This window comes from Taudactylus pleione, unplaced genomic scaffold (assembly GCF_031769625.1).
Source record: "Taudactylus pleione unplaced genomic scaffold, aTauple2 ptg000013l, whole genome shotgun sequence".
Lineage (NCBI taxonomy): Eukaryota > Metazoa > Chordata > Amphibia > Anura > Myobatrachidae > Taudactylus > Taudactylus pleione.
Window position 1 is genome coordinate 2,461,117 of NW_028284416.1, and position 60,948 is coordinate 2,522,064.

Consider the following 60,948-nt stretch of genomic DNA (forward strand, 5'->3'; position numbering starts at 1 on the left):
TGTGTGACGTCTGTTTATAGTGGGCAACGAATAAACACTCTGCCTCTGTGCCAGGTCAAACGGAAAATTCCCAAATCACGTGTCCTAAAGTAGGCATAGCTTTAAGCTTGATTTTCTAACATTAAAGTGCAGGTCAGTAAATATATATCGTTGGCAGATCCTTACATAATATTTCCCAGTGCAAATTATAATATTTAGCCACATAAAGGGACAGAGGGCCTGATTCAGAGGCGCTCGCAAAAAGCGAGCGCTCGCTCTGAATCAGGGCGGGCGCTGGTTTTTTTAGGAGCGGCCTCCTGACCGCTCGCATAGCTGTGGGTGTCCACCCACAGCTATAGCGAGCGGCCATGATGATGGTCGCGATGGTCAAGACCATCGCGACCATCGGGCTTGCGACGAGACCCTTGTGGTAGGGTCTCGTGGCCGCAAGCCCCAGAGAGCTTCTGGCTGTAATAGAGCCGGAAGCTCTCCCACTGACATTACTGGTGATGTCAGTGGGGCCGCCCACAAATGGTAGGCGTTCGCTTGGGAACGCCTCCATTTGTGAAGCCACCCCCCCGGCTACGCCTACAAAACGGGGCGAGTTGTCGATCAACATCGACAGCCGCCCCTTTTGTAGTGAGTCCCGGAGTGAGCACTTTTTGCGCTCGCTCCGGGGCTCGCGCGTGCGCACTGGGCCACCATCGACCCGCTTGCGAGCGCAATGCACTTGCAAGCGGGTCTTAATCAGGCCCAGAGCTCCAATGCTTGGTAATATCGGCATAATCTGGAGAATACGGGGCTTGATTCACTACGGTTGGCAACTGCGATTACGCACGCAAACGGGCGATTGTTGCGATCTGCACATGCGTCGCAGTGCGCAAACTGGCCGCTGCAATCGGGACTGCGATTGCAGTGACTACGAAGATCCATCGCAGACTGATTGACAGGAAGTGCTGTTTGTGGGAGGTGACAGGGGGGTGGTCTGTGAAACGCAGGCGTCGCAGTGCATTCAAACGCCGTTACAGGGGCGTGAGTGAATTAGCCACTGCGATGCCATATGTAGCTTGTGTAATCACTGCGTGCTACGCGGTTAGCAATTCCTGAGTAAGATCAGAGCTTGTGCAAGTCTGCGTGAGGCTGCGATTTTACTCGATTGTACCGATGGTTTCGCAGCCTTGCTAAACATTACGGATGTGTGCTAAGTAAAGTGGGCGTCCATAGGTAGTGCTGCGATCACAATGGATTAGCATGCTATCGCAGTTGAACTGCGTGCATAATCGCTGTTGCATTCGCAGTTGCGATCCGTAGTGAATCAGGACCACTGTTCCTTATTACACTGATAGACGCACACATTTTAAAAAAAAAAGAACAACAATTTTTTTTTTTAATGAATAATCTATATTCATTATGACCGTCCTTTAATCTTTTATTTTAGATTTTAAATGGCTCCCTTATCTTCATTTGTTTCCTCAGCTGCAGAGAGCTCGTTCCCCCGTCTCAGGGGTGTAGCATTCCTCAGCAGCCCCTTCAGGGTTAATAATGTGCCTTGATTTTCATGTCGTTGGGAGAAGGCGCTCAGTGTGTTGCCATGGCAACGTCTTAGTGCGAGCTAACGAGAGCGTAGGAGACAAGGCTTAAGATGGGGAGACAAATGAGGGGAGCCGGCGAATACGGTGGGAGATGAGGAGGAAATGGGCTGAGAGGAATAGTCGCAAGGTGGAGGGAGGAACAAAAAAGGCTGAAGGACGTGACAGGGAAAACGTGCAAACATTAGAGTGTGAGGATAAACAATATGGAGGCGGGGAGGATGACGGTGAATAAACAGGGAGGGGGAAGACTGGTGAATAAATGGTTTAAGGAGGGTAAAAAAATAAATAAAGAGTTTTTATGTGTGAAATGAGTATGCGCACATGATTGCAAGTATGCAGTATATGCCCACATCCATCTCTCTGTATAATCTATGTATAATGTATATCAGTGATGGGCAACAGTTGTCCCCCCAAGCAAGGTCTCCCTTCTCCCTCTATCTGCTTCCATCCAGCGGCCATCTTTCGTGTGAGGTTTTCAACAGATGGTGCACAGGCAGCACAGTGCCAGAGCATTTGGTTCTCCAGCGACTGCATCATTTTTCCGAATAGATGATGGTCTGAAGCAGTTATAATGGGAGCTCACTGCTTGGCATCCCATTGGGTCTAGTCTGGGTGCAGCACAAGACCCCCCCTTGACCAAGGGACCTGTGTGCACCACACACCCTGCACCCATTATAGATATGTCACTACAGCCGAAACTCCACCTATGGACCATTCCTGCTTTGTTGTTGCGTTTGCTTGTTATAATATCCTGTAAAGGCCCCTATCCACTAGACCACAGGTTCTCAAACTCGGTCCTCAGGACCCCACACCAGTCACGTTTTCCAGGTCACCCAGCAGGAGCACAGGTGTAGTCATTACTCACTGACACATTTTAAAGGATCCACATTTGGAGCTAATTATTTCACTTGTGATACTGTGAGGAGACCCGCAAAACATGCACTGTTTGGGGTCCTGAGGACCAAGTTTGAGAACCTGTGCACTAGACCACAGGTTCGCAAACTCTGGGCCTAATTCAAAGCGGGACGCTCTGACCAGAGCGCTCGCTCTGAATCAGGGCCAGCCTAGCTTAAAATGGAGCGGCCCCCTGGCCGCTCGAATAGCTGTGGGTGACCACCCACAGCTTATGTGAGCGGCCAAAAAGATGGTCAAGACCATCGCGACCATCGGGCTTGCGACGAGACCCTGAGGTAGGGTCTCGCTGCCGCAAGCCCAGGAGTGCTTTTGGCTCTATCAGAGCCAAAAACACTCCCACTGACATCACTAGTGATGTCAGTGGGGCCGGACCCAGACGGTAGGCGTTCCCATGGGAACACCTCCGTGTGGGCAGCCACGCCCCCGGCACGCCCACCAAAGGGGGCGTGCTGTCACTCACCATCGACAGCACGCCCCCTTTGGTGCGAGACCCCGAGCGACGGCTTCCCCGTCGCTCGCCGGGTCTTGCGCATGCGCACGATGGAGGCGCCTCCGTCGTCCGCATGCACAGTTGGGTAACATCGACCCGCTTGCGAGCGTACAGCGCTCGCGAGTGGGTCTGAATGAGACCCTCTGTCCTCGGGACCCCAAACGGTGGTGCATGGTTTGCAGGTCTCCTGACAGAATCGCAGGTGAAATTAGCTTCACCTGTGGATCTTTTAAAATGTGTCAGTGAGTAATGAATACGCCTGTGCACCTGCTGGGTGACCTGGAAAACGTGACCTGTGTGGGGTCCTGAGGACCGAGTTTGAGAACCATTGCGCTAGACGATTTAAATGAACAATAACGATATCGTTATCGTAAAATCATTCGCAAATCGCTTGCAAAAATGTCTAAAACGACCAGCGATGCGCGTGCCCGCTGGTCGTTTAGACATCTATCATCGTGCAAACATGCTGGTCAACCTGACGATAACTTCAGGTTGAGCATGTGTGCAGATGATTGATGAGCCTGCACTGAACGACTGATCGTTCAGTGCAGGCTCATCACAGACTGACAAATGACTGCACAGTTACAATGTCGTAATCGTGTAGACGCTTTCATGTCTGCGAAATGCCGGCTAATATTTTATTCTTGCTATCTGTCTCTTTTTCAATTCAACGTATTGAACTATATCAGTGGTTCCCAAACTCGGTCCTCAGTGCACGTTTTCCAGGTCACCCAGCAGGAGCACAGGTGCATTCATTACTCACTGACACATTTTGAAAGATCCACAGGTGGAGCTAATTATCTCACTTGTGATTCTATGAGGAGACCTGGAAAACATGCACTGTTTGTGGTCCTGAGGACCGAGTTTCAGAACCTGTGTACTCTGGGCCTGATTCAGCACGGATCGCAAGGCTGCGTTTGCACGCACCCACTCGCTGCGAAAATATGCTAATGAATGCAATTGCACGGCAACCGCAGCACTATACCAAGACGCCCATCACTGTATACTTCCTATGACATGCATCAGCAAGTCAGTGAAAACATCGAGTAACATCGGAACCATTCGCAGAGTTGTGGTTGACCATGATCTCCCGCACAAACTGCTAAACATCCTGTCGCCATCTAGACCTCTGTCAGCATATACAATGGCAGAGGCTTAATTATGCATGCCCCTGTAACGGCGTTCAAACGCACAGGCACGCCTGCTTTCTGCCGATCACCCCCCCCTCTCCACCCCCAAACAGTCAGTTCACGTCAATCACTATGCGATGAGACTGTGTGCTCACAGCGATCACTTCCCGGTCGCAGCGGCCGGTTCGCTCACCGTGATGCATACACATGCGCAGAGCACAAACATCGTGCGAACGCAGCCTTTCCAACCAATCTAAGGGCCTGATTCAGAGCCGCTCGTAAGCGGCCGCTCGTTCATTCCGAGCGATGTTTGCACAACTGCGCATGCGTACGGATCGTAATACGCATACGCGAACCAGTCAGTGCGGCCGAAAATCGTTTGTTTGCTAAATAGCGAATTCCTGCTATTTTGAGTGACAGGAGGAGGCGTATGTGGGTGGTAACAGGGGAAGGTGCTTGTAAACGGGGAGTAGAGATCCGAACGCAGGCGTGCTTAAAGGTCAAAACGGGCGTTTTATGGGTGTGCATAATTAATACAGCAGCGTCATTGACCACGTCACTGGGTTATTTTATAGTCAGAACTGCTCGCAAGATTGCGGTAGGAAAAACCAACCACACGAATAGCGAGCAGTTCATACGCTGGGCTATGTACTCGATTAATCTAATAAATAGCGGACATGACGTAGGATGTGAGCGGCCATGGGGCGTAGTAATTCAAAAAACGACCGCAAGTTTTGTTCGCTCGTTCAGACATGCAGGCGTCAACAGACCGCAAAGAGCGAACGGTTCATTTGAATAGCCACACCCTTTTCCTGAACGACCGTCCGCAAATAGCGTCCGGCTCTGAATCAGGCCCTAAGGCCCTATATGTATTCAACTAATTACTGAGATTAAGGGTAACATGCAACCTTTTTGAAGGTTAGAGGGCCGCCCAGTGCAGCCCCAGGAGGGAATTAGGTTGCCCGTTACTGATATCTTGTGTACAATAATGATTGGTTATCCCAGAAATTGATTCTTTTTACAACATTAACTAATAGCTGAACACGAAGCATTGCAGCTTATTTCCTTAAAAGAAAAAACATCATTAAACCCTGAGTGCATCCCAATAGTTATTGCACCTGGCCAGGGGACTTTGCACCAGTAGGGGCATACATGGCATCCCAGACGTGGAAGTGTGTGTCACATGACTGGCCCGCATCCTGCTCTGGGAATTAATAAATTTTTGCGCCTTACAGCCAAATGCATGAACATTAGAGCTAATAACTGAGGTCATTATAGAGTCATTGATGCCTGTACAGATAAGACCTTCAGTGCACATGACTGTTCCAGGAAATCGTTGGTGGACCACATTCAGGAAACTCTTTGTGCCATGCACACTATGATACACTGATTAATGCCTGTGTAAAGGTCTGTTTGGTATAGGATATAACAGAGCTGCCAAGACATCAGCTGGGCCCCAGGACTTGGGGTTGCGTGGCCACGTGTCAGGAACCCTCTGCTGCTCTGTACCTGTTCCTCCCATCTGCTCTGTACCTGTTCCACCCATGATATTGAATAGTCTTTATGCCTTTCTCAATTAACATTCTACTCATTAGGTAGTGCAGGTTTTCTTAACCTTTCTTTGATATGTAACCCTTTGGGTAGAATATTACAAACTATACCCCTTCCCAAAATTGTACACAGGGTATTAGCCGCACTCTGATTTTGGCCATTCTGGTCTTTTTTTTTTTTAGAGAGAGAGCATGCCAACTAACTTTTTCAGCTCCAAAATTGATGCCACCTCTCCGTTCAGGTTCTGAAGGCTCCTCCTACAGCACATCCCTTTCCTTCTCCGACTACCCGTCCCTGTGCTCCTTCCCACCACTTAAGGGGACAAAGTCCATGCTCATCTTTCATCCTTCTCTCCCTCAACATGCCCTCTTTACCAACCACCTTCTACAGAGTGCACCTCTCCACCACGGTTGACAACACCACTCCTCTGTTCCATTGCCTGGGCATCATCCTCAATTCTTCCCCCTCCTTCACCCCAAAAATCCAGTCCATCCCCTAATCCTGCCACTTCCTTCTATGCAAAATGGTCAGGATTAGACACCACTTCTCACTTGATGTCACCAAAAACTGTCATCTACTCTCTAACTATCTTCAACTCAGCTATTGCAACCTCCTCCTGTGTGACCTCATCTGCCTCTCTTTTCATCAGTCTCTACTAAACAATATGGCAAGATTGATCTTTCGCTCTTGTCGCTCTGATTCCCCTCTTTGCCAAACCCTACTTTGATTCCCAAACCCTATAGAATCCAACTCCACAACTAGAACCCCCCCAACCCCTCCTCCAAAGCTTTGATCTCATCTCCCTGGACAGTCCCCCCTTATTCACTTCAGTTAGCCAATGACTGCCATCTCACCTCCCCTTTCATAACCAGGTCACACTCCCGTCTCAATGACTTCCCCCATCCCCACCAGCATTGTCTTATCAGACTTTCCGCCAGCATCCAAAGTTTCAAGCCCTCTCTAAAAACCAATGTATTCAATAAGGCTCACCAATTCTCTGCCTAACCCCTACCCTACTGGGCCAAACCCTCTCTTACCAAAGTTCCCTCTCTGTGTCACCTTCTTGTTTCAGCTTCTCCTCTTTAGATTATAAATTATCACGAACGTCTCTTGTATCCTCGCACCTCCCTCTCCCGTCCCATCACACATGCCCTCAAGACCCACGCTCTATTTTGTGCTTACGTCCCTTGCTTAGTACTTTGCTTTATTGTTTCAAGCTTGATTTCTGTGTATCCATTTTTTTGTTGTTGCACCTCACTGTTCTGTCTCTCCTCTGTCCTCCACCTCATCTAGGTACCCTGTACTCTATTACTCATGCAATGGTTGTATCTGATGTCCTGCTTCTTGTGTTTGTTTCCGATGCTGTTCTACCATAGTCTACGGTGCAGCAAAATGTTTGTGGCACCTCATACAGTACATAAATGATAATAGTAATAGTAATGAGAAACAAAAAAGACCTACCTTATAGTTCAGTGCAGAGGAGAAAATCAATAGATGATTCTATTCTACATCGATTAATTTTATGTAAGAAACCTGATTCGTGAAGATTATGAACAAGACGAGACATTAAACTCAAGAGTGTTTTGCCTTACTACAATTCTCATGGTCATCTATACCTACTTGAGCTGTGTTTTTTTTTTTTTTGCACATCTAGTTTATGCTACAATAAATGTATGTATAGATTGTTGGCTGATGCATTTATTTTCCCACATGTAATGTTTTACAATCTTTTATATCTAAATCTCATCTCAATTCCAATCTCTGTCTCTCGTTGCAGATCGATCCACCCACAACTGACTTATTTTTTATTTGCTGGAAGATGTTCAACGTGCCTCATTCCCCGTGTACGAGGATGAAGGGAACACTTCCTTGGACTCAACTGTGTGTTCTTGTGATGCTTTCCCAGTCGTTTTCTATGCCTTGTCTGGCATTCTGTCCTCCTCAGTGCGTATGTGAGACAAGGCCCTGGTTTACACCGCAGTCCGTCTACCATGAAGCCAAGACAGTAGACTGCAATGATCTCCTACTAACTCATATCCCAGAAAATATTTCCTTTGACACCCAAGTGTTGCTGCTGCAAAGTAACAAAATCTCACATATGGGTTGGGAACTGCAAGATCTAGTCAACCTCACTGAGCTGGATTTGTCACAAAACCACTTTCAAAGTATTGAGGACTTGAGCGTATCCAACCTTTCACATCTCATAACCCTTTACCTGGAGGAGAATCAGCTCACTGAACTGCCAGACTATTGCTTGAAAGATCTGGAGAGTCTAGAAGAGTTGTATATTAACCATAATCAGATTCATTTTATTGGCCCCCGAGCATTTTCTGGTTTAGGAAAGCTTCTAAGACTTCATCTCAATGCCAATCGCCTTCATGCCATTGATTCAAGATGGTTTGAAGACCTTCCGAATCTAGAGATACTCATGATTGGAGAGAATCCTGTGAGCGCACTTCAAAACTTGAATTTCCAGCCCCTTGGAAAATTACATAGTCTCGTATTGGCGGGGATGGAGCTCGACCATGTTCCAGAAAATGCCTTTTTTGGTTTGGACTATCTTGAAAGTCTCTCATTCTTCGATAACCGATTAACTGCTGTTCCCAAGGAAGCACTCAAACAACTAAAACTGCTAAAATTCTTGGACCTCAATAAAAACCCTATAAGTAGAGTTAAATCTAGTGATTTCAAAGACATGCCTCACCTTGAGGAGCTAAGCTTAAATTCAATGGAAGAGCTAGAACGTGTGGAAGCTGAAGCTTTCCAGGATCTGCCAGAGCTCATTAAACTAGAAATCTGCAACAACCCTAGGTTAACCTACCTGGACCCTAGTGCATTCGCATCCAATGTTGGTGCTTTGAAGACCCTACTTCTTAGCAACAATCAATTAGCCTTAATTCCACTTAAAGTGTTTCAGACACTACCAGGATTAACTGAAATCAGTTTATACAGTAATCCTTTGCGCTGTGATTGCCAAAACAACTGGAAAGGCCTGTCATCGCTACGACTGATAGAAGCCCAGGCCACACTTTGTAGAAGCCCGTCTCTAGTCAGCGGACATCTTTTTCAGGAAATTCAAGGCCAAGCATGGTTAAGTAGATGTCCACCATTAATTGATGCACACTCTTTCCCGGCTCAGCTTCATCTGTCCAAGCACCAGATAGTAACTCTCAATTGCCAAGCCAGTGGTCATCCCAAACCAGAGATTTACTGGATAACACCACATGGAGAGAGGATATCAGGGGGAACGGGCAGAGTCCGGATTCATGCTGAAGGCACTCTGGAAATTTTGGATGCTACAGAGGAAGACTCTGGGTCATACATGTGTCAGATGTGGAACTCCGATGGGACGGACAGTAAAAGCGTAGTTATCTACATCAATGGAACTCAGGAACAGGAGATCACTTCTCTTTCTATCATTACCAAGAAAGTGCACTCCAGTTTTGTTGTGGTGGAGTGGAAAATGTTGGGAGGCCCAGCAAGCTCTCCGAGCGTCCTTGTGCCAGTCCAGTGGACCTCTGCAACTATGAGGATACACAACCCACACATCAGTTATACGGCCAAAGTCCCGCTAGAAATACAAGAGTATAACCTCACCCATCTCCAGCCAGCCACAAAGTACGAGGTGTGCCTTACTGTCTCCTCTGTATCGCGCCCAAGTCAGCAGTCTTGTCTCAACGTGACCACTAAAGACGCTTCCTTTTCAGTGGCGGCTGTTGGAAGGCCAGTGAGCATTGCCCTCTCGGCAGCACTAGGGTCCCTCATTGCCGGGTTATGCATGGCTGCCGTCATTGTATATGCAGGCCACCACCTCCGATACAAAAGCTGTGGACACTCTTTAAAAAAATATATGCAACGGGCATCGTTCATCCCTCTCAATGACTTTTACCCACCACTCATCAGCCTTTGGGAAGGAGAGGGAGATAAAGAAAAAGAGAGCAGTTTGGAGCAGCCAGTGCTGGTGCCACCCCTGGAGGACAAGACTTTTCCTGCCATGGTCCAAATTGACACTTCAAAGACTTATATGTGGCAGCCTTAAACTTGCACAGAACTGAACGTAATAATCATTAAAAACACAGACTTTGCAGCGTTGCAATGAGATCTATGAGTAGAATTTGTTCCTGTCGTAGAAATTTTTGTACACGCAGTGGTGATGCCAGCGCAACTTCACCCGAGCTAGCATTAGAGACACTGAGAGGAAAAAAATGTCTTTTGTTATTAGAGAGTTCTCTGTTTAACGTCGTTACCAGCCTCCAACAGTAAAATGCTGAAAAATTTATAAGTCAAGTGTCAATTGTAGAAAATTTCTGTGAATAAGTAAGGAATTTTGGAATATCAAACCCGCCTGCAGTGTGTTGATTTCATTTTGATGTCTGTATGGGTAACATTCTAGTGGTAGTCACGTGACACACATGGCCACACCTTGCTAGGGCTGGAAGGTCCACCATTGGCTCATGTGACCCTGAAAACTTGAATCAATAATATTGATAACCACCATTTTTCCTTGGATTGCTTTTTCAGGGTGCTGTAAATTATATATAATTCTGCAGAGTTATGAATTGCTACGGCAACCACAGTTACTTGATACATGATGCAGTAAGCAGAGAGGCTTGGAAATGTCCCCCCAAGCTCTATCTGCCCTATGTATTGTAGAATCCCCAGCAGAGTGTGTAAGAGCTTGTGTGTGTGTGTGTGCCATATCTTTTAGAGATTTTGAAAAGGAGATAATGAATTGCAGAAGGTCATCTAAGAAGAATTACTATTGAATGCATGTTTAAAAAGGTGCTTAACTTGCTATTTACAAAACAAAAAACTTTCTATGTGAGATTGACACTTAAATACTGACCCAGTGTTAATTAGTCTCTAGGCTTCATAAGTGCATTTTTATTAATGATGTGTATTTAAAATATAAAAATGATATAATAATCATATTAACCAAACACATCATGTGGGAATAATAAAGCACCGAGAACAGTGACGGTTGCACCAAGTATAACGTGCCACTAGCGTCCTTAAGCTGCATACACGCACAACGATTTTATTAGCAAAGATTTTATGAACGATTTTCTGTCAGATTTTTTAAAGTGTAATGAACGATTTTGTTGAGCTACAAATGATTTTTGCATATTCCCTTAATGAAAATCGTTAAGTTGACAAGTTTGACTGAACTACAAACGAGAACGCGCATGAACGATAATCGCTCATCGTTTGACTCAGAAAGTGAACGACTTTTTCAAACGATTATCGTCAAACGATATCGTTTAAGGATAATCGTTCAAAAAATCTTTGCGTGTGTTTGCGTCCTTAGAAGTGATCTAGCAATGGCGGCACCTGTGTGTTACTAAGAAGCTCATCATAAGACGTGTGGAGAAAAGTGATGGTGAGTGACAGGGCGGAGACAGAATAAAACACCCAGACAACAGATATTTTTAAAAAATATATTTACAGATATAACAATATATAATGATTTACAGTGTCCTCAAAGGCCTTCATAAAACTGTAAAATGAACAAGACCAGAAGAGTGAGACAGAGGGAAAGCAGCACAGAGATGCTGACAGCATCTCCTTATCAATAAGAAGAGATGACATCACTATCAGAGAGATGGACATCTGGCACCGGAGTGCAGGACTACACGCTACTGCGTGCTTCACATAATTGTGCATAGTGACAGCTTCAGGGTCCCTTGAACCACTTATTTAGGAGGGAATGACACGTAAGGATAGTCCTTTGTTTTTCTGCAGGCAAGCTATAGCTGTGTGTGTGTGTGTGTGTGGTGACTGGAGAGGACAGGCTGTGTGTGTAGTGACTGGAGGGGACAGGCTGTGTGTGTGTGTAGTGACTGCAGAGGACAGGCTGTGTGTGTAGTGACTGCAGAGGACAGGCTGTGTGTGTGTAGTGACTGGAGAGGACAGGCTGTGTGTGTGTGTGTAGTGACTGGAGAGCACAGGCTGTGTGTGTGTAGTGACTGGAGAGGACAGGCTGTGTGTGTGTAGTGACTGGAGAGGACAGGCTGTGTGTGTGTGTGTGTGTAGTGACTGGAGGGGACAGGCTGTGTGTGTGTAGTGACTGGAGAGGACAGGCTGTGTGTGTGTAGTGACTGGAGAGGACAGGCTGTGTGTGTGTAGTGACTGGAGAGGACAGGCTGTGTGTGTGTAGTGACTGGAGAGGACAGGCTGTGTGTGTGTGTGTAGTGACTGGAGAGGACAGGCTGTGTGTGTGTATAGTGACTGGAGAGGACAGGTTGTGTGTGTGTAGTGACTGGAGGAGACAGGCTGTGTGTGTGTGTGTGTGTGTGTGTGTGTGTGTGTGTGTGTGTCTGTGTGTATAGTGACTGGAGAGGACAGGCTGTGTGCGTGTAGTGACTGGAGAGGACAGGCTGTGTGTGTGTGTGTGTAGTGACTGGAGAGGACAGGCTGTGTGTGTGTAGTGACTGGAGAGGACAGGCTGTGTGTGTGTGTGTGTGTAGTGACTGGAGAGGACAGGCTGTGTGCGTGTAGTGACTGGAGAGGACAGGCTGTGTGTGTAGTGACTGGAGAGGACAGGCTGTGTGTGTGTGTAGTGACTGGAGAGGACAGGCTGTGTGTGTGTGTGTGTAGTGACTGGAGGGGACAGGCTGTGTGTGTGTAGTGACTGGAGAGGACAGGCTGTGTGTGTGTAGTGACTGGAGAGGACAGGCTGTGTGTGTGTGTAGTGACTGGAGGGGACAGGCTGTGTGTGTGTGTAGTGACTGGAGAGGACAGGCTGTGTGTGTGTGTGTAGTGACTGGAGAGGACAGTCTGTGTGTGTGTAGTGACTGGAGAGGACAGGCTGTGTGTGTGTGTGTGTAGTGACTGGAGAGGACAGGCTGTGTGTGCGTAGTGACTGGAGAGAACAGGCTGTGTGTGTGTGTGTGTGTGTAGTGACTGGAGGGGACAGGCTGTGTGTGTGTAGTGACTGGAGAGGACAGGCTGTGTGTGTGTAGTGACTGGAGAGGACAGGCTGTGTGTGTAGTGACTGGAGAGGACAGGCTGTGTGTGTGTGTAGTGACTGGAGAGGACAGGCTGTGTGTGTGTGTGTGTAGTGACTGGAGGGGACAGGCTGTGTGTGTGTAGTGACTGGAGAGGACAGGCTGTGTGTGTGTAGTGACTGGAGAGGACAGGCTGTGTGTGTGTGTAGTGACTGGAGGGGACAGGCTGTGTGTGTGTGTAGTGACTGGAGAGGACAGGCTGTGTGTGTGTGTGTAGTGACTGGAGAGGACAGTCTGTGTGTGTGTAGTGACTGGAGAGGACAGGCTGTGTGTGTGTGTGTGTGTGTGTGTAGTGACTGGAGAGGACAGGCTGTGTGTGCGTAGTGACTGGAGAGAACAGGCTGTGTGTGTGTGTGTGTGTGTAGTGACTGGAGGGGACAGGCTGTGTGTGTGTAGTGACTGGAGAGGACAGGCTGTGTGTGTGTAGTGACTGGAGAGGACAGGCTGTGTGTGTGTGTAGTGACTGGAGGGGACAGGCTGTGTGTGTGTGTAGTGACTGGAGAGGACAGGCTGTGTGTGTGTGTGTATGTGTAGTGACTGGAGAGGACAGTCTGTGTGTGTGTGTGTAGTGACTGGAGGGGACAGGCTGTGTGTGCGTAGTGACTGGAGAGAACAGGCTGTGTGTGTAGTGACTGGAGAGGACAGGCTGTGTGTGTGTAGTGACTGGAGGGGACAGGCTGTGTGTGTGTAGTGACTGGAGAAGACAGGCTGTGTGTGTGTAGTGACTGGAGAGGACAGGCTGTGTGTGTGTAGTGACTGGTGAGGACAGGCTGTGTGTGTAGTGACTGGAGAGGACAGGCTGTGTGTGTAGTGACTGGAGAGGACAGGCTGTGTGTGTGCGTGTGTGGTGGCTGGAGGGGACAGGGAGTGTGTGTGTGTGTGTGTGTGGTGGCTGGAGGGGACAGGGTGTGTGTGTGTGTGTGTGTGTGTGTGTAGGCTGGAGGGGGACAGGGAGTGTGTGTAGCAAGTAGTGTGGTTTTTGCCCATAAAAGAAGCTTTTTCATCTCTCTCCTGTTCAATAAATATTGTTGCCTCTGATTTCAGTCCAGTGAACTGATAATAAATAGATAAAAATATCTGTATGAGAATACATTATAAGCAAAAAGCAAAGGATTTTTTTTTCTTTTCTGATAAAAGCATTTCATAACAAACACGATCACCGAGGTCAGCAGAAGAAAGCTGGAGACTTCGGCGTGTTCAGTAATACATTCCTGTTAGAGAGACGGACCCCACTGCAGAGCACATTCTTACACCACTTCACAAAAATATTGCATAAGACTTGAATTCGTCACCTGAACATAATCTGAAATACTAAAATATTTCATGAAATTTCTAACCGACCTAGATCTACGTATAGAAAACAAATCTAAATATTATAATTTTTTGTTTTGGCACATGAAGAGAAGTACAGTAACCACCTGACATCTGCCCTAAAGTCACCCTCTGGTCATTGCCAGGTCAACCCCCCCCCTAAAAAAAAAAATTTAAAAAATAAAATAAACCAGGCTGTAAAATTTCACAGCAGCTAAATATTTTGAGCGTTGCGGCTTGTAGGCCGTCCCAGCATTGCTGAGGTTAAATAAATTGACCCACACCCCCAGCATCTCAACGTATTGCGTAACATTGCATGACGATGGGGGCAGCAGCATTGCACTTAAATTACATGTTAATTAATTTTTGATTCTAACTTGCAAATCATTCTGCTGTAACGATTCATCTGGTATGTATCGACAAATAAAAATCTTAAGAAAAAAAAAAAAAACTCAGTTACAGGAATTCTTACCGTCATTCAGTAACGTTGACGCGCTCGGCGAGCGCCTTAAAATCTCTTTTAAACAATAGATACAGCCATGTGATATCGAGCATTTAAAGAGGCTCCCGGAAATGTTCAGACTCTATCTGATAAGAGTAGAATTCTGCCTTCACTTCAGCATTAGCATAATTAAAGAGAAATTAACCCCTTATATCTTCCCTCACATATAATTACATTTTTTTTTTTTAAGAAAATTCCATAAAAGGTTAGAATAACATATGATTCTGCACATTTTTTTATATGTCATATAATCAAGGTCTGCCCTGCTGTTTGCCGGGCAAATAAAGAAAAAATAAATAATATTGCATATATATATATATATATATATATATATATATATATACACATATATATATATATATATATGCACACACACATACAAACAAATATATATCTATATGTATAAAACATACATATATATATATATATATATATATATATACACACACACACACACACACACACATATATATATATATGTACACATACACACTGTATATACAACCATATATATATATATATATATATATATATACACACTGTAGTGTATATGCGAACACACACACACACACACATATATACACACACACACATATATATATATACATACACACTGTATATACCACTATATATATATATATACATACACTGTAGTGTATATGCGAACACACACACACACACATATATACACACACACACATATATATATACATACACACTGTATATACCACTATATATATATATATATACATACACTGTAGTGTATATGCGAACACACACACACACACATATATACACACACACACTAGTGTATATGCGAACATATATATATATATATGTCTTCCACAAACTTCAATACAACAAGGCTCCTAGTGGTGAAGTTATTTCATCATTGAATGGTTGCGTAACATTACCATGCAATAGACTAACAGACCAATGACTGGGAAGAGGAACCGTACAATATATATAAAAGGGTGGATATCAAAGAAAAAACTGCACCATGCCATCGGTTCCCCATACTGACAGAACAACACCATGACCAATGCAATATTTAGCTTGTAAAAGTGGGCTCGTCGCCTATACAGCCTACAGAGAGCGCAGGCAGCTGTGCTGTGAGCTGAACCAATAATGATGTGAATGTAGAATGACCCATTGGCTGGTAACCTGTGACATCACTGAGTGTAGCCTATCAGTACACTAGGTATATCGCCTTGGGACAGCACTGCTAGCAGCCTGATTCCCGCTAATACCGGATGCAGTGTTGGTTGCACCGTGTGGGGATCGACACAGTAAGCGTCATCCGACCATATTGCATGCTACAGCCGTTGTCAGGGACAGGGAGAGATGTATCAAGCCTTGGAGAAAGATAAAGTGTAGAAGTTGCCCAAAGCCACCAATCAGCTTCTAACTGTCATTTATCCAGCACAGTCTATGAAATGACAGCTAGAAGCGGATTGGTTACTTTGGGTAATGACTCCCCCAAGGCTTGATACAACTCCTGCACAAGTAGATAATTTCTAAAGTTCACAAACCCTTGGCCCGCCATGGGGCATATTTAATTGGGCGTGAGGTTTAGCGAGGAAAAAGCCTTGCGCCCCTCGCGGCCAATTTTGGACTACCAGGGGTATGCGCACTCCCGATACCCAATTTAAAAAAAAAATTAATGAAAAAAATATTACACTTACCTACCCGGGGGTCTCCGGTGGTCTCTGCGGCTCCCGATGGTCTCGCCTCTGTCTTCTCATTGGGGAGGAGGCTGCTGGGAGTCCCGGGGGCTGCTGTGAGACAAGATAGTACTTCGGAAGGTGAGAATTACTGACTAATTAAGCTAATTGGAAACTTCCAATTGCTTAATTAGTCGTCATTACGAGGGGGGGCCGCCGGGGTGCCCGAACGTTTCCCGACCATTATTCCTATAATTTTGGATTTTATGAAAAATTGGTCGTGCTCTGGAGGTGCGCAAAAATAAACCTCCCGGCGCTCAAAAAAATCTAAAACCCCGCTCCTAATTGAATAGCAAAAATCCTGCACCTGCAGGTGCGGGATTTTTGCTATTCTCGCCCCCAATTAAATATGCCCCAATATGTTCAACACTGAACCCTGTGCAAAGAACTTGGGACATCAGCCACAGGCTCACAAAGGACGTGTGTATTCAGTATCCCTTCGCGGCTCCACTACATACACAGCGAAGGCAGCCATTTTGTTGGCAGGCTTCATAAACCTGCTCTCCACCGAGCGGCAAGCAGCGTCAGCAGCCAGGTAGGTCACCAGCATCAGGTCACCCGAGAGGCTGAATAATATTGGTTCAACTCAAAACACAGCTCGCCCCACTCCGAAGCAGCGACCGGTGTACTACAAAAACATCAAAGACCATCTTCGTTAAAGCTGCGCTGAGCCAATTGACAAACATCGACATACACCATGACACTCGGCGCCTAGGCGCTGCAATTAATATGGCTTTAAACCAACTGGCCAGCGCTGCAAGACCATCGGGACATGAAATAAAACAATGAGGTAAAAGTTGAAGCCATGAGCGACGCTGTACAAGTGGAGGTTACCAGCATTCAGGGAATGAGTACAGAATGAAGCTACCCACTCTTATACCGTGCTGTCACTAGGGGTGGGGGGATTCTGTTACCAGCCCTATCGTTACACCACCCACCGGTTGGACATAGCAACGTACAGAAAGGCAAACGCAGAGAAATATATACATTGCTGTATTCCGGCATAAAACCTGCACGCCGGAACGGAGACGTGTAGACTGTGAGATGTGTAACACAGGCAAAGCACAGACTGTAGAGGGGCTGCGGGTGTTCATGGGAACAGTTTAATGCACTTCTGCTATCAAATGAGTATAAAAAGGTGCAAAAGGCACCCCCCAAATGTAGCGTTGGGGATATCCTTAGTTATTTAGCATACTTAAAAAGACTCTGCAGAAAACACTTTTTATCCCTTCACTAACATTTCATTTTTGCGTGCGCTGAATGGAGCGCAAAACTGCAAGTAGTCTGCATTCTCCATGGAGCCGCACCAAGGCCTAGCCAGTTTTTCTCCTCAAACGTTCTCCCCTCGCTATCGATTCCATCTTATTATCAGGGTCGTAACTTACTGTGTGTGCCGCCACACAGGATGCGAGGTGCCCCGGTGGCTCCGATTTCCATCATGTTGAGTGCCTGGTAGGGCACCCTGCTGCCTGGACAGGGGCCTGGTGCCCGGCTTCCTTCTCCTGGCGGCACAGGAGTAACACACGTGCACTTGCGTATGGACAATTGTCACAAAACATTAGACAACTTCTCTCTGTCCATTCCTTTACCCAATTTTTTTTTATGACTCCACCCCCTCCAAGAAGGCCACCAACATTAAAGGTAATGGTGACCGCATAACATCTGCCTAAACTCATTTGAAGTTATGGGGGTCTCTATATTAAAATGAAGCGATGAGTTTTTTTCCACCATTATAGCGGCACCAGAAAATCACCTACTGCCGCCAGTCACTTTTAAAATTTAACAGAGGCAGCTGAGCGATATTTAGCTGTCTTGGTGATACTGGCCCGAAGCGTTAAGGGTTACGTTAGGTCTTCACCGGGCAGGCCCAGAGGGATTATGGGCATGGGTGACCCAGATTGCCGGCTCACGCATGCGCAGTGGAACGGAAAGGCGCGGACTTGGGTTTTCTGTTTCATGAGTGGGAAAAAAAATAATAAAAAAAAAATAGATTTAATATATTAAACAAAAAAAATATATATATTTTTGTTAAATATTCATGACTGGAAAAAAAACAAAACACTAATTAAATAGTTTTTTTTCGTACTTGAGTTTTCTCCTCAGACTGCGATAATAGAAGTCGGATTGCAGCGGGCAGCGGGACTAGTGCCGCGTAATACTTGTTATCGCCGCCGAGGCATCTCGATGTATAGTACGACGAACAGATAAAAATCTCAGTTCTAATTATAAAAAACTAACCCCTCTCCCATCCCAAAAAAAAACAAAAACACCTTATAACCAGTCTAATGAAAGCATATTCAAAAAACGTTCTGTTGTCTGACCCTTGCATTGATCTGGCTGGACAGTAAATTTGGCAGCACTGAGAGGACTGTGACAGGTCTCTGGGTGTGTACCAGGGGCTGTGAGCCAGCAGAGGCTTTGCCAGGACAGTGTGTAACCAAATGCTGAAGCTTATTCTGCCCAAGTCCTTTCATTAAGCTACAAATATGTAAATCTCACAAGAGGGGTAAAGAAGGACAGAACAAAGCCGTGTGTTTTAAACAACCAAAACACAACTAGAAGGAAAATGATTTACTATTATCCACAAGATAAAGGACCTCATTCAAACCTGGTCGCGAGCGCCGAGCGCTCGCAACCGTGTCGATGTTTAGGCCCTGTGCACGCGGGTTCTCTCGCTCCGGAGCTCACTACTAAAGGGGCGGCTGTCGATGTTGATCGACAGCTCGCCCCGTTTTGTAGGCAGGGCGAGGGGTGGCTACACAAACGGAGGCGTTCCTGAAGGAACGCCTGCCGTTTTGTGGGCGGCCGCACTGACATCAGCAGTGATGTCAGTGGGGAGCTTCCTGCTCCATCAGAGCAGGAAGCTCCCTGGGGCTTGCGGTTGCCGAGACCCAACCTTAGGGTCTTGTCGCAAGCCCCGATGGTCGCGATGGTCTTGACCATCGCGACCATCACCCTGGTCGGTCGCTAAAGCTGTGGGTGGTAACCCACAGCTTAGCTAGCGACCAGGAGGCCGCACTTGAAAAGTGAAGCGGCCGCCCTCATTCAGAGAGAGCGCTCGCTTCTTGCGACCGCCTCTGAATGAGGGCCAAAGTTAGAGGCTCTATCTACTTCCAGGCTGCTTTTTATTTATTAGCTAGAATAGTGGTGCCCAAACTGGGTGCTGTGCCATCCTGGGGTGCCAGGGGGCACTTACAGGGATGCCATGGGTTGGTGGGCCAGGACCAAATATAATTATTTATGGTCAATATGCAGAGCCGGTGGCTACCGATCTTAAAATATGTAGATGAACAAAGCGTAACCATGTCCACCATCACATAACTGACCCGAAGGGTGACAGAGAAGCACAATTTACTTAGTTTAATATTCTTGGCTGATTTTCTCAATAAGAACCTTTTGGCCTCTGCGTGCCAAGAAAGTTTGGTAACCACTGTGCTAGAACGTCCCCTTCCTGCAACTTTAACTAAGGGCCTGATTCAGACCCGTTCGCTATTTGCGGCCGCTCGCTGTCAAAAATGGTCCGTCTATGCAAATCATGCGCTTGCTCTTTGCTGTGTAAGGACGCCTCTATGTCTAAGCAAGCGGCGGCATATTGCACTCGCAAGTGTTTAAAGACGCCCCCTTGCCACTCGCTACACACGTCATCTCCGGGAAATGTAGGATTAATCGGGAACCATCGGAGCTGCTCGCAGCGCTTGAGATAGACCCTACCTCACCGCAAGCACTGCGAGCAGTTCAGGGAAAAACCAACCAAGTCACATGTTCAATGACGCTATTTTGCTAATTATGCACACCCATTAAACTCTGTTCTGACGATCAGACACGCCTGCGTTCGCACATCCACTCCCCCGTTCACAAGCACCTTCCCCTGTTACCACCGACAAACGGCGCTGTCACTCAAAGTAGCGGCCAGGCTGTGTACTACGAGCGGAATATTTCACATTGCAGACGCTTGTTTGCGCACGCGCACTGCGACTTATACGCATGCGCAGTTGTGCGACCATCGCTCAGAGCGAGCGAGCGCAGCTTAGCGACCGGGTCTGAATCAGCCCCTAAATACCTTGTTTTATCTTTATTTAGACAAAATAAATGTATTAAGTAAAATTTGCAAGAGGGCACATGCACACCAGTCATCTGATGTTAGAGGGTGTGGTATATTTTTTTATTTTTTCAAAATTCTTCATGTCGACATTCTGCAGGTGCTGACGTGTTCCACGTCGGCATTTCAACAACGGCAAAACTCTAAACTGTCGACGTTATAACTACATTCCGATATTGGGAACCAGATCTACATTTTATGGTAGTTTTTTCTTGAAATCAACAAAGGGCCTGATTTTAAGTTGTATGCTGTTTGCATGGCGGTCTTTGGACGCAGCAGCGATGTGAAAATATAGTAACGCTGCGCGAGGCGTCTGAAGGCAAAAGACGCCCACTGCTGGCATTGCGGATCCAAGTGCTGCGTCTGAAGACCATCGGCCAACAGAATGGTCGCTGGAACTCCTCTGCCCAGGGCCAGGAAATCTGCGTTGGAAGACGCAGACCCTGGCCTCAGCATGCCTAGAAAACGGGGGTGACACGTCTCCTGTATGTAAAATGCTCATCGTCACCACCCCCGTCGCCAAACGGCTGCAGCATTTCAATGTGTTGCTGCTCAGGGGGCACTGCCATCGCGGACAGTGATCGGCACATGCGCTGATCGGGAAACATCGGAGATGTGCGTAAACCATAGGATTAACGTGCAAGTCTGAAGCAGGCCCAAAGATTGTTAAATGCAGCGTCCTATCCATGAACTAATGAGACTTGTAGTAACTTGATCCCAGCCAACGCAACACAACCCTTTCGCTTCAAGTTCTAGTAGCCTACAGCGCAGTATCTCAAGCTATTGACTGTCTCACATTAATGTCCTGACAGGTTCAATGCGATCCATCATAATTAAGATGAGCACAGAGATCTATCTCCCTGGGTGTTATACGACCTGGCTAACTTTCCTCACCATGTTTCGCATTGAGAAATCTAATCACATCATGAATGTAAAGAATTAGCACAGGAGTACCTTGCCTTAAGAGCTTACAATCTGCGCTTGCTAGCAGTTTCCACCAGGAGCACTAGAGAGGCCCCAGTACGAGACCTATCAAAACTTCTAAAGCACACAAGTGAAGGTGTTGCCGATAACAACCAATCAGACTCCAGCTACCATTTTATAGAACGCACTACACAAATGATAGATAGAATGTGATTGGTTGCTATAGGCAACACCTCCACTGGTCCTCTTTAGAAAATCACAACCAGCTACTATGATTATGATGATCAGTTCCAGGAAATCTAATTATTTGGAGTTTATTTAACAAAAATACAATATTAATCAAATAGGATTAAAGCAAAGCAACTTAATGATAAATTCCTGTTTCAGCAGGACAGCGTGCCTCATTCCATATTTGTTAAAAACTCTGTGATTGCAAACAACAGTCCCCCCCAAATTTAAATAACATTCCCCTCAATCCCCCCAAAAATAGTTTTCTCTCACGTCGATGATACATGGCGCCGGAGGAATTTGCAAAACGCATATAGCCGGTACCACGTTGTGCTTGGCAATTTCAGCAGCGAAGATAAAGTTTCCTATGAAATACTCAGCCGGTGACCTCGCTGAAGCACGTACAGTCACGCTGCGTAGGAAAAATACTGTTTTCCCAGAAGCCCTTTCAAGGACAAGACGCCCCTGTGGTTAAAGAGAAAGGCCTTAGGAAAGGTGAGGGAGAGCCACAGGCATCCCACCCCCCAGAAAAATAAAAATAAGTTACCCTGAAATGTCTGTGTTCAGGAGGTCTCCCTGGGCTCCCCCTCCGTCTGACATATGTGGAACATTCCTGAGGAGTTCTTTGGAATAGGTGATCTCAGACCACCAGGAGGGAATGTGAGATACAGACTGTTCCACGATTGGCTAATAAAAGGGGGGGAGGGGGTTACACACAACATACATCAATTTATATACAGTAACAATATAGAGAGCAGCATACCACTAATAGGTATTCACAATGGTATTACAATTAAGAAAGGTGACAGACAGATGAGAATATCTGAATAGGAGGGAAGCATGGTTGCCAACACTAGATTTACTGACAGCGCATTATTTTTAATAATAGTAATAATAATTATAATAATTATTATAATGTCAGTGATGCAAATAGCATGTAGGGCTGTGAAACCTTAATTTTGAACGTCTTAGCACCAAACCCTCCCAAGCCCCCTAGTGGCTCCAATGCTGAAGTATGACGCATGTTTACGTTACATAAAAAAAAAAAATATATATATATATATATATATATATATATACTGTATATAATAATGTGTTAGGAAAATGCTGAACGTAAGGAAAAGTTTATAAAAATACCAACATTTTCCAACCCAACGCGCCGGTTTTAGCCTTGAATAAAACTACCAGTTTGAAAACCGCCAGCAAAACTGAGGAAATAAATCTGCAACCATTTGGAGATGTCGCTATTTGATAAATTAATCCCGGGCTCTGTTTAGTTTTTTTTTCCCCCCACAGGTTCTATGCCATATTTTCTGAGCATTTGAAAAGGAGGGAAATGTAGATTAGACGTACTGCAAAACAAAGAGGGAGGGGCCTAGATAGGAAAGATTAGGGTCCTCATGGGTGGGGCTAAACAGGAGCACACAGAGGCAGCGGCCTCCGAGAATAATTGTGAGGGGCAGCAAATGACAGGATAATATGTTTAATTGATAACCATTAGGACTATTTATGTACTCTACTGTAATATAGGAGTGGGGTAAAAGTGGTTACAGAGGAGAGATAGTCGTAGCATGTCAATGGCACGCATAAGGAATAAGACAATGTGTAAATAACAGAAGATGCATTTAAGCCAGGGCATCATATATGTAAGACTGGAGTCTGGTAGACAGAGTAAAAAAAAAAAAGGGTCTTAATGACAAGAGGTGCAGTATAGAGACTGGATAAGAATGGGGGGGATTTCCGTGTGTGGAACTGGCACTAGAACCTGCTTTCTACCAACCTATAAAAAAATATAATCAACAGATCTGCATTTAAAAATCCCTTTCTAGACCGGCGGTGCTCAGCCTGTGGAAATCCCACCTGAGTCCATAAGCTATTGTTGTGGCGCCCCAAGACAATTTAATCAGGCCCCCAAAAACAAGCTCTAGAACCCCCTTTTAAGTGCATCGCCTCACTGGTCACACCCCTGTTCTAGACTACTCTTGTTCAAAACACAGAGAACTATTCTATACAAATCAATCTGCATGAATGCATTGGCCGTCCACTTAATACACAAAGAAAGGGGGTGAGGCATTCTAATAGCAGACTCTGAGGTAATTAAGCATTATGTAGAGAAACACGACAACCCCAAAAAGGCTAGCAACACGAAGCTAAATTTAGTCTCTCCTGAACGTTATGCTGCTCGAAAGAAGGTGAGGTGACAGCTTCCTAAATGTGTGACAGACTCTGTGTTCCAAAACCTCAGTAACAATATAATATAGGCTGGAGTTTGTAGCTTATTAGCAATAATGTACAAGAAAACACCAGCAGATAATCTGTGCTATATAACTATAACATTATCATGTATTCAGCATGAAGCCGACATACCTTCCTTTAAGCTTTTAGTATTTAACTGAAAATAGCATTCTCTGATCTACCTGGAAACAGTGTTTCCTCATATGGGAGCCATCTTTAATCCACCCTGTCAGCCATTTTGTACTTCACAACCATGTCAGTCCCTCATAAGCAGGATCATTTTCTCAAATCCTTCAAACAGCTTTAAAATTATTCCCCATCCTATCTCTTTAGGAAGTCTTTCTATTTGGTTCCTATGAAACTCATTGCCTGTAAAAGTAATGAAACTCACATGTTCCCCATATATGCAAATGTGAACATAACCATATCGAATATTGATTCATTACCAGTTCTCTTTCTCGAACTTCACATTTAACAAGAAATGATCACCGTTATCGCACGTCCATTGAAAGCATGATGTAAAGGTAATACTTCGGAGGATGTAGCAAAAATAAATTAAAAAAATGAAATAAAATGGAGGCTCCGGGGAGATGACATATTCATTTCAATAAATTAATGCGTAGAAGGTTGCCCGCGCAAATAAAAATATCCAGTGGTTAAGGTGTATTCAGGCAGCTGATCAAACGGTTGATGAGATTGCTGGTGGACATTTCCGTGACCACAAAATGTGATAAAAAAATAAAATTAGAATTTCTCCCCAGAAGGCGAAGTGACCAATTGTCACAAAAACGCAATGTCTAATTTTTTCATCTTCTCCATCACGCTAAATAACTAATCCTCCACATGACTGAGCTGAACAGTCTCATTAAAGCTCTCCACCTTATATACTGGACCTCGATGGACTCTGGGCACCCACGCATAAGTGGGGGGGTTAGAACGTTCTTGTCTCCATCAGCAAGTTAAAGGATCGGAGGTTCGACTTCCACGCAGTGAGCTGGGTGTTGGACTAGACCCCGAAGTGGATATCCAAGGTGGGTCTTCGTGCTTCCAGCCCGGGAAGCCGCCCCGCGTTACATGTAGGCTGCGACTACACATAAAACACAACCTCTCTTTCAACAGATAACGCAGACAGAAAAGCTATCTTTGATCCCAAGGAAATTCTCATGGGCGTTGAGAGATAAAATATCGTGTCCTGGCAGGAAACTAGAGGTAACAGCTCTATGGGTTCCTTATGGCTTCTGAGGTCCAGGCGACAGGACCACAGGGGTGGAAAGTCCATCAACGCTGAGAGTCGGGACATGGATCTGGTTACTGCCATTAGTTGGGAACTGGAATTAGAGAAAGGAATGGGATGTGTGAGAGGCCCATAGTCCCATAGGAAATGTCTAAACAAACAGAGTATACAGAAATCTAAGAAATATGTGGGCGCTATATAAATAACTGGTAATAAATAAATAATAAAAATAAGAAAGACGTATTGGGCCTGATCTAGAGGTGCTTCTGCCGTGACCGACAATCTTCCTACTTAGACGCATACAGGGAGAGGCGCTAATCCGTCTCGCTGCTTCTTTAGGTGCACCAACGCTGCTCCAGCAAAGCTTGCACCAGTCCTATGGCAGATGCAATTTTTCTGTCTGGACATGGCGCCCCCTGTGCCAGCATTACTGTGTCTTTAGACGCAGTCGCTGACAGCGAAACGCCCATGTCTGGCTAGCCACCACCCTCTTACCTCCCAGGAATGCCCATTGAAATCCGCAGCTCTTGTGTAGAAATTCGCTCTGTGTCTCGGTGCGGTAATCATCGGGACACGTGCATAGTGCAACTCCATGCATCCGCAGTACTTCCGACATTGTAAAACTGCGCACATGTCAGCATTGCATGCAGTTAGAGTGTAGCTCTCAATCAGCCCCATATAGTTTTTGAAACAAGTGACTTAAACTTAAAGAAACAAAAAAACGGTGTTTCATATAAAGGTGTGTTGTACACCACAATATTACTGCAACAGTGTATCTGCGACATCACATCAGTGTTGGGAGGCCAAGCTCCTTCCACTAATCAACACATGCAGCCCTGTATTACTATCACATCACTCATCTCCTGATATACTCTGTGCTGCTGGAGGACCCTGCTCCTTGCACTATATATTCTCAGTATGTGGCATCCAGCTGTCTACGTTCCCCTCCTGCCCCATGTCACTGCCAAAATCACATGTAGCCCTATCCTCAGTAATACATCACTCGTCTCCTGATATACTCTGTGCTGCTGGGGACCCTGCTCCTTCCACTACATAACTCAGTCTGTGGCTTCCTGCTGCCTCCATTCCCCTCCTCACATCATGACACTGCCCCTGTCACATACAGCCCTTTGCTTACCATATCACTAATCTCCTGATATACGCTGTGCTGCTGGGGACCCTGCTCCTCCCACTATATAACTCTCTGTCTGTGGCTTCCTGCTGCATCCATTCCCCTCCTCACATCATGCAACTTCCTCTGTCACATGCAGCCCTATCCTCACTGACACATCACTCATATCCTGATATACTCTGTGCTGCTGGGGGACCTCTCTCCTTTCACTATATAACTCTCAGTCTATGGCTCCCTGCTGCCTCCATTCCCCTCCTCACATCATGTCACTGCCCCTGTCACATGCAGCCCTGTCCTCACTGACACATCACTCATCTCCTGAGATACTCTGTGCTGCTGGGGACCCTGCTCCTCCCACTATATAACTCTCAGTCTGTGGCTCCCTGCTGCCTCCATTCCCTTCCTCACACGCAGCCCTGTCCTCACATACCATTTCAGTAGCAGTCAGGTTACTGTTACAAGATCTGCACTCTCACCTCCTGAAATAAGATGTACTGCTGTGAGAATTATAAGAATCTTTTTGGGTAAAGGTGGTCTCCGCCCACTTACAAAGATGGAGATGCCTGGACATGGCTGAGCAGGATGAAGACAGCAAAAAGTGTCAACTTCACTTTAGAACATACTTGTCGACACACTGAAACCTCCGCGAATTGCGGACACTTAGATAGGGGGCGGAGCCAAATGACAAGATTATCTTTTAATCGCGTCATGAAGCCCCCGCCCCCACCCGCCGGACCGCAGATTTACCATAAGATTCTCCCCATTCACTAGGAAGTGGACGAGATGTGGGATAAGTGCCTACTCTTTTGGGGGTGAGGGGGTACCCAAAAAATTGGGAGCCTTCCACAGGTTCTAGGAGAGTAGGCAAGTTTGCTTTAGAACAGGCTTGACTTGCAGTGGTGGAACCAGAAGTCCGGGATGTCCCTCTCACTTACGCGCTGGCTGGATCTATCATGATCCAGCAGGCGCGGCCGCACAGGATCCTCAGTGCGCGGGTGACGTCATGACGTCACCCGCGCACTGCATGAATGGGAACGCTGGCCTCTGAAGCGTTCCCAGCTCAAAATGGAATTTTGGTAGGTCTTATTTTTGGGGTAGGGCTTATTTTGGACCGGTTACAAAAGTAAGGGTAGGGCTTATTTTCGGGGTAGGTCTTATTATCGGGGATACACGGTAGCAGAAGAACCGGACAGCAAAACATACCTGGAAGGACAACTTTGCAGGACTTCGGGGGGCAATCGGGCTGAGTGTGCTCCAGAAATGGATAGAGGGCGGGAGAGAACTTGGGGTGAGCAGCAGAGGAGTCTGAAAACACAAATAAAAAACACCATCATTAAAACTAAGTATTTGTTATTCTACACTAATAGCCTTGATTTAAAATGGAATGAATACCCCCAAATGACCAGCATTATATAACACAGCCTAGGTGTGCTCGCTCACTCTCATGTGGCGCCCTCCTCAGGCAGACAGGCCTTACTGCTATAATGCCTTGTGGTACAGCACATGAAATGATGCAAAGCTGCCAGGTTTATTTGTTGTAGATGTAGAGAGCTACTGCACAGACCTCATGTTGGAACTTCCAGGGAGGCTTCACCAAAATGGCCACCAAACCCAGTACTGCGCATGCGCAGTGCCGCTGTGCCCATTAAGCCGCAACAACGGTCGCAACGTCAGAAATTGCACTAGCCCTATGGAGGCGCAGAATCTCCATTTGAACATGGCCGCTGGTATCAGTGCACTGCGGCAAATGACACAGTCACTGATCGCGATAACCCCGCGTCTGGCTAGCCACCCCCATTTCCACTAAGAAATATCCAAGAACTGGAATAAAGAGCGCTTGTAACTGCTTTATGCTACGTATATGAATTAAAACGTAAATAATGTGTGAGCGCAATACCTGTAAAGGTAAAAAAGGTTAGTACATATTCATGTCTTTCTTATTGTCGCTATTCCCAATAAGAAATTTCATACTGTCCAAATGGGGTGTGATATAAAAGACTGACAATGTAAAGGTCGACACGTAATAGGTCGACAGGGACAAAAGGTCGACTGACAAAAGATCAACAATGCAAAAGGACAACAGGTTTAAAAGGTCAGCAGGTTCAAATTGTCTACACAAAAATGGTCAACAGGTTTTTTTTGCAATTTGACACTAATCCTAACCCTCCCCCTGGTGCCTAACCCTAACCCTCCCCCTAGTGCCTAACCATAACCTTCCTCCTGGTGCCTAACCCTAACCCTCCCCCTGGTGACTAACCCTAACCTTCCCCCTGGTGCCTAACCCTAACCCCCCCCTTGGTGCCTAACCCTAACCCTCCCCCTGGTGCCTAACCCTAACCCTCCCCCTAGTGCCTAACCCTAACCCTCCCCCTGGTGCATAACCCTAACCTTCCCCCTGGTGCCTAACCCTAACCCTCCCCTTGGTGCCTAACCTTAACCCTCCCCCTGGTGCCTAACCCTAACCTTCCCCCTGGTTCCTAACCCTAACCCTCCCCTTGGTGCCTAACCCTAACCTTCCCCCTGGTGCCTAACCCTAACCCTCCCCTTGGTGCCTAACCCTAACCCTCCCCCTGGTGCCTAACCCTAACCCTCCCCCTGGTGCCTAACCCTAACCCTCCCCCTGGTGCCTAACCCTAACCTTCCCCCTGGTGCCTAACCCTAACCCTCCCCCTGGTGCCTAACCCTAACCCTCCCCCTGGTGCCTAACCCTAACCTTCCCCCTGGTGCCTAACCCTAACCCTCCCCTTGGTGCCTAACCCTAACCCTCCCCCTGGTGCCTAACCCTAACCCTCCCCCTAGTGCCTAACCCTAACCCTCCCCCTGGTGCCTAACCCTAACCTTCCCCCTGGTGCCTAACCCTCCCCTTGGTGCCTAACCCTAACCCTCCCCCTGGTGCCTAACCCTAACCCTCCCCCTGGTGCCTAACCCTAACCCTCCCCCTGGTGCCTAACCCAACCCCCCCCCTAGTGCCTAACCCTAACCCTCCCCCTGGTGACTAACCCTAACCCTCCCCCTGGTGCCTAACCCTAACCCTCCCCTTGGTGCCTAACCCTAACCCTCCCCCTGGTGCCTAACCCTAATCCTCCCCCTGGTGCCTAACCCTAACCCTCCCCCTGGTGCCTAACCCAACCCTCCCCCTAGTGCCTAACCCTAACCCTCCCCCTGGTGACTAACCCTAACCCTCCCCCTGGTGCCTAACCCTAACCTTCCCCCTGGTGCCTAACCCTAACCCTCCCCTTGGTGCCTAACCCTAACCCTCCCCCTGGTGCCTAACCCTAACCCTCCCCCTAGTGCCTAACCCTAACCCTCCCCCTGGTGCCTAACCCTAACCTTCCCCCTGGTGCCTAACCCTAATCCTCCCCTTGGTGCCTAACCTTAACCCTCCCCCTGGTGCCTAACCCTAACCTTCCCCCTGGTGCCTTACCCTAACCCTCCCCCTGGTGCCTTACCCTAACCCTCCCCCTACTGCCTAAACATAAGCCTTACCATCAATAAAGGGGGTGTGGCAGGGGATGATGCAGCATTGAGGGCATGGCCGCGCAATCGCATCATTGTGGTCCCGCCCCTCTTCACAATGTCAAGATTAACGGCATTGTGAAGCAGGGAGTGGGGCCACGATGATGCGAAGGGATGCAAGGGGGTGGCGGCCGGCCAGGCGATTTGCCTACTTTTCCGGGCGGCCGGGAGCGCAACCTGATTTTCAAGGGCCTCACGGCCATTCTGGGAGTGTAGGCATATATGGCTAGAAGTGAAGTGATCACTTCACTTCTCCGTCAAGACCCCGCAGCGCTACTGTGTATGTGCGGTCCGCCATACTCGCCTACTTTTAAGTGTGAAAGCAGCACCTATGAGCGCGGCAGTAAAGTGGACTGTACTGCTACATCTGAGAGGCGTGTCATACATGTGATGGGCGTGTACTGCTACATCTGAGGGGCGTGTCATACATGTGATGGGCGTGTACTGCTACATCTGAGGGGCGTGTCATAAACCTAACTTACATCCAAATGTAAATGAACCCCAAAGCAGTTAGTAAGATCTTTTTGTTGATGAAAACACACTGATACTTTTCAGACAACACATGTAGCCATAGGGATCATTGTGCCTTATAACCAATGCAGGGACATGATACGAATGATTCCATTTAATTGTATTTATCTCTGTTTTTTTTTAATTTTTATATAAAATAGCTTCTAATAAGGGTCAGGTGCAATCAGGGAGATTATTAGACTCTTCAGGGAGTCAGGGAGATTACTATTATTTCAGGGAGGCTCCCTGACAATCTGGGAGAGTTGGTCAGCTGATCACGCATGTGCGGCGTCCATTGCTGGGTAGGGTTCCTACGGTAACACATCAGCTTCCTGCTCCCTCAGAAGGCAATGAAGGCCGGAACCAAAATACTTCTCATTACGGAGCTATGTAAATCCAACGGCCAGCAGCCCCAATAGAAACCTACTGGGCTGCTTCTGCTGATGGCAATGGAGGGACTTCCATGTTACATTCACGGGATACTAACTATTTGATGGTATCACCCCCCGAAAATTGCTATTTTGGGGCATATTATTTGATAAATAGGTCCCTTAATACCTTACTAAGCGTTACACTGGGTGAAACTGGGAGAAATTCAATGTAAAGAGGCGATATGCATCTGAATGATTCAGTAGTCGGTTTGGCCAGGACTATGCCGCAGTAATGGTTGCGCAAAACTGTCAGATCAAAGAGGGAAATGCGTTGTTGTGAAGCGTGAGCCCAAATGTTTTATAGTTAAATGATACAAGCACTGAGCCGTCCTGCCGTGGATGAGCCCCTGCTAGAGCCGGCTGAGCGTAGTAAGGTCGTGGTCACATAACTTGAGGCGCCTCCCCAGAACGTCCTATAGGAGGCGAGTCGCTTGTGGTTACTGGATGTATGAGGTGAAGATACGGGATGATGATAATGTTGGGCAGCATCACTTCTGATGTGTCCTTATACTCCTAGCCTTAATATGCCATGCGGTGCGAGACATCTGGCGCGAGTGAGCTGCCAGGTCCCGTGCGACAGGCGTCTTTTTAATTAAAAAATGTGCCGTAATCGCAATTTGACGCACCAGGAGACTGCCCTGACTGATATGATAAGCAAAACTTGTATTTCTGTGTGTGACCGAGTCTCTAAACGAAGCACAACGGAACTTGGCATGGAAAAAAGCCGCGCCTGCTGCATCGTAACACTTCCTATACAGATTCAGACTCATTATATTATTACATTGCTCACAAATAGGGTAATGGGGCTACTATCAGTATACACACTTGTACACCTGACATACGTCTCTGAAAGGTTTTTTGCATATGTCTTCTCCTAAAAAGGTTTGGCGCAAAATGTGACGAACGCAAGATGAGCCCCTTAAAGTCTGCAGTTAATACTATGCAAATCCGCAGAATATAAATGAACTGAGGGGGTGATTCAGCAAGGAACGCATTTGCCAAGCTGCACGCAGGCATATATTGTAGTGTGTAGTGCATGCAGGCAGGTTTGCAATTATGTCCTTGCTATTATGCAAATGCAGCAGGTGGTGTATGGCACCCCCTGTATGACACCCCCTGCTGCATTAGTGATCCCAGCACTGTTACGGAGGTCTCAGGCTGGGAGCTCCATCGCGACCATCGATGGTCATGATGGTGGACAGCACTGGGCCTTCGGTCAGCTGAGTAAGACTCAGCTTACTCAGGCAGGCCGGCTTGTGAGGACACGATGCTGCGTCGGTCGACGCATTCCCTGGCCTTGCCACTCCCGGAAAACGGGGCCGACACGCCCCCATTTCTGGGAACGCCTTAAATGCCACTGCCTGTCAATCAGGCAGAGGTATCGAAGGAGCTGCGTGCGACTACTCAGGACCCATTCTGCACACTCGCAGAAATGGGTCCTGCGCACATGCAGATTCCCGATATCTGCGATCCGTAATCTGCGATCGGCAGCACTGCACTTGCATGCACGCAAGAATCAGGTCCTAAATGCTGACATTGAGAATTAAGATGAAATCCGGCTAAATGGTGCAAACCTGACCCCTTGCAGTTAGCTGTATGTACTCCTAAGTGTAAATGAGGGTCCTTACCAGTTACCGTGCAGCCGGCTTTAAGGGGAATCTAAACCCAGCAAACATGCTATGACATTTCTCTGGGGGACCCGATTCAGAGATGGACGCAAATCCGATTGTTACGCAACTGAACGATAATCTGCACTGCGCATGCGTCAAAGTTTTACTACCAGTATTGCTTACAGTGAGGAATTACTCGCAAAGTGATTGACAGGCGGGGTGGCAATTTATACGCATGGGTGCCGCAACCAATTTCAGTGCGTGACACAGCCTGCGACTGCAGTAAGAATGGCTCCGACGTCTCAGTTCCCGCACCCATTCAGCACAAGCATAGGGTTACTCACAAGGCCGATAATCGTCTTATCTGCGACCGAGATCTGGGTCTTTGTAGGAAGATGTTTGGCTTTGCAAAGCCGTCAGTGGGCGTCTTAATATAAATCTAGGCGGCTGCTACATTTGCATAGCAGCTGCGGCGTTGGCATTAGTGTACATCGCTGAGTTAGACCCTGCGTTGTCTGGTCTTCCATCACATGCCAGAAAGACTCCGGCTAACCAGAGAATGAATCAGAAATTGCTCACGTCATGCTGTAAAGTCGTAGACTAAACATAGACAGTCCCAGCAGAACGTTCCCACCGTCGTCCAATTTTCCCTCCTCTCTGATTCACTACGGATCGCTATTCAGTTTATACGCACGCAGCGCAGTTGCTAATATCAGCGGTGATATGTAAATGTTTGCATTCACATTGCGATCGCAGCCTGACATAACGACGCCCACTTCCTCTTACTCACATCCGTATACTTGGCCAACATAGCGAAACAATCGCTAACATTGAGTAACATCGGACCCATACGCACAGTTAATGAAGCCCAGACCTCAGGAATTGATTAATTCAGCGCACGCTATGAGGCATCATGTGGCCTCGCACTGGCTAATTTATGCACGCCCACGTCTCCACCCACAAACGGCACTTCCTGTCACTCACTCTGTCATGGGTCTGTGTATCCTCTGCGATCGCAATGGTTAGTTCGCTCACACGCACCGTGATGCATACGCATGCGCAGTACGCAACAATCTACCGATTGCGTGCGTGTAAGCAAATGCGTTCTTTGCTGAATCAGGCCCTGAGACACGGACTCATCACTCTGGGTCCTATTTAGTCAAAACTGACCACACGGCGACTTGTACAATTGTGAGGCATAGTCACGTCATCCTGAGGAGCGTGGTAAACTTGTACCCGCTCTTTGCCCTCTCAGCACCCCTGCTCCCATGCGTCAGTGTCAGGGCTTTATTTAGAAACACAGGGCACGCCCCTGGGATGGGCAGAAGGGCCGTGCGGGCCCAGGTACTGGGAAGAGACACGTATACGCCCCCCTTGTTCATTACATATTTATGCATATTTCAAGTCCCAGCCATCATGATTTTTGGTGGGACAGTTACACTTTTCATGCACTGTTCCACCATCCCACCCTCAGATGGGTGAGGGCCCCTCTCACCCGCTGCTCTGCATAGCATGTGCGTGGCATCTATTCAGTGGAGAGAGGATCTGGGGCATGACCAGCAGCTCCTGGAACGTTGGGCATGCCCCTAGCATGAAGAAAACAGGGGTCGTGGCTTGTGGGTACAACATTTAACATGAGGCCACGCCCCTTGCCGAGAGGCCACACCCTGCAAATGTCCCTCTCCCTACTAACAAAGAGTTGTGAGGTATGATTTTTAGGGGGCGTGGTCACTGCTTCACAGGAGGGAGGTGTGTGTTAATGCCTCCTCTGCACTCCAGGGCCTCTATAATACATCATCATACACTTATACCAACTCCTGTGTCTACGGCACGGGCACCATCCTGGAGTGCTTGCCCGTATTTTTACATCTGGTTTTGACTTTTAAATTATTATTGTCGCTCTAAAAATGTTGGAATCATGCCCACGTCTGCAACTCGCAGGGTATTAAATAAGGGCCTACATCTTTAGTGACTTTGCTATAAAGCCTGCATGACCGGGATGCCTTGTTGACTTATTGCCCACTCCCACGAGCCTGCCAGGGCAGAAATAAGTCACTGGGACCAAGCGTAAAACCCACACATGCACTTTATACCATGACTATAGTAACAGAGGATTGAATAACCTTTTCACTTTTTTTTTTTTAAGTTTAATTTAATGACTAATCTAGCAATGTACAAACCAGTGATATTTTTAAGATACATACTCAACAGCAAACCAGCGTGTGCCAATATTTCAGACTACAAGGTCTCTATGGCAAGTCGTGGTGACACAGGGCCTGATTCAGACCCGGTCGCAAGCGATGAGCGCTCGCAACCGGGTCGATGGTGGCCCAGAGTGCATGCGCACGACGGAGCCGGCTCCGTCGTGTGCATGCACGAGACCCGGATAGCGACGGGCACTCCGTCGCTCCGGGTCTTGTACCAAAGGGGGTGTGCTGTTGATGTTGAGTGACAGCACGCCCCCTTTTGGTGGGACGGACCAGGGGAGTGGCTGCCCAAACGGAGGCGTTCCAATGTCTCCGTTTGGGGGCCGCCCCACTGACATCACGAGTGATGTCAGTAGGAGAGATTTCGGCTCTGTTAGAGACGAAATCTCTCTGGGGCTTGCGGCAACGAGACCCTACCACAAGGGTCTCGTTGCAAGCCCGATGGTCGCGATGGTCTTGACCATCGCGACCATCTTCCTGGCCGCTCACTATAGCTGTGGGTGGTCACCCACAGCTATGCGAGCGGCCAGGAGGCCGTTCAAAAAAAAAAAATAGCTCGGCCCTGATTCAGAGCGAGCGCGCTCTGTCAGAGACCGTCCGGCTCTGAATCAGGGCCACAGTACATTGTATCACAAGACACAACACCAGCATGCATCTCGGAGACGTCGCAAGATCTTAGTGAATGTGTAACATAGAAACTAGAGATGTGCGGTTCTGTTTTACTCAGTTATCTGATTAAAGATATCAGATAATTATCATATAATTATCAGATCTCAAAAACAGCATCATATTGGCCATCCGGCTCTTACGTATTTGTATAGCCAATGAGATAAATATGAACTAATGCAAACTTGTGCTAATTTGGCAAATTGAACAGAGTCAAAAATTTGACGGCAGATCAGAACCACGACCAATTACTTTGCCCTTTTTTAACCTAGATTGTCCTTCTTCTGAACATGGGCCGAGAAGAATTACAAGATGTTTTTATCTGCATAGGGATGGAAACAAGAACAATTTAATGCGCAACGCCAACTACTTGCATAGCAGCAACTGTGCAACCTCGTGCCTCACTTACCAGCGAATGAGAAGTGATGACTGAAGATGCACTTCCAGGAGCCAGCAGGGAGTTAACCGTCACGTTCATCTTCTCATGTCCTATGACCGAGGAGAATGGAAGTTCCAAGTCTTTTGGCTTCTTCCCTTTCACAGGTTGTCCCTCGGGAGATGTAACTGGGGTAGTGATGTCCTCCTTCTTCTCCTCCTCGTGGGGCTCGGTCTTCATCTTTACCTCGTCCTTCTCTGGAGAGTTAATTACGACCAAAATCTCCTGGGCAAGTGGCTGGTCGGAAGCCAGGGTCTTCAACTCAGGGAGAGAAGCAAGGAAGACCTGAGGCTCAGAGAGGTCATCAACATCGGTGGCTGTGTCTTCAAGAGTGTCCTCAACCTTTATGTCAGGAGTTGGCGGATCGACGGTCACCTAAGTAGGAAGGCGAGGTGAGACATTTGCATTAAGAAGATTGGCTGCCTTTAAAATAATCCTTGAGATAGTTGCCCCATGTTAGGCTCCCCATTGGACTTGTATGCCATATTTAAGGTATAAATTTGGTCCTATTAACAATGACCACAAGAGGCCTATAACAGCCACATAAAGCCTAACTCCACCTTTTCAGATATATTAATTTAACATACACACTAACCGAACCAACATTTTGGGCAATGGACAATCTCCAACTAACTGATATTATTCATTGACATACGGCAGAGTTATCAGCGTGGCTTGGTGGAAGATTTAAATGCCCATCCATGTGGGTGTGCCCTGCAAGTGGCTGCTGATTGCACAGGAGTCAGAACCAATAGAGTCAGTTGTTGCCTTCAATGCACAACCAAGTCCTAGCCTCCTGAATAACGTGGGCAGGTGTAACCCATCGGCCCTGACACCTTAGTCTTCATTAGTCAGGCGTAGTGGACCAGGAGCTGAATGCATCTGCCGGGAGGTCTCACAGGAGCAAGCCTCGCTGAATAACTACTTAGAGGCAAGGTTTGGCAATAAATGGACATTCCTATTAGCTAACAAATCCCCAGAAATGGTTGCAATATGTTGTCAGCTGCAACCTAGAAGGAGATTTCTGGAGCCCTCTGAGTGCTCAGGGGAGTCTGAGTTTAAATTGGATGAGAAAATAAAAAATATGTCTTATAACAACATTTAATATCCAAACCCAAGAAAAGGTGCTACTATCTACCTAACTAATGGTTTGCTCTCTGCTTTCTGCATGCCGCAACCTTCCTCGTATGACCCCTAGATACATGCTGACTGTTACTTGTGGGAGTGGGCACTGTGTAGGGAACAGCCTCATGGTGCCGGTTTAATTAGCCACGGGATCGCCACGATTTCACTAACGTACAACTTTGTGTATCTCACAAGTGCGTCCACATAACCTCACTGAACCTTGTCCCCATGAGGACGCCAAGTTGTAAATATGAAAACGAAATGCTCACGGCTCTGGTACTATAGCTGGTACTTGCGTGTGCCCATCTCCTAAATATCCGCAATGCAAATTTGCACGAGATAAGCTCCGCAAATGGGAACACGAACAACTCTACATCTGCCGCTATGTGCGCAGAAACATAGCGCCCAAGACTAACTGACCTGACCCCTAAGGTTGTAAAAGCAGATGGGTTGTCGCACATATAGCGGATGCAGGCATTTTACGTGACAGAGCAATATTCTGCAGAATGTAGCATATATATTCCCGACCGACCTCGGTGATGATGTCACTGGTCACTAGCGAATATTGGTTCCACTAACAAAAGTGGCTGCTTGCATTATTATACAATATCATGGTAACAGCTAGGCACAGGTCTTCCATAAAGTGTTTTATTAGCAAATACTGAGGAGCTTCTGTAATAGTGATCACTCTAAATCATGCCCTTAATGAGAAGACCAATAGTAATGTGATTTCCCTGAGCTACTATTTACATAATTAAATAGACCATTCAACTTTAAATACAAGTTTTGATAAACTGCTGAAACTCTGCCATATAGTAGCTTGTCCCACCGCTGCCACCAAATTGGACTGCCACTGGTGTGCACATAGACATTACATGTAGCTGTAGTTCTCTGGAGCTTTGAATGTTGACTTCTACCGACAGATCTCCGTCACTCTGCTCTGCGGCTTCATACGATTGGATGTCGATGCTTAGACCGTTGTCCTCTTGCAGGGGCAGAGCTTCGGCTGGAGGCAAGGCTTCCAGTTTGCTAGACTTGGTCTGTGCGGCGGGCGGAGACTGCAGCGATTGGATGGTGAAAGTGGAGTAGAGGCCAGAGCGCATGTACTCATTGCGGCTTGTCTTGGGGCTGCTTCTTGCCATCTTGGGAACATACTGGGAGCTGTTTTCGGATCTGGGGGGCTGGGTCGGTTCGGGCGCAGCCTCGCTACATTTTCCGTTCTCCTTCGAGGTCTCACAGCTGCCGGGTTCCGGATAGCACACAAACTTGTACACAAACTTTTGTCCGCTGACTTTCTTGATAATGTTCTGAAACATAAAGAAAAAACGTTTATTATTTTAAATGCCATCATAAATATGCAAAATGCTACATTACGTTTAATCTTTAACAAATAATCAGTGGATGCAATATATAACTTACATATCGAAGAATTATTTAAAATTTATATTTAAAGTGTAATCAGCGCATATCAGGGCCGTAACTAGGGGTGTGCGAGCCTGCTTCTAGCTACAGGGTGCCTGGGACAGTATCGTTGTGTCCCTGCCATAATTACAGCTGTTCGGAGGACGACATCATATGCAAAGGGGGCGGAGCCGACGCAGGGTGCTCAGAGCCCTTGTTACGGATCTGGTGCATGTTAGATGGGATGATGTCGCTGCCGACCGTATGCGGATGAATACAGGATGGAAGGGTATATCTCGCGGTTGTATACCGGATTGTGCAGGGCGTACGGCCGCCCGATATAGCCTTCCATCGGGCGTTGGGTTGGATACACGTCGTTTTGATTTGTACCCGGCCTAATACCTCAGAGCTAGGCTCACCTGGTTATGATCATATCTCAGAGCTAGGCCCACCAACTCATATTTAGATCTCAGAGCTAAGCCAACCAACTCATATTTATATCTCAGAGCTAGGCTCACCTGGTTATCTGGCTATATTTGTATATCAGAGCTAGGCTTACCTTGTTATATTCATATCTCACAGCTAAGCTCATTATACTAATGTCTCACAGCTAAGCTCACCTAGTTATACTAATATCTCACAGCTAAAATCACCTGGTTATACCAATATCTCACAGCTAAGTTCACCTAGTTATACCAATGTCTCGCAGCTAAGCTCACCTAGTTATACTAATATCTCACATCTAAGCTCACCTAGGTATACCAATATCTCACATCTAAGCTCACCTAGTTATACCAATATCTCACAGCTAAAATCACCTGGTTATACTAATATCTCACATCTAAGCTCACCTAGTTATACCAATGTCTCACATCTAAGCTCACCTAGGTATACCAATATCTCACATCTAAGCTCACCTAGTTATACCAATATCTCACAGCTAAAATCACCTGGTTATACTAATATCTCACAGCTAAGATCACCTAGTTATACTAATATCTCACAGCTAAAATCACCTGGTTATACCAATATCTCACAGCTAAGCTCACCTAGTTATACTAATGTCTCACAGCTAAGCTCACCTAGTTATACTAATATCTCACATCTAAGCTCACCTAGTTATACCAATATCTCACATCTAAGCTCACGTAGTTATACCAATATTTCACAGCTAAAATCACCTGGTTATACTAATATCTCACATCTAAGCTCACCTAGTTATACCAATGTCTCACAGCTAAGCTCACCTAGTTATACCAATATTTCACAGCTAAAATCACCTGGTTGTACTAATATCTCACATCTAAGCTCACCTAGTTATACCAATGTCTCACATCTAAGCTCACCTGGTTATACTAATATCTCACAGCTAAAATCACCTGGTTATACTAATATCTCACAGCTAAAATCATCTGGTTATACTAATATCTCAAGTCTAAGCTCACCTAGTTATACCCATATCTCACAATTAAGCTCACCTAGTTATACTAATATCTCCCAGCTAAGTTCATCTGGTTATACTAATATCTCACAACTAAGCTCATCTGGTTATAATAATATCTCACAATTAAGCTCACCTAGTTATACTAATATCTCACAGCTAAGCTCATCTGGTTATTTCAATATCTCACAGCTAAGCTCACCTAGTTATACCAATATCTCACAATTAAGCTCACCTAATTATACTAATATGTCACAGCTAAACTTATCCGGTTATTCCAATATCTCACAGCTAAGCTCACCTAGTTATACCAATATCTCAAAATTAAGCTCACCTAGTTATACTAACATCTCACAGCTAAGCTCATCTGGTTATTCCAATATCTCACAGCTAAGCTCACCTAGTTATACCAATATCTCACAATTAAGCTCACCTAGTTATACTAATATCTCACAGCTAAGCTCATCTGGTTATTCCAATATCTCACAGCTAAGTTCACCTAGTTATACCAATATCTCACAATTAAGCTCACCTAGTTATACTAATATCTCACAGCTAAGCTCATCTGGTTATTCCAATATATCACAGCTAAGCTCACCTGGTTATACCAATATCTCACAGCTAAGCTCACCTAGTTATACTAATATCTCACATCTAAGCTCACCTAGTTATACCAATATCTCACATCTAAGCTCACCTAGTTATACCAATATCTCACATCTAAGCTCACCTAGTTATACTAATATCTCACATCTAAGCTCACCTAGTTATACCAATATCTCACATCTAAGCTCACGTAGTTATACCAATATCTCACATCTAAGCTCACCTAGTTATACTAATATCTCACATCTAAGCTCACCTAGTTATACTAATATCTCACATCTAAGCTCACCTAGTTATACCAATATCTCACAGCTAAAATCACCTGGTTGTACTAATATCTCACATCTAAGATCACCTGGTTATACGAATATCTCACAGCTAAAATCACCTGGTTATACTAATATCTCACCGCTAAGCTCACCTAGTTATACTAATATCTCACCGCTAAGCTCACCTAGTTATACCAATGTCTCACATCTAAGCTCACCTAGTTATACCAATATCTCACATCTAAGCTCACCTAGTTATACTAATATCTCACAGCTAAAATCACCTGGTTATACTAATATCTCACAGATAAAATCACCTGGTTATACTAATATCTTATAGCTAAAATCACCTGGTTCTACCAATTTTTCTCACAGCTAAAATCACCTGGTTATACCAATATCTCACAGCTAAAATCACCTGGTTATACTAATATCTCACAGCTAAAATCACCTGGTTATACTAATATCTCACAGCTAAAATCACCTGGTTCTACCAATTTTTCTCACAGCTAAAATCACCTGGTTATACCAATATCTCACAGCTAAAATCACCTGGTTATACTAATATCTCACAGCTAAAATCACCTGGTTATACTAATATCTCACAGCTAAAATCATCTGGTTATACTAATATCTCACGTCTAAGCTCACCTAGTTATACCCATATCTCACAATTAAGCTCACCTAGTTATACTAATATCTCCCAGCTAAGTTCATCTGGTTATACTAATATCTCACAACTAAGCTCATCTGGTTATAATAATATCTCACAATTAAGCTCACCTAGTTATACTAATATCTCACAGCTAAGCTCATCTGGTTATTTCAATATCTCACAGCTAAGCTCACCTAGTTATACCAATATCTCACAATTAAGCTCACCTAGTTATACTAATATCTCACAGCTAAGCTCATCTGGTTATTTCAATATCTCACAGCTAAGCTCACCTAGTTATACCAATATCTCACAATTAAGCTCACCTAATTATACTAATATGTCACAGCTAAACTTATCCGGTTATTCCAATATCTCACAGCTAAGCTCACCTAGTTATACCCATATCTCACAATTAAGCTCACCTAATTATACTAATATGTCACAGCTAAACTTATCCGGTTATTCCAATATCTCACGTCTAAGCTCACCTAGTTATACCCATATCTCACAATTAAGCTCACCTAGTTATACTAATATCTCCCAGCTAAGTTCATCTGGTTATACTAATATCTCACAACTAAGCTCATCTGGTTATAATAATATCTCACAATTAAGCTCACCTAGTTATACTAATATCTCACAGCTAAGCTCATCTGGTTATTTCAATATCTCACAGCTAAGCTCACCTAGTTATACCAATATCTCACAATTAAGCTCACCTAGTTATACTAATATCTCACAGCTAAGCTCATCTGGTTATTTCAATATCTCACAGCTAAGCTCACCTAGTTATACCAATATCTCACAATTAAGCTCACCTAATTATACTAATATGTCACAGCTAAACTTATCCGGTTATTCCAATATCTCACAGCTAAGCTCACCTAGTTATACCAATATCTCAAAATTAAGCTCACCTAGTTATATTAATGTCTCACAGCTAAGCTCATCTGGTTATTCCAATATCTCACAGCTAAGCTCACCTACTTATACCAATATCTCACAATTAAGCTCACCTAGTTATACTAATATCTCACAGCTAAGCTCATCTGGTTATTCCAATATCTCACAGCTAAGTTCACCTAGTTATACCAATATCTCACAATTAAGCTCACCTAGTTATACTAATATCTCACAGCTAAGCTCATCTGGTTATTCCAATATATCACAGCTAAGCTCACCTAGTTATACCAATATCTCACAATTAAGCTCACCTAGTTATACTAATATCTCACAGCTAAGTTCATCTGGTTATACTAATATCTCACAGCTAAGCTCAGCTAGTTATACCAATATCTCACAATTAAGCTTACCTAGTTATACTAATATCTCACAGCTAAGATCACCTAGTTATACTAATATCTCACAGCTAAGCTCAGCTAGTTATACCAATATCTCACAATTAAGCTTACCTAGTTATACTAATATCTCACAGCTAAAATCACCTAGTTATACTAATATCTCACAGCTAAGCTCATATGGTTATACTAATATTTCAAAACTAAGCTCATTTGGTTATATCATCTCACAACTAAGGTCACCTAGTTATACTAATATCTCACCGCTAACATCACCTGGTTATTCTAATATCTCACAGCTAAGCTCAACTGGTCACACTAATATCTCACAGCTAAAGTCACCTGGTTATACTAATATCTCACAGCTAAAATCACCTGGTTATACTAATATCTCAGCGCTACGGTAAGATCACCTAGTTATACTAATATCTCAGCGCTACGGTAAGATCACCTGGTTATATTAATATCTCAGCGCTACAGTAAGATCACCTGGTTATACTAATATCTCAGCGCTACGGTAAGATCACCTGGTTATACTAATATCTCAGCGCTACGGTAAGATCACCTGGTTATACTAATATCTCAGCGCTACAGTAAGATCACCTGGTTATACTAATATCTCAGCGCTACAGTAAGATCACCTGGTTATACTAATATCTCAGCGCTACGGTAAGATCACCTGGTTATACTAATATCTCAGCGCTACAGTAAGATCACCTGGTTATACTAATATCTCAGCGCTACAGTAAGATCACCTGGTTATACTAATATCTCACAGCTAAAATCACCTGGTTATACTAATATCTCAGCGCTACAGTAAGATCACCTGGTTATACTAATATCTCAGCGCTACGGTAAGATCACCTGGTTATACTAATATCTCAGCGCTACAGTAAGATCACCTGGTTATACTAATATCTCAGCGCTACGGTAAGATCACCTGGTTATACTAATATCTCAGCGTTACGGTAAGATCACCTGGTTATACTAATATCTCAGCGCTACGGTAAGATCACCTGGTTATACTAATATCTCAGCGCTACAGTAAGATCACCTAGTTATACTAATATCTCAGCGCTACAGTAAGATCACCTGGTTATACTAATATCTCAGCGCTACGGTAAGATCACCTGGTTATACTAATATCTCAGCGCTACGGTAAGATCACCTGGTTATACTAATATCTCAGCGCTACGGTAAGATCACCTGGTTATACTAATATCTCAGCGCTACAGTAAGATCACCTGGTTATACTAATATCTCAGCGCTACAGTAAGATCACCTGGTTATACTAATATCTCAGCGCTACGGTAAGATCACCTGGTTATACTAATATCTCAGCGCTACGGTAAGATCACCTGGTTATACTAATATCTCAGCGCTACGGTAAGATCACCTGGTTATACTAATATCTCAGCGCTACGGTAAGATCACCTGGTTATTCTAATATCTCAGCGCTACGGTAAGATCACCTGGTTATACTAATATCTCAGCGCTACAGTAAGATCACCTGGTTATACTAATATCTCAGCGCTACGGTAAGATCACCTGGTTATACTAATATCTCAGCGCTACGGTAAGATCACCTGGTTATACTAATATCTCAGCGCTACAGTAAGATCACCTGGTTATACCAATATCTCAGCGCTACAGTAAGATCACCTGGTTATACTAATATCTCAGCGCTACGGTAAGATCACCTGGTTATACTAATCTCAGCGCTACGGTAAGATCACCTGGTTATACTAATATCTCAGCGCTACGGTAAGATCACCTGGTTATACTAATATCTCAGCGCTACGGTAAGATCACCTGGTTATACTAATATCTCAGCGCTACGGTAAGATCACCTGGTTATACTAATATCGCAGCGCTACAGTAAGATCACCTGGTTATACTAATATCTCAGCGCTACGGTAAGATCACCTGGTTATACTAATATCTCAGCGCTACAGTAAGATCACCTGGTTATACTAATATCTCAGCGCTACGGTAAGATCACCTGGTTATACTAATATCTCAGCGCTACGGTAAGATCACCTGGTTATACTAATATCTCAGCGCTACGGTAAGATCACCTGGTTATACTAATATCTCAGCGCTACGGTAAGATCACCTGGTTATACTAATATCTCAGCGCTACAGTAAGATCACCTGGTTATACTAATATCTCAGCGCTACGGTAAGATCACCTGGTTATACTAATATCTCAGCGCTACGGTAAGATCACCTGGTTATACTAATATCTCAGCGCTACGGTAAGATCACCTGGTTATACTAATATCTCAGCGCTACGGTAAGATCACCTGGTTATACTAATATCTCAGCGCTACGGTAAGATCACCTGGTTATACTAATATCTCAGCGCTACGGTAAGATCACCTGGTTATACTAATATCTCAGCGCTACGGTAAGATCACCTGGTTATACTAATATCTCAGCGCTACGGTAAGATCACCTGGTTATACTAATATCTCAGCGCTACGGTAAGATCACCTGGTTATACTAATATCTCAGCGCTACGGTAAGATCACCTGGTTATACTAATATCTCAGCGCTACGGTAAGATCACCTGGTTATACTAATATCTCAGCGCTACAGTAAGATCACCTGGTTATACTAATATCTCAGCGCTACGGTAAGATCACCTGGTTATACTAATATCTCAGCGCTACGGTAAGATCACCTGGTTATACTAATATCTCAGCGCTACGGTAAGATCACCTGGTTATACTAATATCTCAGCGCTACGGTAAGATCACCTGGTTATTCTAATATCTCAGCGCTACGGTAAGATCACCTGGTTATACTAATATCTCAGCGCTACGGTAAGATCACCTGGTTATACTAATATCTCAGCGCTACGGTAAGATCACCTGGTTATACTAATATCTCAGCGCTACGGTAAGATCACCTGGTTATACTAATATCTCAGCGCTACAGTAAGATCACCTGGTTATACCAATATCTCAGCGCTACAGTAAGATCACCTGGTTATACTAATATCTCAGCGCTACGGTAAGATCACCTGGTTATACTAATCTCAGCGCTACGGTAAGATCACCTGGTTATACTAATATCTCAGCGCTACGGTAAGATCACCTGGTTATACTAATATCTCAGCGCTACGGTAAGATCACCTGGTTATACTAATATCTCAGCGCTACGGTAAGATCACCTGGTTATACTAATATCGCAGCGCTACAGTAAGATCACCTGGTTATACTAATATCTCAGCGCTACGGTAAGATCACCTGGTTATACTAATATCTCAGCGCTACAGTAAGATCACCTGGTTATACTAATATCTCAGCGCTACGGTAAGATCACCTGGTTATACTAATATCTCAGCGCTACGGTAAGATCACCTGGTTATACTAATATCTCAGCGCTACGGTAAGATCACCTGGTTATACTAATATCTCAGCGCTACGGTAAGATCACCTGGTTATACTAATATCTCAGCGCTACAGTAAGATCACCTGGTTATACTAATATCTCAGCGCTACGGTAAGATCACCTGGTTATACTAATATCTCAGCGCTACGGTAAGATCACCTGGTTATACTAATATCTCAGCGCTACGGTAAGATCACCTGGTTATACTAATATCTCAGCGCTACGGTAAGATCACCTGGTTATACTAATATCTCAGCGCTACGGTAAGATCACCTGGTTATACTAATATCTCAGCGCTACAGTAAGATCACCTGGTTATACTAATATCTCAGCGCTACAGTAAGATCACCTGGTTATACTAATATCTCACAGCTAAAATCACCTGGTTATACTAATATCTCAGCGCTACAGTAAGATCACCTGGTTATACTAATATCTCAGCGCTACGGTAAGATCACCTGGTTATACTAATATCTCAGCGCTACAGTAAGATCACCTGGTTATACTAATATCTCAGCGCTACGGTAAGATCACCTGGTTATACTAATATCTCAGCGTTACGGTAAGATCACCTGGTTATACTAATATCTCAGCGCTACGGTAAGATCACCTGGTTATACTAATATCTCAGCGCTACAGTAAGATCACCTAGTTATACTAATATCTCAGCGCTACAGTAAGATCACCTGGTTATACTAATATCTCAGCGCTACGGTAAGATCACCTGGTTATACTAATATCTCAGCGCTACGGTAAGATCACCTGGTTATACTAATATCTCAGCGCTACGGTAAGATCACCTGGTTATACTAATATCTCAGCGCTACAGTAAGATCACCTGGTTATACTAATATCTCAGCGCTACAGTAAGATCACCTGGTTATACTAATATCTCAGCGCTACGGTAAGATCACCTGGTTATACTAATATCTCAGCGCTACGGTAAGATCACCTGGTTATACTAATATCTCAGCGCTACGGTAAGATCACCTGGTTATACTAATATCTCAGCGCTACGGTAAGATCACCTGGTTATTCTAATATCTCAGCGCTACGGTAAGATCACCTGGTTATACTAATATCTCAGCGCTACAGTAAGATCACCTGGTTATACTAATATCTCAGCGCTACGGTAAGATCACCTGGTTATACTAATATCTCAGCGCTACGGTAAGATCACCTGGTTATACTAATATCTCAGCGCTACAGTAAGATCACCTGGTTATACCAATATCTCAGCGCTACAGTAAGATCACCTGGTTATACTAATATCTCAGCGCTACGGTAAGATCACCTGGTTATACTAATCTCAGCGCTACGGTAAGATCACCTGGTTATACTAATATCTCAGCGCTACGGTAAGATCACCTGGTTATACTAATATCTCAGCGCTACGGTAAGATCACCTGGTTATACTAATATCTCAGCGCTACGGTAAGATCACCTGGTTATACTAATATCGCAGCGCTACAGTAAGATCACCTGGTTATACTAATATCTCAGCGCTACGGTAAGATCACCTGGTTATACTAATATCTCAGCGCTACAGTAAGATCACCTGGTTATACTAATATCTCAGCGCTACGGTAAGATCACCTGGTTATACTAATATCTCAGCGCTACGGTAAGATCACCTGGTTATACTAATATCTCAGCGCTACGGTAAGATCACCTGGTTATACTAATATCTCAGCGCTACGGTAAGATCACCTGGTTATACTAATATCTCAGCGCTACAGTAAGATCACCTGGTTATACTAATATCTCAGCGCTACGGTAAGATCACCTGGTTATACTAATATCTCAGCGCTACGGTAAGATCACCTGGTTATACTAATATCTCAGCGCTACGGTAAGATCACCTGGTTATACTAATATCTCAGCGCTACGGTAAGATCACCTGGTTATACTAATATCTCAGCGCTACGGTAAGATCACCTGGTTATACTAATATCTCAGCGCTACGGTAAGATCACCTGGTTATACTAATATCTCAGCGCTACGGTAAGATCACCTGGTTATACTAATATCTCAGCGCTACGGTAAGATCACCTGGTTATACTAATATCTCAGCGCTACGGTAAGATCACCTGGTTATACTAATATCTCAGCGCTACGGTAAGATCACCTGGTTATACTAATATCTCAGCGCTACAGTAAGATCACCTGGTTATACTAATATCTCAGCGCTACAGTAAGATCACCTGGTTATACTAATATCTCAGCGCTACGGTAAGATCACCTGGTTATACTAATATCTCAGCGCTACGGTAAGATCACCTGGTTATACTAATATCTCAGCGCTACGGTAAGATCACCTGGTTATACTAATATCTCAGCGCTACGGTAAGATCACCTGGTTATTCTAATATCTCAGCGCTACGGTAAGATCACCTGGTTATACTAATATCTCAGCGCTACAGTAAGATCACCTGGTTATACTAATATCTCAGCGCTACGGTAAGATCACCTGGTTATACTAATATCTCAGCGCTACGGTAAGATCACCTGGTTATACTAATATCTCAGCGCTACAGTAAGATCACCTGGTTATACCAATATCTCAGCGCTACAGTAAGATCACCTGGTTATACTAATATCTCAGCGCTACGGTAAGATCACCTGGTTATACTAATATCTCAGCGCTACGGTAAGATCACCTGGTTATACTAATATCTCAGCGCTACGGTAAGATCACCTGGTTATACTAATATCTCAGCGCTACGGTAAGATCACCTGGTTATACTAGCATGTCACAACTATATACAGAAGCATACTAACGTCCCAGAGCTCGGCTCACCATTTAAGCTTATAGTTCAGCTTGTTGTAGCAGTATATTAACGCTTTATTTGCCTGTTCATATTAAGCTCATATGGTCCTAAAAATGGGCGTACTGCGCATTTGCGGTGATGGGTTTGAGGCGGCGGTCGCACAGAGTATTTTTTTTTTGCAAAGTGGTTACAGGTAGTCAGCATTAGGGGGAGGTAACAGGAGGGTGGCTACAAAAACTCAGACATTGTGAGACAGCATAGGGTCGCTCAGAGGTTCAAAGTGAGACCGATGATACAGATGTTTCAGCTTTTGTACGCAAGCGGCGGATGTGAGACGTCGGAGGTGGGCGCCTCCGTGCGCGGGACATCAGCTAGATCATTAGCATACTTTTGCAGCCACGCTGTGTACAGAATGGCGGTGACAACGGGATTTAACTGCACCTCTAAATCAGGCCCAATATATCAGGACCTAGTCTCATGTGGTCCTATTAATATCTCAGAGCCCAGCTCGCACGGGTCACAGCAATATCTCAGCAGCTTGTCTCATTCAGTTACTCGGCTCGCCTTATGGTAGTACTATCTCATAACTCCGCTCACCTTATGGTAGTACTATCTCATAACTCCGCTCACCTTATGGTAGTACTATCTCATAACTCCGCTCACCTTATCGTAGTACTATCTCATCACTCCGCTCACCTTAAGGTAGTAATATCTCATAACACGGCTCGTAGTAAACTCTCATAACTCCGCTCACCTTATCATAGTACTATTTCATAACTTGGCTCACTTTATTGTAGTACGATCTCATAACACGGCTCACCTTATCGTAGTACTCGGCTCACCTTATCATAGTACTATCTCATAACACGGCTCACTTTATCGTAGTAATATCTTAGAACTCAGCTCACCTTATGGTAGTACTATCTCATAACACGGCTCACCTTATCGTAGTACTATCTCATAACTCCGCTCACCTTATGGTAGTACTATCTCATAACACGGCTCACCTTATCGTAGTACTATCTCATAACTCCGCTCACCTTATCGTAGTACTATCTCATAACTCCGCTCACCTTATCGTAGTAATATCTTAGAACTCAGCTCACCTTATTGTAGTACTATCTCATAACTCCGCTCACCTTATCATAGTACTATCTCATAACTCGGCTCACCTTATCGTAGTACTATCTCATAACTCCGCTCACCTTATCGTAGTAATATCTTAGAACTCAGCTCACCTTATGGTAGTAATATCTCATAACTCCGCTCACCTTATCGTAGTACTATCTCATAGCTCCGCTCACCTTATGGTAGTAATATCTCATAACTCCGCTCACCTTATGGTAGTACTATCTCATAATACGGCTCACCTTATCATAGTACTATCTCATAACTCCGCTCACCTTATGGTAGTAATATCTCAGAACTCAGCTCACCTTATCATAGTACTATCTCATAACTCCGCTCACCTTATCATAGTACTATTTCATAACTCGGCTCACCTTATGGTAGTACTATCTCATAACACGGCTCACCTTATCGTAGTACTATCTCATAACTCCACTCACCTTATGGTAGTAATATCTCATAACACGGCTCACCTTATGGTAGTATCATCTCATAACTCGGCTCACCTTATCGTAGTAATATCTCATAACTCCGCTCACCTTATGGTAGTAATATCTCATAACTCCGCTCACCTTATGGTAGTAATATCTCATCACTCCGCTCACCTTAAGGTAGTAAACTCTCATAACTCCGCTCACCTTATCATAGTACTATTTCATAACTTGGCTCACCTTATCATAGTACTATCTCATAACATGGCTCACCTTATGGTATTAATATCTCATAACTCCGCTCACCTTATGGTAGTAATATCTCAGAACTCAGCTCACCTTATCGTAGTACTATCTCATAACTCCGCTCACCTTATGGTAGTACTATCTCATAACTCCGCTCACCTTATCGTAGTACTATCTCATAACTCCACTCACCTTATCGTAGTACTATCTCATAACATGGCTCACCTTATCGTAGTACTATCTCATAACATGGCTCACCTTATGGTAGTAATATCTCATAACTCCGCTCACCTTATGGTAGTAATATCTCATAACTCCGCTCACCTTATCATAGTACTATCTCATAACACGGCTCATAGTACTATCTCATAACTCCGCTCACCTTATCGTAGTAATATCTCATAACATGGCTCACCTTATCGTAGTACTATCTCATAACTCCGCTCACCTTATCGTAGTAATATCTCATAACTCCGCTCACCTTATCATAGTACTATCTCATAACACGGCTCATAGTAATATCTCAGAGCTCGGCTCACCTTATCATAGTACTATCTCATAACTCCGCTCACCTTACCGTAGTACTATCTCATAACATGGCTCACCTTATGGTAGTAATATCTCATAACTCCGCTCACCTTATGGTAGTAATATCTCATAACTCCGCTCACCTTATCATAGTACTATCTCATAACACGGCTCATAGTAATATCTCAGAGCTCAGCTCACCTTATCGTAGTAATATCTCATAACTCCGCTCACCTTATCATAGTACTATCTCATAACTCTGCTCACCTTATCGTAGTAATATCTCATAACACGGCTCACCTTATCGTAGTACTATCTCATAACTCCGCTCACCTTATCGTAGTAATATCTCATAACTCCGCTCACCTTATCATAGTACTATCTCATAACTCGGCTCACCTTATCATAGTACTATCTCATAACTCGGCTCACCTTATCGTAGTAATATCTCATAATACGGCTCACCTTATCGTAGTACTATCTCATAGCTCCGCTCACCTTATCGTAGTAATATCTCATAACATGGCTCACCTTATCATAGTACTATCTCATAACTCCGCTCACCTTATCGTAGTAATATCTCAGAACTCAGCTCACCTTATCGTAGTAATATCTCATAACTCCGCTCACCTTATCGTAGTACTATCTCATAGCTCCGCTCACCTTATCGTAGTAATATCTCATAACATGACTCACCTTATCGTAGTACTATCTCATAACTCCGCTCACCTTATCATAGTAATATCTCATAACTCCGCTCACCTTATCGTAGTAATATCTCAGAGCTCGGCTCAGCTTGTCGTAGTTCATGTTGGTTTTGTTTTTACGTAGGCCCCACAGTCGGGCGACCTCCTCGGCATCCAGGAGCTTAAATTCCCCATCGTTGGACGTCCAGGAGATGAGATGCCGGTGGCTCTGCTCCTCCAGTAACTGCAAGAGAAACTGCCAGAGAGTCCCAGAAGGGTCCATCTCTGCGAGACCAGACAAGACCATGAGGACGCGGCGCGGAGGCATGGGAAAAGGATGACAGTCAACAAGAGAGGAGAAGATGGGCTTCAACACCGAAGATAACATGAAAGCGAGCGCGTGGACAACAGAGTTAGAGGTTTTTGGTGAAAGAGGGGACACAGATTAGAAGAAGACGAGAAGATTGGCAAGAAGGTGGAAGGACAGAGAAGAGACGTAGAGCACAAGAGGCTGGTTGGTGTCAATATTGACTGCACAGCGGCCAATCTCTGGATCGCATCTGGATCTCACCTGACTCTTTCATTACGCTCCATGATTCCCCTGTCACCGCTCAGTACTCTCCCCACCTGCTCTACTCTCCTGCTCGCTTTCCCCAGCTCTCATGGCGTTTTACAAGTAGATGGTGCTGAACAGAAGCACACACTGCATGACAGAGCAGCCACAGAGTGGGAGGAACAGGGGACAGGATAAAGCAGCGAATGAATTGACAGCACAACATGCTTTTGCTCCCGCCCCAAGATCCCCCACATTTTTATTTTTTTTTTCCTCCCCGTTTTCTCTCTCTTACCTGCCTGGAGTCTCAGGCGTCCCTCCTAGCGCTGCGTGTCTGGCTCATGCTGCTCCTGGAGGGTTCCAGAGTCCCAGCCAGTCCCTGCAACCCGTAGGCTGCAAAGAAAGGAGTCTGGAACATGGTCCCGGGCACGGGGGGGAGAGAGGGAGAGAGAGAGAATGGCTGAATGTGTTCCCTGGGCCTTATATATGTATATATACATATACACAGGTGTCGCTCTATTGCCCTCCTCCTCTCCCTCGTCTCTCCATCTCTCAGATCCGCTGGCCCTCTGCCTGCTCCTGGGGTTATTATGGTGATCCAGCGTCTGCCACTCTCTCCCCTTCTATCAGCAGCAGACACAGGAGAGAATCCTAGTTCACGTCACAGAGAAGGGAAAGCAGTGTGGATGGGAGGAGAGGGGAGGTGACATGGGGAGGAGGGGATGAGGCACAGGGGCCTTGCAATCTCATAAATAGGAAGCCAGCAGCACACACAGAGGCTGGGCCGTCAGCGTCTCACCCTCTGCCCACACGGCCCCTAGCCGGGCGAGCCCAGGGTGACCCTGCAAGGCTGTCTCGTTGCACCCAGGTTTCCCGATCACCCGGGTGAGTTTGATAGCATTTAGTCATTCACAGGTGGCCTTCGTCAAGCATGTATGTATTGGCCGACATTCCTGTGTGACTGGATCTTGCAGCCCACCAAGAAACTCTGGACCTCATTCAGAGCCGGACGCTATTTGCGGACGCTCGTTCAGAAAAAGGGGCCGGATATTTAAATTGAGCGCTCGCTCTTTGCGGTCTGTTGACGCCTCTATGTCTGAGCGAGCGTCCGAAACATGCGCTCGCTATTTTGTAAAGACGCCCCTTGGCCGTTCGCATCATACGTCATCTCCGCTATTTATTAGATTAATCGAGTACATCGAAAGGCGTCTGAACTGCTCGCAGTGCTTGTGCTAGGTTTTACTTCCCGCAATCACTGCGTGCAGTTCAGGCTAAAAGACAACCAAGTGACGTGGTCGATGACGCTGCTTTGTTAATTATGCACACCCATTAAACGCCCTTTTGACCGTTTGGCACGCCTGCGTTCGGATCTCCACTCCCCCTTTTCAAGCACCTTCCCCTGTTACCACCCACAAACGGTACATTCTGTCACTCACATTAGCAGCCCCTCGCTGTTTTACGAGCGCACGATTTCCGACCGCAATGACTGGTTGGCGCATGCGCATTACGACCCATACGCATGTGCAGATGTGCGAACATCGCTCGCAGTGAACGAGCGTCCGCTTACGAGCGGCTCTGAATCAGGCCCTCTGTCTGGACCAAATGCAATATATAGCACCTATCCTTGTGTATCAATGCCTATTTCCCTATAGATTGTAAGCTTGCTAGCAGGGTCTTCCTACCTATATATCTGTCTGTTATTACCCAGTTTTGTTCTATTAATGTTCCAATTGTAAAGCGCAACGGAAGATGCTGCGCTATATAAGAAACTGTTATATATATATATAATTTACATACACACATTATATATATATATATATATATATATATATATATAGTACACACACATGTACACAGTATATATACTCAGAAGGTACTGGTAATTCCTTAGTGTTACAAGATTTTATTCATTTCTGAAATGATTTCTAAAATTTTTCTCTGTTTTTGGAACTCGTAAAAATGATGAATTATACATATGATAAAAAATAAAAAAAAAGGTCCCGGTACGGAGTACCAAAAACTAATATATAGATAGCCTCTTATTGTATTATTTAGTAATAGTCATTTATATAGTGCACAGATATCACTCTGCTATTTTACAGAGACCGCCTCAGTCAGTCACATCAGCCCCTGCCCCAGGGGAGCTTACAGTCTATATATGTCACATGGACACACGCAAATGCTGGGAGAACATATAAACTGCACACAGATTGTGCATTGGTAAGGGATGGAACTCATGACCTCCGGGCTGTGACGCAGTAATGCTAACCTCTATGTCAACTGTAGAAATAGACAGATAGCTATGAGATAGATATAGATGAGATACAGTATGAGATAGATATGTGATAGATAGATATGAAATAGTTACAGTATGAGATAGATATGAAATAGTTACAGTATGATAGATATGAGATAGTTACAGTATGATAGATATGAAATAGTTACAGTATGAGATAGATATGAAAGATCGATAGATATGAGATACAGTATGAGATATAGATATGAGATAGATATATATCTGTGAGATAGATATGAGGACAGATACATAAATGACAGATATATATAAGATAGATGGTGGATATGATAGATAGATATGAGATAGATGATAGATATAAGATCGATATGAGATAGATGATAGATAGGAGATATAAGATCGATATGAGATAGATGATAGATATGAGATAGATGATAGATATGAGGTAGGTAGATATGAGATAGATGATAGATATGAGATAGATAGATATGAGATAGATGATAGATATAAGATCGATATGAGATAGATGATAGATATAAGATCGATATGAGATAGATGATAGATATAAGATCGATATGAGATAGATAGATATGAGATAGATGATAGATATAAGATCGATATGAGATAGATAGATATGAGATAGATGATAGATATAAGATCGATATGAGATAGATGATAGATATGGGATAGATGATAGATATGAGATAGATGATAGATATGAGATAGATAGATATGAGATAGATGATAGATATAAGATCGATATGAGATAGATGATAGATATGGGATAGATGATAGATATGAGATAGATGATAGATATAAGATCGATATGAGATAGATGATAGATATGAGGTAGGTAGATATGAGATAGATGATAGATATGAGATAGATAGATATGAGATAGATGATAGATATAAGATCGATATGAGATAGATGATAGATATGGGATAGATGATAGATATGAGATAGATGATAGATATGGGATAGATGATAGATATGAGATAGATGATAGATATGGGATAGATGATAGATATGAGATAGATGATAGATGATGGATATGAGATAGATGATAGATATGAGATAGATGATAGCTATGAGATAGATGATAGATATGAGATAGATATGAGATAGATGATAGATATGAGATAGATAGATGCTAGATATGAGATAGATGCTAGATATGAGATAGATAGATATGAGATAGATGATAGATATGAGATAGATAGATGCTAGATATGATAGATGCTAGATATGAGATAGATGATAGATATGAGATAGATAGATATGAGATAGATGATAGATATGAGATAGATAGATATGAGATAGATAGATGCTAGATATGATAGATTCTAGATATGAGATAGATAGATATGAGATAGATGATAAATATGAGATAGATAGATATGAGATAGATGATAGATATGAGATAGATGATGGCTATGAGATAGATGATAGATATGAGATAGATGATAGATATGAGATAGAAAGATATGAGATAGATGATAGATATGAGATAGATGATATATATGAGATAGATAGATATGAGATAGATAGATATGAGATAGATAGATATGAGATAGATGATAGATATGAGATAGATAGATATGAGATAGATAAATCATACTTGCCTATATTTGGAAAAGCACATTAGGGAGATTGTGAAAGCAGCACCTATGAGCGCGGCGGTAAAGTGGGCGTGTACAGCTACATCTGAGGGGCGTGTCAGAAAATTTACTTCCATCCTAATGTAAATGAGGCCCTAAGCAGTTAGTAAGATCTATTTGTTGATGAAAACACACTGATACTTTTCAGATCTTGCTCATGTATTGTGTATTACAAGGGGTTCCATATAAGTGTCCACAGGAAAAAAATACATATAGCCATAGGGATCATTGGCCCTCATTCAGAGGCGGTCGTAAGAAGCGATCGCTCTCTCTGTATGAGGGCGGCCGCTTCATTTTTGAAGTGCGGCCTCCTGGTCGTTAGTTAAGCTGTGGTTTACTACCCACAGCTTAACGACCGACCAGGTTGATGGTCACGATGGTGATCACCATCACGACCATCGGGGCTTACGACCAGACCCTAAGGTTGGGTCTGGGCACTCGTAAGCCCCAGGGAGCTTTCTGCTCTGATGGAGCAGGAAGCTCCCCACTGACATCACTGATGATGTCAGTGCGGCCGCCCACAAAACGGTAGGCGTTCGTTAAGGAACGCCTCCATTTTGGAAACCACCCCCCCGGCCCGCCTACCAAACGGGGCTAGCTGTCGATGAACATCGACAGCCGCCCCTTTGGTAACAAGCTCCGGAGCGACACAGTGTTTCTCTGTCGCTCCGGGGTTTGCACACGCGCAGTGCGGCCGCTGCGCGTGCGCAAGCCTAACCATCGAGTCGGTTACGAGCACATCGGCGCTTGCGACCGACTCTGAATGATGTCCATTGTGCCTTATAACCAATGCAGGGAAATGGCACCGATTATACCATTTGAATGTATGTACCTCTGATTTCTTTATTTTCCCCAAGTATATAACAGTCACATAATGAGGGTAAGGTGCAACCGGGGAAAGTTGGCAAGTACCACTTGCCGAGAAAAATGAGCGATTGAACGATTACGACATCGTTATCGTTCAATCGCTCATTAATCGTGCAGTAATCGTGAGGAAAAATGTCGGCAACGACCAGAGATGCACGTTCCCACTGGTCGTTGTCGGCATCGCTCATCACCCGAACATGACGGTGGCTGAGCATGTTCGGGGATGAAGGAGCGTGCCTGCACTGACTGACATATTGTTCAGTGTGTGCACTGTACAGTATAATGAACGACGGCAAGTAGATCCGCGCCTTTAGTTATGTGATAGATAGATGGTTGGACTGGCCCGGTGAGCCCCACTGCCTAAGTGCACCACCACTTGCTTTAATGTCAATTATACATTGTTACTCTATTAGAGTGTCAGTTACATGGTCTCAGGTGTCTCTCCAAGTCTCTGTGGAGGCTGGCCTCATCCCCTGTAGTAACTCACCACACCCAAAAACATGTATTCACCAGGTGGGCCTTTCATGCTCCAGTCCGACACTGATTATAGGTAGATTGAACCAGGTACCAGAACAATGGGCCTGATTCAGAGCCGCTCACTGCTGGCGAGCGCTCGCTCTGAATCAGGGCATGTTTTTTTTTGTTCTCCAGCCCACTCGCAAAGCTTTGGGTGACCACCCACAGCTTGTGCGAGCGGCCTGGAGATGGTCTCGATTATCGCGACCATCAGGCTTGCGACGAGACCCTGTGGTAGGGTCTCGGCTCCAGCAAGCCCGAGTGGACTTCCTGCTCTAATGGAGCAGGAAGTCCACTACTGACATCACGAGTGATGTCAGTAGGGCCGCCCACAAACGCCAGGCATTCCTAAGGGAACACCTGCGTTTGCATAACCACCCCCCCCCTCCACGCCTACAAAACGGGGCGAGCTGTCACTCATCATCGACAGCCGCCCTGTTTTGTAGCGAGCCCCGGAGCGACTGAACTTCACTCGCTCGCTGGGGCTCGCGCATGCGCAGTGGGGTACCATCGACCCGCTTGCGAGCGGATCTGAATCAGGCCCTATATCGTCTGGATGTTTAGGGAGAGAGAGAGAGCACCCAGCACTTTCTTCCAGTCCACAGGTTACTATTATTTACCAAAGTGATATATACACCCATGAGAATTCCGGTAATTCATTAGGATGCTGCACAGACACATTGAAACGTCACAAAGTCCCGTATCAGGAAAGAGAAAAGTTGGGAATATGGTATGATTGCATGCAGGGACACTCATTACAAGCAGCAGCAAGGCAGTGTTGCCATAGTAACAGAGGGTGACGCAGTACATGCACCCATTACAGGCAGAGGCAAGGCGTGGTTGCCATAGTAACAGAGGGTGACGCAGTGCATGCACCCATTACAGGCAGAGGCAAGGCGTGGTTGCCATAGTAACAGAGGGTGATGCAGTGCATTCAGAGCCTGATTCAGGTTGGCTCACAAGGCTGCGTTCACACGCACCCTGCTCGCTGCGAAAATATGCTAATGAATGCAATCGCATGGCAACCGCAGCTCTATACCAAGACGCCCATCACTGTATAAAGCCGCCCACTTCCCATGACATGCGTCCGCAAGTCAGCGAAAACACCGGTACCATTGAATAACATTGGGACCATCCGCACAGTTGTGGGTGACCTGACCCTAGCGCAGAAACTGCTAAACTTCCTGTCGCCATCTAGACCTCTGCCAGCGCATGCAATCGCAGGGGCTTAATTATGCACGCCCCTGTAACGGCGTTTAGACGCCCAGGCACGCCTGTGTTTCTATGACCACCCCTCGTCACCACCCCCAAACGGTCACTTCCTGTCAATCACTGTGTGGAGACTCTGGTCCTGATTCAGACCCGCTCGCAAGCGGGTCGATGTTTGGACATGGCGCATGCGCACGCTGGCTGACGTGGGCATGCGCGAGACCCGGTTAGCGAGGGGCGCACCGCCACTACAGGTCTCGCACCAAAACAGGGCAGCTGTCGATTTTGATTGACAGCTTGCCCCGTTTTGGAGGCGGGCGGGGTGGCGGCTGGCCAAACGCCTGCCGTTTGGGGGCGGCCCCACTGACATCACGAGTGATGTCAGTGGGTGAGCTTCCAGCTCTAATAGAGCCGAAAGCCCACTGGGGCTTGCGGGAACGAGACCCTACCACAAGGGTCTCGTCGCAAGCCCCGATGGCGCGATGGTCGAGACCATCGCGACCATCACCTGGCCGCTCGCAATAGTTGTGGGTGGTCACCCACAGATAAGCGAGCGGCCAGGAGGCCGCACAAAACACACAAAAAAAAACGCTGATTCAGCGAGCGCTCTTTCAGAGCGTCCAACTCTGAATCAGGCCCTCTGTGTGCTCACTGCGATCGCTTCTTGATCGCTGTGGCCGGTTCGTGCACACGCACTGCATCTTATACGCATACGCAGAATGAAAACATCAGCTGGCTGCGTACGAACCAACCTGAATCAGGCCCTCAGACAATTACAGGCAGCAGTTGCCATGGTACCACAGGGTGACACAGTTCATGCACCCCGTTATGGCCACTGGCAAGGCACAGTTGCCATGGTAACAGAGGGTGACGCTATGTATGCACCCCATGAAAGTCAACGCAAGGAGTGGTTGCTTTGGTAACAGAGGCAGTCAGTGCATGCACCCCATTACAGGCAGTGGCAAGGCGCTGTTGCCATGCTAACAGGGTCACGCTATGCATGTACCCAATTACAGACATCGCCAATGCGCAGTTACCATGGTAACAGGGGGTCACACAGTGTATGCACCCCATGACAGGCAAAAACAAGGCGTGGTCGCTATGGTAACAGAGGGGTACGCTATGCATGCACTCCATCACATGCAGCAGCAAAGTCTCGTCACCATGGTAACAGAGATAGCCTTTAACTCTTTATATGGCTCACTCCCTATTCCAGCAAATCATTAACCCCTATACTGCCAGCTCCTCTGCAGATGGCATGGTGCATTTTAATATGGCAGCAGCTCTTATTAACCCCTTCACAACCACTGCCCTACAGAAAATCAGCTCATCCTAGCAGAGCAATGGTTAACGGGCCTCTAACACAGTTCATGCCTCTCCTACTGACATCAATAAAACCCTTATTGATGGATTATAGATCATCATCATTTAGCCAGATTTTAGCACATTAACCATTTATCTTACTCTCCCCTGGACAGATAGGTCTGTACAACATGGCTCAGTCCCTCCCCTACCATAATGGGGACAATGGACCTCATTCAGAGTCGGTCGTTGTGGCCGCTCGGTCGTACGCCACCGATGTTCGCTAAACTGTGCATGTGTAAAATTCGCAATGCGCGTGCGCAAACTAGCGGCTACGATCAGAAATTTCTTTCTCCTTGAACACAGCCAGGTCGTTAGTTTGAGTGACAGGATGAGGCGTTTGTGGGTGGTAACAGGGGAAGCTGCTTGTGAATGGGTGAGTGGAGATCCAAACGCAGGCGTGCCTGACTATGCAAACGGCGTTTTATGGGAGTGCATAATTAACTGAGTAGCGTCATGGCACATGTGACATGGGAGGTTTTTACACTGACTTGATCGTAGTGCTTAAGAGAGGGTATGGTCAACCTTAAGCTCTACGACCAGCTCCGATGGTTCCCGATGGTCTCGATTAATCCTTATATGCCCGGAGATGACGTGTAATGCGAACGAGAAGGGGGCGTATTTTTAGTCTTACGGCCGCATCCTCCCCTCGCTCGTCCAGCTAACGATCCCATCTTAACGACGCAACTTGCGAGCACTTCATTTGCATATCCAGCCCCTTTTACCTTACGACCGAACGGCCGCAATGACCGACTCTGAATGAGGTCCAAAGTTCGGGGGGAAAATGGCAGATGTGTTTATACTCCCATGTCCGAGAGGTAGCGTTCAGGAATGTTGATAATAGCGTGCAGCAGGCGCTATATGGCGCTGTGACCACTAGGTGGCGATAAGCATTGGTATTTACATAGTATACTGTACATCGTTATCACTTATGAGAACAAGAGCTGGGGCTGCTCCTCTGTCTTTTAACACATCCAGGGTTGCACCCAATGACCAGACCAATGTTCAGGTTTCAGCTGCCCTTTAACAAGTCCCCTGACAAATGGATACGCTAATGCAATGTTCACGCAGATCGAGCAACTGTTTGCCATTGCGTAGCACCGCATTGCG

The 60,948-nt window shown here is 45.4% G+C and overlaps 2 protein-coding genes across 4 annotated transcripts in view; one reads left to right on the forward strand and one right to left on the reverse strand.

The window, feature by feature from the left end:
• The window catches only part of LOC148542296 (leucine-rich repeat neuronal protein 1-like), an 18,099-nt gene extending 8,102 nt beyond the window's left edge, over positions 1–9,997 (forward strand). Inside the window, exon 2 of the mRNA XM_088469059.1 lies at positions 7,435–9,997. Coding sequence (XP_088325185.1) covers positions 7,477–9,696 — 2,220 coding nt within the window. The 5' untranslated portion in view covers positions 7,435–7,476 and the 3' untranslated portion in view covers positions 9,697–9,997. The remainder of the gene's footprint in view (positions 1–7,434) is intronic.
• A 4,949-nt stretch (positions 9,998–14,946) lies between these two features.
• ELK1 (ETS transcription factor ELK1) lies at positions 14,947–52,630 on the reverse strand. Of its 3 annotated transcripts, XM_088469993.1 has the most exons (7): positions 52,265–52,630; positions 51,988–52,119; positions 51,493–51,701; positions 37,430–37,861; positions 35,403–35,804; positions 27,257–27,358; positions 14,947–25,015 (listed from the first exon to the last, which is right to left on the reverse strand). In XM_088469993.1, the coding sequence occupies exons 2-7, from the start codon at positions 51,998–52,000 to the stop codon at positions 24,917–24,919; spliced, it is 1,257 nt and encodes a 418-aa protein (XP_088326119.1). In that variant the 5' UTR covers positions 52,001–52,119; positions 52,265–52,630; the 3' UTR covers positions 14,947–24,916. The 3 variants fall into 3 exon arrangements, with proteins under 3 accessions (XP_088326119.1, XP_088326137.1, XP_088326128.1); XM_088470011.1 differs by lacking the exon at positions 51,988–52,119 and having other exon boundaries at positions 51,493–51,660; XM_088470002.1 differs by lacking the exon at positions 51,988–52,119.
• Between the last annotated feature and the right edge of the window lie 8,318 nt (positions 52,631–60,948).

What these genes read in the sequence shown, in the direction of transcription:
- ELK1 (XM_088469993.1), bottom strand. An exon ending in CCAGAGAACTACAGCTACAT is followed by an intron (nt 35,805 to 37,429) that starts GTAATGTCTATG and finishes CTTCCTACTTAG; the next exon opens with GTGACCGTCGATCCGCCAAC. An exon ending in TCATCACTTCTCATTCGCTG is followed by an intron (nt 27,359 to 35,402) that starts GTAAGTGAGGCA and finishes TTGTGTTTTCAG; the next exon opens with ACTCCTCTGCTGCTCACCCC.